This window comes from Magnolia sinica, chromosome 3, assembly GCF_029962835.1.
Source record: "Magnolia sinica isolate HGM2019 chromosome 3, MsV1, whole genome shotgun sequence".
Classification (NCBI taxonomy): domain Eukaryota; kingdom Viridiplantae; phylum Streptophyta; class Magnoliopsida; order Magnoliales; family Magnoliaceae; genus Magnolia; species Magnolia sinica.
In genome coordinates this window covers 119,730,502-119,802,590 of record NC_080575.1, presented here as the reverse complement: position 1 = coordinate 119,802,590, position 72,089 = coordinate 119,730,502, and the positions used below count along the sequence as shown (strand labels likewise).

Here is a 72,089-nt window from a genome sequence, read left to right as displayed (position 1 = left end):
GTAAAAAGATCATTGTTAGCGATGAGATCATGGTTCCCTGCACATGCAAAAACGACAGGATAGATAACAAAAAGGGGCTATCAGTCCACATTGATCTTACGGGCCATTGAGGGACTGTGTTTTTTTTTTTTTTTTTAATTAATTATTTATTTTAATGGAAGCATATTGGGTGGTGTGCCACATGCCACCAACCTCACTGGTGTGTCGACAAAACTGAGTTATGTGGGCCCACTATTATGTATTATATCGAAAACATTCGCTTATTTAGTGAGATCATTTTGAGACTTGGGCCAAAAAACGAGATAAATCCAATGCTCGGCTGAACCATACCACATGAAGCAGTGGGGATTGAACTCTACCATGGAAACCTTACTAAGGGTTACAAAAGTTATGGACCAACCTTATACCTTTTCCCTTCACCTGTCCATGTGACCTTATAAACATGTTAGATAACAAATAAACATCATAGTGAGCATGAGGAAGCTTTCAATAGTGAGAATTATTATCCTCACTATTGTGTAGTTCACTTAAGCTTTTAGATTTATCTCAAGTTTTAGGGCACTAAAATGATCACTCCAAATTGACAGAGAGTGTGGATATAACACATACAACATGGTGGGGCTCATAGAACCAGTGTTTGAAATATTGGTATTGCGCAGTGTTTCGTAACCTTAGGATACAGATATGTATCGGTTATCGCACGGGATATATCGTTTGTATCGCGTAATTTATCACACCTTTCGGGAAACATGGGGAAACATTGGCAAAATGGTTGATTTTTTTTTATTTTTTTTTATGAAACTTCAGGAATTATTTAAAAAGATTTTAATACACACTTCTAAATCATAAAATCTCAAAAAAGAAATGCACATAATAAATTTTCTTTGTATAAGGTCCTAAGTTATGCGTTATCTGATTTAACTACGGTAAATATATTCAAATATGATGCATAACATTTATAAATGTATAAAAATATGTATGAAAATATAACCAATATATTCAAAAGCAAAAGATATATTAGAAATTAGAAAACATACCTATCAATGATGTGTGTATTCAATATCCACCTCATCCATCCGTTTTTCCATGTCATTTTAGGACATTATTCAAGTAACCAATGACTTGGATGGGACCCTAACCATGGGGCTATCTCGATGTAAGATGGTACATTAACATTCTAAATTCATTTTAACATATTATTTTAGGGCATGGCCCAAAAAATAAGGTAGATCCAAATTTGAGGTGGACCACACCACACAAAATAGTGGTCATTGAATGATCACTATTAAACTTTTTTGGGGCTATAAATTTTTTAGATCAAGTTAATATTTATATTTTCCCATCCAGGTTTGTCAAACCTTATGAACAAATTGGATGGCAAATAAACATTACGGTGGGCCGTAAGAAGCTTCAATGGTGGACATCATCGCCACCACCTTTTCTTATGGTGTGGTACACTTGAGCTTTTATCTGTCTACTTCTTGGGCTCATGCCTTAAAATGACTTACGAAAGTAGATGAATGGTGTGGATTGGATGGTGTACCACACACCAGCAACTTGGCTGGTGTGGGTACATGTAGTGCGGAGTTGGGATGCAGATAACTACTAAATCCTTTCATAGGAAGTTCCTACACTAGAACTGAGGTGGGGCACACCATGATGTTTGTGAGAAATCTACCTCATCCATCCGTTTTATGAGCTTATTTTAAGACTTGAGGCAAAAATTGAGTAGGATCCAAGACTCACATGGGCCACACTAAAGGAAAAGGTGGGTAGGGAAATTCCTACCATTGAAACGTCCCTCGGTCGATAGACAGTGATGTTTACATTCCATTCATACCGTTCATAGTGTCATTACTACTAGGATGAACTGAAAACACAAATATTAGACCGAGTCAAAACTTTTGTGTCCTCACAAATATTTCAACTGTGGACGTTCAATCCTCACGTTTTCGGCCCACTTGAGTCTTAGTTCCAGCTCATTTTTGGCCCCATGTCCTAAAATGATCTTAAAAAATGGTTAGACGGGGTGGATTTCTTACAAACATCATGGTGGACCCCACCTAAGTTTCCAGCCCTAGAATTTCCTGCCAAAGCCTTTCGCAAGAAATCCATGTCTACGAAGATAAGCGCTAACAATCCTCAAGCTCGAGTTGTACAAACAATTCAAATGAGATCAAAGTTACATGGGCCCCACAACAATGTATTTATTATATCCACACCATTCATCCATTTGGATAGATCATTTTAGATCATGAGCCCAAAAATGAGTTGTATCCAAAGCTCAATTGGACCACACCACAAATAGCAGTGAGGACAATGATTCTCATCATTATAACATTTGTAGGGTCCACCATATCGTTTATTTTCCATCCAACCTGTTCATGAGATCACAAAGACCTTGATGAAGAGGAAAAACAAATATCACATCGATCCAAAACTTTTGTGACCCCCAAAAGGATTTCAATGGTAGACGTTCAATATCTCGTTGTTTTTTTTTTTAGTGTGGTCCACTTGATCTTTTGATCTGTCTTATTTTTTGGCTAAAGTCTTATGACGAGCTCGCCAAATGGACGAACGGTTTGGATATAACATATACCTCAAGATGGGACCCACAGAACTTGGTGACGTCAACACACCATCCATGCCAGTCGTGTGTGGTACACCAACCCTTCCTTTTCCCGTAAATAAGGGCTCAGAGTCCCTTTTTTTTTCCGAAGCAGAGGGTTCCAAAATGCGGAAACCTTAAAATCTCTCCCAAATGCCGAGGATTTCTTCAGATTTCGCACCTAAATCTCTCCAAATCAGAGATTTCGATTCGAATGACTCATCAAATGTAGTTTCTGATTAGAGTGATCTTCTTTATAAGTACCGAAATTTATCGTTGAATTTTTTATTTTTATTTTTTTCATTTTTTTTGGATAATGATACTCTCCTAACATCCCAGAGTTGGCTGCGGTAGCCCTGATTGGTTTTGTATAGCAAATTTCTTGAAAAAAAAATAAAATCCTGATAAAAGTAATAGTATCATTGATATCGTACGATATTTTAAATAATATTTAGCTATATCAAAAGATTTTAAGCGATATTATGCAATATTTTATTGATATATTGATTGATAAAAAGTATTCTGTAAAATTTTTCAATTTTTTAGTATCTTTCATAGGGTTTTGTATCGTTGGACTGCGATACCGATGAATCGGCCGATAGTATCGATATTTCGAACACTGCATAGAACTAGGTGACATCACCACACTATGCAATCCACTTATGTAATTGATATGCATTGGCAATTACTATAGAATTTATGTGAATTTGATTCATCAACTCTACTTGATTACTTGGAATTCATTGAATATGGGAATTCAATAGTTAAAACCGTCAAATTATGTTTGATAACTTATGTTAGAAGAGAAAGAAAATGGTAATTGAAATCCATGTAAAATAAAACCGCATTATCTTACTGCAATTTCAAAGAGTGCCTTTTGATGATGTGATTTGGATTCCTATTTTACTGTAATTTCAAGGAGTGCCTTTTGGCGATGTGATTTGGATTCCAATTCACATCAAATAAACTTCTAGAAACACCAATTATCACTAATTCACATTCATGGAATGTAGGTTTTTTTTTTTTTTAAATATTTATTATTATTATTATTTTTTAAGGGCATTTTTGTTTTTACACAACACCAATGCCACGGTAGTTTTCACAGGGGTACTTGAACCCATGATCTCATGTTAAAACTCTCTTGTGTCTAAACTCTTCCGGGTCTACCTCCAATTGAGGGCATCTACATAGGAAGGTCCCACCAACTATGATGAATGCCCTGCATTTCATGCATGTGCCACCACAACAGCTGGGTTGCACTACACATTTTTCCAAAAACAATTAATGCACCTATTGATCAATGAGATAGCGACCCAGATCATGGACTCCAACCATACTCGACACATCTTACCAAAATTTAAATATTATTGCCCAACTAGAAATACCATAGAGTGCACTTGCTTGTAAAAGATTCCCATTAGGTACAGCCCCTCTTAACACTTCCTTGATTGATGGAGCAAAGGGTTTAACAAAAATTTATTAATTTTGACAAAGACCTACTACCCATTCAAATCTCGCTACCTAATGTTAACACCAATATTAATACTGACATAAAAGCATTTAATCCACTCAAATCTCGCTACCTAATGTTAACACCAATATTAATGCTGACATAAAAGCATTTAATCTACAGCCCTCCAAATAGCCTCTGCCTCACACATAGAACTAAGAGCGTGTGTTAAGCTAAATATTCACTTTCCATGTGACATGCAAGATGTTGGCACATGCATGACATAGCCAAATTTGACAGCATGTCAGACATAGACCCACACCATGTTTGACTGTTGCTCCGGCCTCATTTTTTAGGATGGCCTGCTGTCCTCTTCAGTGATGTTTAAAAGTCATGCCATCCTGATTATCAAGTGAGCCACACGTGTATAAAGAATTTAGATTACTAGCGGATGATTTCTCTCAACCGCTCATTTAGTTATCAAACACATGATCCACCTGATGCTCACATAAGCCTAACTTTTGCAATATCTCATATACCCATCGGGATCGCCTGATGAACGGATCAGATCTGGCATCACTTGAGAGATGATGAGCTCATCACATCAAAAAAAACTAACAAAAAAGATATTGGTTTGTAGCTGTACTCAAATGGTAAAATAACGAGAGAAAAATGCAACAAATCCTCGTAAAAAGGGCAAACACAATACCATCAACAATCTCATGCCTCGTACTCTCATTATAACATTAATTCCACATATAATTAATACTACAAGATTAAATTAAATAAAAAGTTGCACTCAAATAGACCACCAATTCCAGTGACCTGCAGCAAAAACAGGATCATGGGGAAAAAATAAAATAGAAAAGAAAAGAAACTTGCAAGCAAGACTACATTTCTGCCCATACATCCCAACCATCATCAGTAGCTTGCTTCCCAAAAATAGAATCCAAGGGCAAAAGAGAAATTTAAAAAAAAAAAAAAAACCCAAAACAGCTCTGTTCATGACTTCTGGTGTTGTTTCATTCAATTCTCCTCAATTTCAGCCCAAACCATGAAAAACCCACCTCCAATTTCCACTCATTTCTCAAAAAAACCACTTCAATTTCTTCATCATCGACACCACTTTGACAAAAGAACAAGGAAAATGATAAGAAACACAATGGAAGAAAGTGTAATTGCCACTCCAAGAACAATCTTACTCGGGCCTTGCCGGTGGTGCTCCTTCGGCTTATTATCATCTGCATTGTCGCTGTTGTCGCCACTGTCATCACTCCCGCCTGTCGATGAATCACCTGATGAAGATCGGTCCGGTGGAGGCGACACCGGCAACCCATCTCGATCACATGGAGCTATCCCAAGCTTGAGCTTTGGACTGAGAGTAGAGTGGTTGTAACAGAGATTGGTATTCCCACCCACCTTGAAAACCACCAGCCTCTTTATAAAACTCCCATTGAAAGGCATCACGCCCTGGAAGTTGTTGTTCGCCAGATTCAGATACTTCAAATGCTTCATCTCCGACAGGAACCTCGGGACTGTCCCGTTGAACTGATTCGAGCTCAGATCGAGGTGCTCCAGAGCTGGCATTGCAGATATCGAGTCAGGTATTGGGCCCGCCATCGAATTCGATGCGAGTGACACATTCCGGAGGGAAATCAGGTCACCGAACATGGACGGGATCGAACCCGAGAGCTGGTTTGAGCTGAGGTTCAAGAATTCCAGATTTTCAAGGTAGGTCAGCGAAATGGGCACGTGCCCCTTGAGCTGATTGCCGGACAGATCGATGTAGCTGATGTTGAGATGCCATTTCTTGGGGAGGAAGCCGGTGAGGTTGGTGCGGGAGATGGTGACGGACCTGAGCTTCTTCAAGTTGGAGAGGATGATGGTAGGCCCGCTGGCGTTAACGGTGACGTCAGAGACGGAGAGATCGGAGACGTTGCGGAGGTGGCTGAGCCAGACGCCGGTGAGATGGCGGAGGCTGGCAATGCAGGTGAAGGAGCGGAGATTGTCAGCGAGATCAGAAGGGAGATGAATTGGGTTGATGGGGCAGTTGAAGAAGGAGAGATCTTGCAGGGTGTTGAGGGATTTGAGGGCGGTGGAAGACATTTCGACATCATCGGAGCAGTTGGAAAGGTGGAGGGAGACGAGGTGGCGGAAAGGGGCCGAGGAATCGCAGCGGGTGGCGTTGTTGGGGGAGGGCTGGAGGCAGGGATCTCTGGCGGTGGGGATGTTGAGGGATTGAAGGGCTGTCAACTGCTTTGGATCGAGGGTTGATGGAGAGGAATGAGAGATGGGTTTTGGAGGAGAGCCGGAGATGGGTTTTGGAGGGGAAGGAGATGGGGTGGGAGAGAGAGGTGTGGAGATGGGTTTTGGAGGGGAAGGAGATGGAGTGGGAGAGAGGGGTGTGGAGAGAGAGGAGATGGGGTGGAAGGTGTAGGATAAGAGGAGGAGGAGCAAGATAAAGAGGAAGGTGGGTTTGGGAGGTTCTTCTTCCATGAGAGAGAGAGAGAGAGAGGGCTTTTCTATTTTCTATTTTGCGGAGAGCGAGAGAGTGAGTGTAAGAAGGAGAGGAGTGTGTTCAAAAGAGAGAGAGGAGACAGGATATGGGTTTCTCCATCTTGCCATCGACTTTGCTTTTAATTACGGGATTTTTGTACCGTTGATGCTTTGGAATCTCCTACTCTAGGTTTATGAGGACTCGGAAGGCACACTTGTAGGTAGCCCGGCCCGGCGAAGCGCCCTAAGCCCTGGTCCTTTATGATCCTGATCAGGCCGTCCTGTCTAAGGGTGGGAATGGGCATGGTTGGGCCCGGCTAGCCCAAACTTGATCTAACACCTAAGACCCAAGGCCCGAGCCTATCCTCCCAAAAATTAGTTGGGCCCGGCCCAAACCAATTCGGCCCATAAATTAATACAATCTTCATTAACCACTTCATTGTCCTGATCTATCCGTAGATCAAGTTAGCCACACATACATAGAGAAATAAACAAATTAAGGAATGAAACCTACGGTCTAATGGATGGGTTGCCCAACTGACAAGGGCCTGGGCGGGCTGTGTCTTACTCAAATGACTTGAGCCCCAGCCACCCCCTAGAATTGGATATATGCACGTGAGTCCCCAGCCTGGCTCAAAGACTAAGTTAGTCCAAGCCCAGCCGAAAGCCGGGTTGGGCTCCTCAGGTCAGGCGGACTACCTGGCTCATTGCCACCCTTTGTTCTGGCATAGCTTTATAAAATAAAAAAGCTGGTTTGAAATAACTTAATTTAAGAATTTTCTTAGTGGTCCATCTACAACATGGCCCATCATATAAATGGTTTGGATGGTTGAAATATAACCCCACAAGTGTCTTAAAATTGCACACAAACCATGCATTCTTTCCTTATAATGGTGCAAGTGGGCTGGGCTTTTCATCACTGGCATGGGCCTAACTCGGGGAAACATTAAGCCTAGATTTCAAGCCCAAGACACCCTGCGGACCAAGTTTAGGGCTGGAGCTGTACACGAACCGAGTTAGCTTGATTAGCTCGCTTGACTAAACTTGAAAAAGCTTGATTCGACTTGGTTTGAAACTGAGGTCAAGCCAAGTTGAGCTAATTTTTTGAGCTTGAAAAAATTTCAAGCAGAGTTTGAGCTCGCCCGAGCTTGACTCGACTCAAATCGAACCCCAACTCGAATTGAACTCGGATCGAACTAGTTGAGTGACTCGGTTATTTTCATATTAATGTTGCTCACCAAGTGTTTGATGAAATGACTCAATGAAGTATGAGCTGATGGTGAGGAAGGTATAGGTATGAAACAAATACCCTTGTATCTTTATTTTGATGTTACCTTGTTTTACATACCATAAAAAATTGAAGGTGCATTCCGCACGTTTGAGAAAATGCCGCACACGCTCAATCGGCTCAAACAGGCCCGAGCTATAAACCGAATCCAGCCGAGCTGACCAGTCAGGCTCGAGAACCGAACTGAGCCGAGTTCGAGCTGGGCCAGCTCGTGGCTGAGACGAGACTGTATGACTCGTGTACAACTGTATTTAAGGCGCAAGATGTGGGCCTTGGGCCTGACTGACCAGGTCCAGGAACCCGTCACATTGCCCTCCCCGGACGGAAGCGTCTGAATTCTGCTCGCAACATACGTAGTTACGTGGAACGTGTGTGCAAGATTCCGACCGTGGATAGTTAACCATTTGGGCTTGTTAGTGAGTGTCTTGTCCATTCATCAGGTGGACCACTTTTTCAAAAATGGACTTTGAATATGATGAACGATGCAGATTAACTGAATCTCGCACAAAGATGCCACATTGGCTAATGTGGCGAGACTAGGATTCGAAGCTCACGCTTGCGAGTGGTCTTAGACTTGGTAAGGAGAGTGGCTTGGCCTAACCTAGCCCAAAGAGAAACCTCAGATCCCAAGCGTGTAAATGTAGATATGTGTGCGAGATCTGGGCCATTCATTTACTCGAACGCCGTGTGCATGGCTATAGCATCGGACTAGTAGAGTCCTCAATTGCACCTTCTGAGAACTAGAGGTTCACATCCATCATGCAATTGCATCTACCAGTGGACCACATCCATCATACGCCTATGGCGCAGCTGATGACCTGACCCGTCTGATTTGTGGGGCACAAACTGACGTGGGTCTGGATCTCTTCACCCACCCTGATGGAGATTTGCTGGAATACATTCCACGTGTTGCAATGTTATACGTGGGAACATGGGACTAGTAGAGTCCTCAATTGCACCTTCTGAGAACCAGAGGTTCACATCCATTATACAATTGCATCTACCAGAGGACCACATCCATCATACGGCCTTGAATCTGGATCATCTTCGAATGATCCTAGCCGTTTATAGGACACGTCTCAAGTTATACAAGTTATGAAAATTAGATAGACAACAAATAAAATATCTTAAAGTGCATTATCTCTGTTGTCAGAAAAGTCTTCACCGACTTCGATCGGTCGTAGGGATTGCTCGAGGTCGTGGCCCGCTCGACTCAAAGTCCAACGAGCTCACCTTTTGGTATTCGGGCCGCTCGACTGGTTGTGGGGATTGCTCGACCGGTTGTGGAGTTCCCTCGATTAGTCGTGGATTTGGCTCGACTAGTCGTGGTTACGCAGATTCGTTTTCGGATTTGATGCGGATTACAGAAATTTGAGTCGGTGCGAAAGAGGAAGTTGCCTAAACTATAAATAGGTGTCCCTAGGGCTTTTCTCAGACATGGAAAATTATTCTACAACATTCTAAAGGGTTATCAAAGGGTGTAGCAAGGGTGAGATTTGAGGTTGTTCGAATCGGGTAAGTCCTCTCTCTTGTAATTTCTATTTCATAGTGGATTTCTATCGCTTTGTGCCGTGGTTTTTTCCCGTAAGGGTTTTCCATGTTAAATCTTTGCGTTCTTCTGTGATTGCTTGTTACTATTGAATTGTTATCCTAGATCTAGATCTGTATGATTCCGCAGCACAAATCCCCAACAAGTGGTATCAGAGCAATCGTTGGGGCACAGATCTGAATCTGCAGGATTAGTAATAATGGGAAACGACAAGTTTGATATTGAGAAATACTTGGGCAAAAATAATTTTGAGTTATGGAAGGTTAAGATGCTTAGCCTGTTAACCAAGCAAGGTGAGATTAAGGCTCTTGAGGAGCGAAAATCTACCATGAAAGATGATGAATGGAAAAACCTTGATAGTAATGCTTTAGCCTCTATCCGTTTATGTCTCACGGATGAGGTTCTCTATAATGTTTTGAGGTAGAAAACTGCGACTAGTTTGTGGGCAAAGTTAGAGAACATCTATGCAAAGAAATCCTTTAAAAATCGCCTACACTTGAAGTTAAAATGTTATACCTTCAAGATGACAGAGGGTGGAGATCTAGAAGCCCATATCAGTAACTTTAATAAATTGATGTGTAAATTGCTGGATATGGAGGAAGTGGTCAAAGATGAGGAATAGGCATGTATATTGTTAAATTCTCTTCCTGCATCATATGAGTCTTTCGGAGACACAGTGTGCATCGCAAATAAAACCCTAAGTATTGACACTGTTATCTCAGCCCTTTAAGGGAAGGCTATGAGAAAGTTAAACGGCGACATGGAGGCATCTTCCGATGCACTGATTACGAGGGGCAGAGATTCTGAGCGAGGTACAGGATCCTCAAGGCCTAGATCCAAATCCAAGGGCAAGGGCAAATGAAAATTAAAGTGTTAGAATTATGGGTTGTCTGGACACATGAAGAAGGATTGTAAAAATCCTAAAACGAAGAAAGAAAATTCAGCGACTTCTTCTAAGGAGACTAATGTGGTCACATCTGATGAAGAATCAAGTGGTGGTGATGTTCAGTCTATTTTCATGATTGGTCACTTATACGACAATCATAAAGACGAGTGGATACTTGACACAGGAGCATCTTATCACATGACTCATCATCGGAGTTGGTTTACCAGTTACAAGGAATGCGATGGTGAACAAGTTTTTATGGGCAATGACAATGCATGTAATGTTGTGGCTATTGGTACGGTTAGCATCAAGATGTTTGATTAGATGGATCGTACCTTGACTGACGTCAGGCATGTTCCTGACATGAAGAAAAGTCTGATTTTTCTCGGTGTACTCGAGGCTATATGGTGCAAGTTCACCGGTATTGATGGCGTCCTTAAAGTTTTAAAAGGGGCACTCGTGGTTATGAGAGTGCAGAGCACGGAAACCTTTACAGGTTGATTGGGAGCACTTCGGCAGGTGGAGCGGCAGCAGCTATTGTAGACTCCACGTCTCTACGTATGTGGCATGCTCGTCTGGACCACATGAGCGAGCGATGCCTGAAGGTACTTTCTGATCGATGCTTGATTCCAGCTTTTAAAAAATCTAATTTAAATATATGTGAGCATTGTATATATGGTAAACAATCTAGACCATCTTTTAAATCTGGAAAACATGTTTGTAAGGGAATGCTTGATTATGTGCACTTTAACGTATGGGGGGCCATCGCCAGAAGTTTCCATTGGGGCGTCATTATGGTTAGTTTCATTCATTGACGACTACTTCAGGAAAGTTTGGGTTTACTACATGAAACGTAAATTCGAAGTTTTCATCATATTCAAGCAATGGAAGACAATAGTGGAAAAACAGTTAGGGCGAAAAATAAAAGTTTTAAGGACTAACAATGGTGGAGAATTTACTTTCACTGAGTTTAATAATTATTGTAAGGATGAAGGGATCATCAGGCACAACACAGTGCGCCACACGCCCGAGCAAAACCGTGTGGCTGAGCGAATGAATCAGACTATCTTAGAGAAAGCTAGATGCATGTTAAGTAATGCTATATTGGGCAAGGACCTATGGACTGAGGCTGTTAATACGGCTTGTTATTTAGTGAACCGATCTCCTTCAACGGCAATTGAATGTAAAATTCCAGAGGAAGTATGAAGTGGTCAGAAAATCAACTACTCAAATTACGCATATTCGGTTGTGACGCTTACTCTTATGTACCGTCAGTGGAGAGAGATAAGCTAAACCATAAAGTCAAAAAGTACATCTTTGTTGGCTATGGCATTGGTGTGAAAGGTTACAAGTTATTCGACAAGGTCACACGCAAGGTCATTACTAACCGTGACATCAGATTCAATGAAAGCTCCCTATTTCGCAAGAATGATCAAAATGAGTAAGAGGAACCAGAAAGGGTGATCGTAAACGTCCAGATTGATACAGATAATACTCAGGCAGAGACAGATGTGAAGACAGAGATACATAGTCAGGTGGAGGAGCCACCTGTGAGAAGGAACCCACCGCGTGATCGTAGGTTACCGACAAGATATAAAGACGACTCTAATATTGCATATGCCCTCATTACAGATGAGGGAGACCCGTCTACTATTTAGGAAGCTCTTGATGAGCCTGATGCAGAAAAGTGGAAGGCAGCTATGGATAATGAGATGAACTCGTTGCACAAAAATCACACATGGGAGCTGGTGGAGCTTCCTGTGGGCCAAAAGGTAATCGGATGCAAGTGGTTATTCAAAAGGAAACAGGATAGATATAAAGCAAGGTTGATAGTGAAGGGTTATGCTCAGAGAGAAGGAATTGACTTCACAGAGATATTCGCACCAGTGGTTAAGCAGGTATCTATCAGATTTGTGTTGGCGTTGGTTGCCCAATATGATCTCGAGCTAGAACAGATGGATGTGAAGACTGCATTCTTGCATAGGGAATTGGAAGAGCAGATTTACATGAAGCAAACAGAGGGCTACGAAGTTAAAGAGGCAGAGAAAAATATTTGCAGGTTAATGAAGTTGTTGTATGGCCTAAAACAGTTGCTTAGGCAGTGATATAAAAAATTTGATTCTTTCATGATGAGTCAGAAATTTACGCGAAGTGAATACGATCATTGTGTCTATTACAAGACACTGAGTGATGAAAAGTTCGTCATCCTAGTATTGTATATTGATGATATGTTGATCGCCTATCATGATATGTCTGAAATCAACGTACTGAAGACTCAGTTATCAGGGATATTCGAGATGAAAGATCTGGGGGCTGCAAAGAGGGTTCTCGGCATAGATATTCATAAAGACAGGAAGAGGAGCAGACTTTGGTTATCACAGGCAGAATACCTTAAAAAAGTATTGATCAAGTATGGGATGGATCAGGTAAAGTCGGTGAACGTTCCCTACGCGGCTCACTGTTGAGCCTCAAATATTGCATAATTTTTCCCATTTATATCTTAGTTTTATGAACATAAATCATCTTAATATTCTATTTTACTCATATATGTATTGCAAGGTGAATTTAAGAGCTTGGATTGAAAAAGGTGTTAAAAAGTAAGAATTTGATGCTCAAAAATCACCAAGGCAAGAGATGGATCTTAGGAGATCAAGATTGATGAATTCACATGCCAAAGATCCAAGAAAACCAAGCGAGGAATGAAGAGAATCGAAGATTTGAAGTGAAGAATCCTGAAATTGTCCTAAAAAAGTGTATTCTGAAGCTGTGAAGTTTATTTTGGAAAACTGCGCAGCAGGAAGTCTATTTTAAACGAACTATGCAGCGAGAAGTCTATTTTGAGAAAATACGTATATTTGAGGCATTTTCTAGAGTTTTCAACTTTGTACGAAAATTGGAGTTCCCTACTTATAAATAGGGTCTCCTAAGGCATTCTAAAATATCATTAGAAGCATTCAAGAGCAATATTTAGGGTTTTTTAAAGAGTTTTTAGTTTTATTAAAGTTTTATAAGTTGTTTCTTTCCTTTTAAATCTTTTCTATTTGCAATTTTTCTTCTTTCTTTCTTGTTGCTTTTTATTTCTGCAATTTAATTATGTTTTTCTAAGTTCCCTCTAGCCCAAGCTAGAAGGGAAGTACATGGGTTTAATATTTCTTTAAGTTATGATGATTAATTGTTTTAATGATGAGAAGAATGGTGTATGCATGTTATCTGTTATTTAGGTTTTATTTTTTATCATTTTGTAAGATTCATATGTTTCCATCATATGAGATCCACATTGATGGCTAGGCTTACCCTAAATTAATTAGATTTCCTAGATAGGAGATGTTCTCAACCTGTAATATTTCTTTGATATTCATTATCCTATAGATATTGAATACTTAAAATCACTGGCGCTTGAGAATATATGTCAATGGTGCAAATCCATTATTTTCTAATCTTTTATATCATTTATTAAAATATTTAAAGTGTTTTATTTTCCGATTAGGCTGACCATAGTGCTCAGATCCTAGTTGTGTTATCTAAGTCATCATGATTTTGGAACATTAACCTATGTATGGAACTTTGAAGCTTGGGTGTTTTTTATTCAATTGAATTACATCCATTCAAAAATCCAAAAATCAAATCATCAGTTTAGTTTTTATTACTTAGTTTGTTTTGCATTTAATTTTTTCTCTTCTCGTAATTCATCTCCCTGTGGGATCGACCCTGTATTCATAGGATATTATTTATGAACCTCTGCACTTGGAGGCAAGCAATCAAGTTTTTGGCGCCGTTGCCGGGGAGAGACTGAGATAGATCAGATCTGTGCAAGATAGCTAAGGTAAGTTTTCTTCTAAACCCTCTAGATTTTCTATAGATTTTTTTTAATTATTTTAATTATTTTAATTTTAATTTCTCTTTCTTCTTTTCTTTTTCTTTGAAAATAAATTCAGTTGGGTCTTTCAAGCACTAACTATAACATAAGGTTGCCCTGCTTGGGATTTTATCACCCAAGTGCTATGGTTGTCCTATAGTTGCTGTTTGATCACAAAGATTATCCGCTGAATCTATTTTCCAGATTAGCATAGTTTAATTTCTCCATTAGTTTTACTTTTATTTATTTATTTATTTTATTTTTTATTTTTAACTTTTTGTGGACTGAACCCTCATGGTCGGCTCTGCCACCTGGGTTGTTGATTTATTTTGCTTTGTGGACTGAACCCTCATGGTCGGCTCTGCCACCTGGGTTGTTGATTTATTTTACTTTGTGGACTGAACCCTCATGGTTGGCCCTGTCACCTGGGTTGTTGATTTAAGTTTTTATTTTTATTTTAAGTATCATACTTGCTATTTGAATTAGTGGTATTTGTTGTGTGGTGTGGATGGTTTATGTCCTGTTGGAGTAGAGATCAAAACAATCGACTCTCCTCTGAAGGGGGACTAGTTCCAGGCCTTGATCATTCACTTAGAAGAGGCACTCAACATCACTTGGATTCCATGGCAGACCCAGTTGATAATCCAAATCCAAATCTGTCAGATCCAACTATAAATCAAAATAATCCTCCTCTTGAGGATGAAAATGAAGTTCATAGGAATGTGTTAAACCAACCACGGACTTTACGTGAACATTTACACCCTGAGAGATCAACTTTACCATCTTGCATAGTGTTCCTTGCTCACACAGGGAACATTGATTTTAAACCAAGTGTGATTCAATTAATTCCTAAATTTCATGGCTTAGATTCTGAAAGCCCCCACTTGCACCTCAAGGACTTTGAGGAAGTAATTGCAACGTTACAAGTAAACAATGGCAATAGGGATGTACTTAAGCTTAGGTTATTCTCATTTTCTCTAAAAGATCGGGCCAAAGTATGGCTCAACTCTCTAAGAACTAATACCATCACTTCATGGCAAGCCTTAAGTAGAGAGTTTTTGAAAAAGTTCTTTTCCGAGCACAAAATAAATGCACTAAAACAAGAAATCATGTCATTCTCCCAAAAGGGGAATGAACTATTTTTTCAAACTTGGGAGCGCTTCAAAGACATTCTAATTACTTGTCCACATCATGGTTATGAACCATGGCACGTGATTGATGCTTTCCGAAAGGAGCTCACCATGGATTCCCGTCAGTTCATAGAGATGATGTGTGGTGGAACCTTTCTTGACAAAGATCATAATGAGGCTTGGGATTTTCGAGATATGTTAGCAGAGAATACTCAAACATGGGATGTCTCTGCTAAATCAGACCAAACTAGACCCATTCCTAGAGAGAAAGCGGGAATATATGTCCTAAGAGAGGAAGACGACCTTAATGCAAAATTCGCTGCATTGGCTAGAAAGGTCGAAGCTTTGGAAATTAGGAAGGTTGATATGGTTAAAGCAAACACTTCCTCAGGTAATTTTTGTAGCATTTGTGGTGGTACAGACCATGACACAAAGGATTGTCCAATAATTTCAGTTGTACAAAATATCACGCATGAGCATGATCAAGCAAATGCTATAAATAATTACCAAAGGTCAGTTATGCAACCATTGGGAAACACATACAATCCAAATTGGCGTAACCATCTTAATCTTAGTTGGAGGAATGGACCACAAATTAATGTGCCCAATGCACCTCAAATGCCTCCACAAAATAACTTCTTTGGGGTACCTAACAATGCACCATATGTGCCCCCGCCAAAGCGATTATCTGTGGAGGATGCATTGACCATATTCATGAACTCTCAAGCTCAAATGAATCAATTTCTAATCCAATCAAATCAGGAATTAAAGACAGTTGTGACTAGGATTGAAACTCAACTAAATGCTAGGAAAAAAGGCACCCTTCCTTCTCAACCTGTGCCAAACCCTCGAAACACACATTTCATTGGAGACTCAAGAGTTACATCATGAACAAGCTAAGGCCATCATTACCTTGAGAAGTGAAAAAGAGGTCGATAACAAGATAATGCAATCGGTAGAAATACTAGAGGATGAGCCACTGTCTCAAGAAAATGATGAACCGGCTATGGTTCAAGAGCCGCAACAGCAAAAGGATAAAGAGACTAAGTCATATGAGCTTCCAGTTCCGTTCTCATCTAGACTTCGGAATCCAACTGTCTCCATGAAATATCAAGAGGTGTTGGATGTGCTCAAAAGGTTACTGTCAATATTCCTCTGCTTGATATCATTAGACAAATTCCATCATATACTATATATCTCAAGGACTTGTGCACTATAAAGAGAAAATTAAATGTGCACAAAAAGGCCTTCCTTACTGAGAAAGTGAGCGCTATCATTCAACAAAGGGTTGTACCCAAATACAAAGACCCAGGAAGTCCCACTATTCCTTGTATTATTGGGAATTTTCAAATTGAACATGCTTTGTTAGATTTGGGTGCAAGTGTCAACTTAGTACCTTATTCGGTTTACAAACAAATGGGGTTAGGCGAGCTTAAACCAACCACGATTACACTCCAACTCGCTGACCGCTCTATTAAGGTACCAAGGGGAATTTTAGAGGACGTGCTAGTCCAAGTGGAGAAATTCTACTTCCCCGTGGATTTTATTGTACTAGACACTGAACTATGTGTAAATGCTAGCGCTCAAGTTCCCATCATTTTAGGCCGCCCATTCTTAGCAACTTCAAATGCAATCATAAATTGCAGGAATGGAATGATGAACTTGTCTTTTGGTAACACGACTTTAGAGCTAAATATTTTCAATATATGTAAGCAGCCCATTGATAATAATGAGATCCATGAGTTGAATTTCATGGACTGCTTGATAGAAGAAGAGGAATTAGAACCTAGTCTGACTGAGGAATTGATTCAAGTCATTGGAGACTTGAAAAATTCTGATTTAGAAAAAGTGCTTGCTGAAATTTCTGATGATAATGAAAGCACTACCACCCAAGACATTGGTATGTACCAATGGAGACCACGCACTCAAATCCTATCTATCGAGGACTTGCGACCTCTGCCATCACCAACCAATGATCCAAAGCTTGATTTAAAACCACTACCAAATGAGCTTGAGTATGTATACTTAGGTGAAAATAAAACTTATCCTGTGGTGATCTCTTCATTTTTAGAGAAGGATCAAGAGATTAAATTGTTGAAAGTTTTAAGGGACCATAAAGGAGCCTTGGGCTGGACCATTTCTAACATCAAGGGTATAAGCCCTTCCATTTGCACCCATTGGATCCACCTCGATGATGACGCCAAACCAATTAGACAACCTCAAAGGCGTCTCAATCCAAACATGATGGAAGTTGTAAAAAATGAGGTGATCAAATTATTGGATGTGGGAATCATCTACCCAATATCCGATAGTGTTTGGGTGAGTCCAACTCAAGTAGTGCCAAAGAAATCTGAAATAACTATTGTGCAGAATTCTAATAATGAACTCATACCAACACGTGTCACCACTGGTTGGCGTGTTTGCATTGACTATAGAAAATTGAACCAAGTCACAAAGAAGGACCATTTCCCTCTACCATTCATTGATCAAGTTTTAGAGAGGGTAGCAGGTCACTCCTTTTATAGTTTTCTTGATGGATATTATGGATATAACCAAATAGAGATAGCCCTGGAAGACCAAGAGAAAACCACGTTCACTTGTCCATTTGGCACGTTTGCTTTCAAACGGATGTCATTTGGATTGTGTAACGCCCAAGCAACTTTCCAACGGTGTATGTTAAATATTTTTTCAAATATGGTTGGGAAGTTTCTTGAGGTTTTCATGGACGACTTCTCTGTATTTGGGAGTAGTCTTGAGGAATGCCTCAATAATTTATCTCTTGTTTTGTCTAGGTGTGAAGAGAAACACCTTGTCTTAAATTGGGAGAAATGTCATTTCATGGTTCAAAAGGGGATTGTTTTGGGCCATGTTATCTCTAAAAATGGAATCGAGGTAGATCGCTCAAAACTCGACATTATAGCTAATCTACCTATCCCCCGAACTGTTAGAGATATTAGATCACTTATAGGGCATGCTGATTTTTATAGAAGATTCATCAAGGACTTTAGTGCCATTACTATACCCTTGACTAATCTTCTTCAAAAGGATGTTCCATTTAAGTGGACAGATGAGTGTGCGAGTGCCTTTAATAAAATTAAATCATCCCTTACCACTGCACCTATCATGCGTCCACCAGATTGGACACTTCCGTTTGAACTAATGTGCGATGCAAGTGATTATGCCATAGGGGCTGTTTTGGGCCAAAGGAAAGATAAACGGCCCTACGTTATTCACTATGCGAGTAAAACTCTAAACTCGGCCCAAGTGAACTACTCAACAACTGAAAAAGAGTTACTTGCAGTAGTTTTTGCTTTGGATAAGTTTAGGTCCTACTTGTTGGGATCCAAAATGGTCATTTTCACGGACCACTCGGCTTTGAAATATTTATTATCTAAGAAGGATGTAAAGCCGAGACTTTTGAGATGGATCCTTCTACTTCAAGAATTTGACTTAGAGATAAAAGATAAGAAAGGAGTAGAAAACGTAGTGGCCGATCACCTTTCTAAATTGGTATTAGATGATTCCACTGAGGAGATACATATCCAGGACACTTTTCCTGATGAAAAATTATTTGCGATCTCCAAATTGCCTTGGTATGCGGATATAGTGAACTATCTTGTAACGGAAAAAATATCATATCATTGGAAGTTGTAAGATAGGAAGCGTTTTGAAACCGAGGTTAGGAACTTTTTCTGGGATGACCCGTATTTATATAAATATGGGACTGATCAAATTTTTAGACGTTGTGTCCCAGAGGATGAAATTCGACGTGTTATTTCTTTTTGTCACATGGAAGCATGTGGTGGCTATTTTTCTGCTAAGAAAACCACTGCAAAAATCCTGCAGTGTGGTTTTTATTGACCCACCATGTTTAAAGACACCCATGCTTTCTGTGTTGCTTGTGATAGATGTCAAAGGTTGGGAAGAGTGTCTTGGCGCAACATGATGCCTTTATCCCCAATTTTATAATTGGAGATTTTTTATTGTTGGGGTATTGATTTTATGGGTCCATTTCCATCTTCTTTTGGATTTCTTTATATATTGGTTGGTGTGGACTATGTTTCAAAGTGGATTGAGGCAGTTCCAAGTAGGACCAATGACAACAAAGTGGTCATACGATTCCTCAAGGAAAATATTTTTGTTAGATTTGGAACTCCAAAGGCCATCATTAGTGATGGCGGGTCTCACTTTTGCAATAGAACATTTAAGGCTTTGATGAAGAAATATGGCATCAAGCATAAAGTGAGCATCCCATACCACCCACAAACGAGTGGGCAAGCTGAGATTTCTAATCGGGAAATCAAACACATTTTAGAGAAAACTATAAGGCAAGATAAGAAGGATTGGTCCCTCAGACTATCCGACGCTTTATGGGCTTATAGGACTGCTTATAAGACCCCGATTGAAATGTCTCCATACAGATTGGTGTATGGGAAGGCTTACCACTTGCCTATGGAATTGGAACATAGAGCCTACTGGGCAATAAAGAAATTAAACTTTGATATGGATCAAGCAAGTAGACAAAGGAAATTAGAGTTAAATGAATTAGAGGAGTTGAGGAGAGACTCCTATGAAAATTCTAAAATCTGCAAAGAGAGGACCAAAGCTTTTCATGACAAAAATATCCTGAGGAAGAATTTTGAACCTCAGCAAAAGGTCCTATTGTACAATTCCCGTCTCCAGTTCTTTCCGGGAAAGTTAAGATCAAGATGGACAAGCTCCTTCATGGTGAAGAATGTTTATACTCATGGGGCTGTTGAAATTGAGAATCCACGTAATGGCAATGTGTATAAGGTTAATGGTCAGAGATTGAAGCCTTATGTGGAAAACTTTCATTTGGGAGAGGAGTCCGTCCCTCTTCATGAGCCAGAATATTCAGAATGATGCTCCTGGTCTGACAGAGCATTTGTGTAGGATTTGTATCATATTCAATTTTTTTAGTGTCACATAGCAGGTGAGTTTTTCATGGCAGGTACTATCCACCCTTTCTTTTATTTTTATTGTTCTCTGCATTACATTATCATTACATTGGGGATAATGTAGATTTTAGGTTGGGGGGTGTGGATAGTCATCCATGTGAAAGTTTTTTTTTTTTTTTTTGGGGTTTCAGTTTATTTTATTATTATTTTTATTATTTTTAGGTTTCAGTTAGGTTTAAGTTTATTTATTTTTTTATTTATTTTTATTTTTTTAGGTTTATGAAAAAAATAAATAAATAAATAAATAAATAAAAATTCAACATTTTCAAAATAATATTTTTATACAAGAATGTGAACATGATATTATGCGAATTCCAAAGGCAAAGTTAATATTTAGTCTAGGTTGATAGTAGTCCGAATTCTGACAACTGAAAATTATAAACTTGAGTTCAATTATCTAATCACTAGTTTACAGTGAGTTGTAATTTGATGTACTGAATTCACAATACACCCTAGCTAACTAAGTGAGGAATATGATATGTGAACTAGAATAATAACTTTTGATTCAAACAAGGTTGAATGAACTAGTGCCATTGATATATGTTTAAAAGAGAGAATATTAAAGGAAAAAAAAAGAGTGATAGAAAAAAGAAATTTTTATTATAGAGCATGAATGCAATGACCATAACAATCGAGTCAGTAATCCGGAGTAAGAATACCTAAGTATCCATTACTGTTACCATTACAAGTACAATACCTTAAGTTATGAAGCAAACCCGATGGGAATCTTCATCTAAGGGTGGTCTATAATAATGAGGATATGATGATAAAAGAAGAAATGTCATAAAAAAATGAGATAACTAGAGATTTCATATTCTTGGGATGATTGAAAGGAGTTAGGATAGGGAACATGCATATTTCTCAAAGTTAGACTAGTGTCACGAAGCACCTAAGGATATTGGGTTATAACTATTCTAAATTTTGATTAGGTCTCTGAACTCAAGGATATAATGGATTAAAAAATTAAGATTCTAACTAACTTCATATCTAGGGTAAGTATTGTTTTGTTTTGGAATTCATATGATGAATGGAGGCATAATTGTATAAATTTTATAGTGTTGAAATATTTTTCTTATTTTCAATGTTTGTGGGTAACATTTCTGGAAACCCTCACGAGACTATAACTCGTCCACTACAGGAAACCTAGGGGTTTAAAGGCTTGTTGCATATGCTAAATGCAATCGAGATTACTTGCGAAAGTGGTGTAGTTAGAATTTGGTTTTCATTTTAATTTTGTTTCTAGAATTATTTTTTATTCTTATTTTTATTTTTCTTCGCTTATTTTGCTCGGGAGTATCAAAATGCTAGTTGGGGGGTGTATTGAGCCTCAAATATTGCATAATTTTTCCTATTTATATCTTGGTTTTATGAACATAAATCATCTTAATATTCTATTTTACTCATATATGTATTGCAAGGTGAATTTAAGAGCTTGGATTAAAAAATGTGTTAAAAAGTAAGAATTTGATGCTCAAAAATCACCAAGGCAAGAGATGGATCTTAGGAGATCAAGATTGAAGAATTCACATGCCAAAGATCCAAGAAAACCAAGCGAGGAATGAAGAGAATCGAAGATTTGAAGTGAAGAATCCTGAAATTGTCCTAAAAAAGTGTATTCTGAAGCTGTGAAGTTTATTTTGGAAAACTGCGCAGCAGGAAGTCTATTTTAAACGAACTATGCAGCGAGAAGTCTATTTTGGAAAAATACGTATATTTGAGGCGTTTTCTAGGGTTTTCAACTTTGTACGAAAATTGGAGTTCCTTACTTATAAATAGGGCCTCCTAAGGCATTCTAAAATATCATTAGAAGCATTCAAGAGCAATATTTAGGATTTTTTAAAGAGTTTTTAGTTTTATTAAAGTTTTATAAGTTGTTTCTTTCCTTTTAAATCTTTTCTATTTGTAATTTTTCTTCTTTCTTTCTTGTTGCTTTTTATTTCTGCAATTTAATTATGTTTTTCTAAGTTCCCTCTAGCCCAAGCTAGAAGGGAAACACATGGGTTTAATATTTCTTTAAGTTATGATGATTAATTGTTTTAATGATGAGAAGAATGGTGTATGCATGTTATCTGTTATTTAGGTTTTGTTTTTTTATCTTTTTGTAAGATCCATATGTTTCCATCATATGAGATCCATATTGATGGATAGGCTTACCCTAAATTAATCAGATTTCCTAGATAGGAGATGTTCTCAACCTGTTATATTTCTTTGATATTCATTATCCTATAGATATTGAATACTTAAAATCACTGGCGCTTGAGAATATATGTCAATGGTGTAAATCTATTATTTTCTAATCTTTTATATCATTTATTAAAATATTTAAAGTGTTTTATTTTCCGATTAGGCTGACCATAGTGCTCAGATCCTAGTTGTGTTATCTAAGTCATCATGATTTTGGAACATTAACCTATGTGTGGAACTTTGAAGCTTGGTTGTTTTTTATTCAATTGAATTACATCCATTCAAAAATTCAAAAATCAAATTATCAGTTTAGTTTTTATTACTTAGTTTGTTTTGCATTTGATTTTTTCCCTTCTCGCAATTCATCTCCTTGTGGGATCGACCCTGTATTCACAGGATATTACTTATGAACCTCTACACTTGGAGGCAAGCAATCACTCACTTCAAGCTTTCCTTAGAACAATGTCCTAAATCTAATGATGAAAAGTATGTTATGTCTCATATGCCCTATTCGAATGCGGTTGGCAGTTTAATGTATGCCATAGTCTGTACGAGACCGGATATTTCACAGGCTGTCGGTGTTGTAAGCAGATATATGTTAAACCCTGGTAAGCAATATTGGGAAGCGGTGAAATAACTACTTCAATACATTCGAGGTACGAAAGACTACATCTTGACTTTTGAAAAGATATGAACAAAGTTAGTAGGGTATGTGGATTCTGATTACGCAAGCAGTATATATTTCAGGATACTCGTTTGTACTAGCGGGTGGAGCAATCAGTTGGATGTCGAAGCTTCAGTCCGTGGTGGCTCTTTCCACGACCAAAGCAGAATATATGGCAGTGATGAAAGCTTTTAAAGAAGGTATTTGGCTCAGAGACATGATAAATCAGTTGGGACTTCAGCAAGAGGCCGTGCCGGTTAACTGTGATAGTGAGAGCGCTATCAATTTGGCTAAAAATTCTGTTTATCACTTACGTACTAAACACATTGATATTTGTCATCACTTTATCCGACAGGTACTTGAGGAAGGAGGTGTCACACTAGAAAAGATTCACACCAGTGTGAATCCAGCAGACATGCTCACCAAAGTCATTCCTACAAAGAAGTTCAAGTTCTGTGCAACTTCTCTAGGCTTGATGATGGCGTAAAAGAAGGACGGAGTGTGTACGAGAAGCATTAATTGAAGCTATGATGTGATGAAGAGATAAGAGAAGATATGAAGGAGCTACACGGTTGAAGGTTGAAGACTTGGTGAAGATTATTGTCAGAAAAGTCTTCATCGCCTTCGACTGGTCGTAGGGATTGCTCGACCGGTCGTAGGGGTCATCTCGACCAGTCGTGGCCCGCTCGACTCAAAGTCCAGCGAGCTCACCTTTTGGTGTCTGGGCCGCTCGACCGGTCGTGGGGGTCCCTCAACTGGTCATGGACTCGGCTCGACTAGTCGTGGTTACGCAGATTCGTTTCCGGATTTGATGCGGACTGCGGAAATTTGAGTCGGTGCGAAAGGGGAAGTTGCCTAAACTATAAATAGGTGTCCCTAGGGCTTTTCGAGGACATGAAAAATTATTCTAAAGCATTCTAAAGGGGTCTATGGTTATCAAAGGGTGTAGTAAGGGTGAGATTGGAGGTTGTTCGAATCAGTTAAGTTCTCTCTCTTGTAATTTTGTCTCTTTGTGCTGTGGTTTTCTCCCGCAAGGATTTTCCACGTTAAATCTTTGCGTTCTTCTGTGATTGTTTGTTACTATTGAATTGCTATCCTAGATCTAGATCTGTGTGATTCCGCAACACAAATTCCCAACAATCTCAGCCGTTTGAAATTTTGGCTCTTTTGCTTTGAAAATAGACAGTCCTTTTAACCATGGTGTCAGCAAGGGTTAAAGTATTTTATTTAAAAAGGTTTTTTCTGGCATCTACATTCCAAGGGAAGATCTTTCACATAAACGGTTTTGATCGTTGAAAAGAATACAATTCCAATGAAAAGAGTGCTGACTCATCATATTATAATACATTCTGATGTATTGAAGCAAATCTCAAATGACCCGATCGGCGTGATCTGAGGGTGTATGATTCTGATATCACTTACCCGAGCAAACGTGGCAGGGGACCATAGGATGCCAACTTCATGCAACCGGAAGTCAGGTGGGACCCACCGTGATGCTAGTGAGAAATCCACCGTCTATTCATTTTTCAAGATCATGTCAAGATGTGCCAAAAGATAGACACATCCAAGACTTAAGCGGGTGTACCACGAGAAAAAAGTAGATCGGGAAATGCCTGGGGTTCAAATCTCCCTAGGTCGACCATGATATTCATATACCATTTGTTGATGCGGAAATCTAGTTCACACTTTTGTTGGACCACTGGACTCAAACACCTGTACACGAAAAAACATAAAGGAGATCTTGACTATGGCAACGACCCTCCAATGCCAAAGTTAAACTAAGAATCTGGGTCAAGTTGGGTGGACCGGCTTTCTAGGGTGAGATTGTGCATACCTCTTAGTGTAGATGAATCCCCTATTTATATTGTAGGGGGGACATTATAGGGGTTAAAAATGGTTCTCGATCATAAGTGCAATCTTTGCACATATCTTTCGACTGTTACATGAAATTTATGGGGATGATAAGTGCTGAAATGGTCTGCTCTAAAATCATGCCACATGCGGTCGAGGCCGAGCTGAGCCAAGCCCCCTGGTTAGTCGGGCGGACTTCCGTGGTGGGCTCAACGTGGATACCTGAGCTGACCATCGTTAGTCGGCTGGGCGGTCCCTTGGTCTATTCATGTAAGGGTGCGGGTGATAGGCTCATCCCCTAAATGGGATTCGTTGTTCTGGATTACCATTCCCATGACTTCGTTAGAGCGATTGGTCTTCCGATCATCTATTGGGCCCGAGTCGAGCTGGTTGCGTAGGTTGGAGCATCCCTTAGGGACCAAACAAGCTTGACAGGAGCTTAGAGACATGACACTGCGGCATCAATCCGGGAGTCCAGTACTCGTTGTGTATTGAATCAATCCAGGGTAGGATCGTTCAGAAACCCTCTAGTCATGATCAATCCTAATTTCGCATTTTAACCTTGAGCCAGGAAGCGTGTGTTCGCAGCTGACCTCATAAGTGGTCGGACCATTTCTTCTTGTAACACCATCCATACCATTAATAAGGTCATCTTTACTGAGATGAATAGAAAACATAAAAATATTAGCCTGATCCCAAACTTTAGTGGCCTCACTAACGTCTCAACGGTGGACGCCCAATTCTCATTGTTTCTTATGGTATAACTCACTTTAATTTACGATCCGCCTCATTTTTAGTTCCATGTCTTAACTTGATAGGAAAAACGGATGAACAACTGTGTGCGTGTCACGCCCCGAAATTCGGAACCCGAGTTGGCCAGGCCCGAACTCGAATTTCAGGACTGTGAGTCGACTTTAAATAAAATATATGACACAACCCACATTATTTACATGCATTTTCAAGACAATCAGAGCAACTAAAAGAATATTAATCATTAATATTGTCCACTATTCAATCCTTGAATCTTTAGTTACATTGATATTCAAAAATAAATAATAATAACATACATTGAATTTTAAGAATTTTTTAAATAAATAAAAAGAAAAGTCTTCAATTTTTCCCAATTGACTTTTCATAGACAGACCCTACAAAACGATCTATAAGGGTGTGAGCGCGACGGCTCGTAGGGTCACATCATTCCTAAAATTGAAAATTCTACTTTAATACCAATACAACTCAATAAAATAAATAGGATTAATTACGAGTATTGACTTGACATTTTACATGACAATAATAAGTCATCTAAAATCCTTTTTGGTTCAATCCAGGGCAGAGCACCCGTGTGTGTTGATCCTTTTAGGGAATGACCCTCTGCAGAGCACCGGTGTTGATCCTTTTAGGGAATGACCCTCGGCAGAGCACCTGGTAAATAAACTTTTAGGGTAAATACCTAGGGCAGAGCACCCGTGTATGTTGATCGTTTTAGGGAATTGCCCAGGGCAGAGCACCCGTGCCGATTCTTTCGAGTATGACCCTGATCAGAGCACCCGTACTGTGTTGATCCTTTCGGGAATGACCCTGGGCAGAGCACCCGTATCAAAATAACATAATAGTCCTTTCAGGACAGAACACGCATAATATAATTAAAAGCATTTAACAATAATCAAATGAATTTATTTCACATATTAGAAATCAAATAAATGCATTCTATATCATGTAAAATCAAAATTAAATGTCTTAAATCAGCAATACAAAATAAATAAATAATGAGATGAAAGTTTATAATAATGTAGTATTTTCAATCGGAAAAATCACCTACCTGATTTAGTGTGACATATCCCATGTATGGCTGGATTAGGCGAGAAGATCTAAGATCAATACAAATGCGGTCTATTCGGCCCAGATGAGTTCTGATTTGAATCTGAAATAGTGCTTCATGTAGATCATGTGGTGGCTACTTGACAAAGGAGATGCCGCGGTCTTCAATGACGGATTCTTGTATAAGATAGATCTCAATGTGCCCTTTGTTCTAGATGGCTCAGATGAGTCCCACGGGGCTGAAGGAAGGTAGATTTTGAAGCTTCAATGAACTTGGTTAGTGGATATTATGGTTGGAAGCTTGCAGATGTCGCACATCTCTCGTCAAGTGTGAAGAAGAGTTGGCATTATTTTCGGTTGAAGTCTGATGCTGGAGCTAATGGTGGGTTGATGGCCAAAGATGGGTTTAGGTTTACAGTTGTATTACGGAGAAGAAGGAGAGGAGAGAGAAAATTGGGAAGTGGGATTGGTTTTAGGTGACGTGCGTGTCACTTTTGTTTTGTTTATATATATATATATATATATATATATATATATATATATATATATATTTGAAAAAAATACGATAGGCCCCACTCATAATGTTTATGAAAAATCCACTCCGTCCCTTTATTTTTCCAAATCAAGTTAGGGCATTAGCCCAAAAATGAGGCCGATCCAAAGTTCAAGTGAGCTATACCAAAGGATATAGTGGAACCCACCGTTAAAAAGAATGGGGTGTTACAGTGCGCCTACCATCCCTTGAAGTTCCTGACAAAATGCTTTCCTACAAAATCCGCGTCCCCATCTAACCCAATTCCCCAAAACAGACGAGCCTGTCACTCAACTCAATCCTCGTGGAGGCGTTGTCGCACTCGGCCAAACGTTATGTTACGGAGATCCAAGCGCTTAATCTGCTGGCCCTTGAAAATCAGGTCAGTCCGCTCATCAGGTGGGCCGCACGTATATGAAATAGTGGTCGTTTAAACAAATTATCAATGGCTCATATCAGTTATACTTGTGTGGCTCAGTTCACTAGTACCACCTATTTTTCAATCTAAAACACGTGCAAAGTACAACCCACCTGATAAACAGTCCTATCTCTTCGTACGAGTCAAATTGTCGTGTGTGTGAAAGAAATATTAGAATCAGGAAACGTAATCCCGCGAGTAAGGTCCTAAGTCGTGAAAACTGTCAATTTTAGAGAAATTCTGCCGTTGAAACTGAAAGGAAGGCCAATTATCCCATATAGGCGGTAAAATTGGAATGTGGGAAGCCGGCTCTCTAACATACACATGGCAGCACGATGAATCAATTGGAACCATCCATCTAACGGGTACCAATAAAAGATGCACCTACCAGAAGCCGAAGCGATCATTTATCGAGATTGTTTGCCTATTAACCATCACTTTAGAGGAGACTGAGTGGACGGCTTGGATGATCCAATCGATGTTTTATCCAGTATCATCTTTCCAACCATATCAAGGCCTGGGGCGGCTCAACATTTCTGGGGGCTTAAAGCAAGTCATAAAAATGAGGCTTTTTAGTTTTAAAAATAAAAAATTTAATAAATTCAAAATTAAATCATAAATTTGCTTCTTGCTTTTTTAGATGCAAAATTACTAATTAAATTTTTGTATTCAAGTTTACCCAATAAATCAGTTTTGATAGATAAAATTGCTAAACCGTTTAATATATCTTGAGACATAATTGTTTGTAAATATTTTTTTATAATATTTAGTTTTGAATTTTTTTTTTTCTGCATATGTTGATTTGCCGATTATTTGAGAAGTTGTTTTGCAGATATTGTTTAGTAAAAAAGTAATAAATACTTTGAAATTGAGAAGCTGCTTTGCTTAGTAAAAAAATCGGTAGCGTTATGCGATTGTTTTGCTGTTTAGCAAAAAGAACAATCCACTATTAATAATCTAATTAGACATTGGTGTGTCACTGTACCGTTAGAAAAATGAAGTTAGAATTTAATTTAGAAAAATGACGTTAAAATTTAAATTTTTGAGAACTTAATTAGCAATAAAGTAAGTAGTTGTGGTCTTAGGGTTTGGGAGAAGAGTTTATTGGGAATGATGCTATTATTTTGAAAAGAGATAATAGAGTTAGACTGTTATTATTGATAGTGCTAGTTTTTAGGATTTGTTTTTTATTTTCAATTTTAAATTTGTAAACTAATTTTTAGATATTCCTATTTTGTAGGACCTTTCAATAAATTTTCTTTAAAAAGTTTTAGACTTTTTTTTTTTCTTTTTAATTTAAATTTTGCTATAATATGGAACCTTCATAATTAAGAAATTTTAATTTTCCTATAATATAAGGCCTTAGGGAGCCTTAGGCGATTGCCTCACCTGCCTACCCCTTAGAGCCGCCCCTGATCAAGGGCCACCAGTTGGACAGTTTGGTTCGGGCCTTCCCTTGCCGCTCGTTGAATGTAGCCACAGCTCTGTCATATTTCACATGACATATAGATATAGGATAATCTCCGCGGAGAATGTCGTAGCAAAATTTTGTACTGGAAAGAAAGTGAAAGCTGACGCCTCTTTCAGCAACCTCGTTTAATATTAGTAAAGAAGCTTGATTTGCACCAGCTAGATGTGGACTCTACGGTAAAACATACATGAGTTTCCAGAAGTATATGGAGCGGCTTCACTCAAGATGGTTCGGCCCTTACTGTGGGGCCCACCTTGATGTATCAATTTTATATCCCCATTCTCCATTTGTTTTGCTGGATCATTTCAAGTCCTGAGATAAAAAATGAGGCGTATCCAATTCTCAACCAGACGAGACCATAAAAAACAGTGGTGGGCTACCATTAAAAACTTACTAATGGGTCAGACTCTGGTGGTAGACTCACAAGAGTTTCACCATGAGTGGGTTGAATAACCATTGTGGTGTAAGTGTGTGTAAAATAATAAAAATAAAAAATAAAAAATCAGCCTGAACGAAACTCGAGTGAGCCATAAGAACTAACGGGTTTGAAAAGCAAATTTACATTGTTCTCATCATGGGTTCCATACAAAATTTTTATACGGATTATATTCTTTGAGTAGGGTTCAAATGAGCGATCCAACCTGATGATCAAAGGAGTAGATTTTATGAATACAATATCGTAGGCCCGACGTAGCATGGGCGTAAAACAAGGTGTTACCCGGGTAACAACCTTAATGTGTGTTACCCTTACCGTGGGGCCCACCTTGAAGATGTGTTCGTATATCTCTGCCGTCTATCTGTTTCTCCAGCCCGTTTTAGTATGTGGTCTTAAAATTTTAGCAGATTCAAATCTGAAAAAGTGGCGATTGAGTGACTCACCATTACAAATTCTAAAGGGCCTATTATAATGTCGAGAAGACCTTGATGAAGGGAAAATACATATATCAGCTTGATCTAAAACTTTTATGGCCCATAAATTTTTTTTAATGATCATTCATCACTGTTTCTAGCTGTATGGTCTACGTTAGATTTGAATCTTCTTAAGGTTTGGAATCACGAACTAAAATTAGATGAAAAAATAGATGGACGGAATGGATATACTACAAATACATCATGGTAGGCCCGCACGGTTGGGGTAACACCCATGAGGTGCTACTCGGGTAATACCTAATCCGTCCCCATGTGTAGTAGACGATTCCGGTTCACGTCCATTTGTCCGGCTTCCAAACTATGCCTAAAGATGATCAGATGGTTGTGATTGTTCCACGTGTATTCCTATGGGAAGAACGATCTGGATCTATAGCATCTTTGACATGTGTACGAATATAGATGATGCTATAGATCCATGTTTGTGATTGTTCCACGTATATTCTTCCCATGGGAAGAACGATCTGGATCTACATCATCTTTGACATGTATACGGCTGTAGATGATGCTACAGATTCAGGGGTATTTTTGTTATTGCGATGAGAAACTGGGGATAAACGTGGTAAATGCGAGCGAGGTTTGTTCAAACATTCTTTTACTGCTCTCTCTCTCTCTCTCTCTCTCCCCGAGCCGGATGCTTATTAAATTCACTCATTGTCTGCTGACGTGGAAATGATTAAAGTGCAAAAATGATGAGTTTGGTCTGGAAAGTGCTTTGAAGTTCGGAAATGGATTGGCTACTGACCCTGCCACTAGCCAATGGGCAGCAGTCGGTGCTCTGTGGGCCAACCATGATGTATGTGTTTCATCCATTCTGTCCACCCATTCTTTCAAATAATTTTATGATATTAGCCAAAAAATGATGCTGATCCAAATCTCAAATGGACCTCACAGTGTTGATTGAACACCCACCATTAAAAACTCTTTGGGGCCATAAAAGTTTTGGATCAAGCGGATATATTTTTCTTCCCTTCATCCAAGTCAGTATCACCTAATCAACAGGTTATATGTCAAATAAATATTATAGTGGGCCCTAGGAGGTTTTTAATAGTGGACATTCAGTCACTGTTGTTTTCCCATGGTGTGGTCCACTAAGATTTATATCTATCTCAAATTTGGAATCAAGCCCTAAAATTATCTTTCAAAATGGATGGACGGCATGGATAAAACACATACATCGCGATGGGTCCTCATAGGACCGACCACTAGCCAGCTGGTGGCAGCGTCACCAGCCAAACCGTGTCCAATTCATACATAGCACGTGGCATATACTTACGCCAATCGAGATGGACGCACATTCACTGTATCGGATCGGTGGTTCGTGTCTGTGGGGCCCACCTTAATGTATGTGTTTTATATCCACGCAGTCCATTCATTTTTTTCAGCTCATTTTATGGCACGAGCCCAAAAACGAAGCAGATCCAAGTCTCATGAGGACCACACCACAGGAAAAAATGGTGATTGAACGTCCACTGTTTAAAACTTCTTCGGTGTACAAAACTTTCGGATCCAGCTGATATATTTTTCGGGATGGATCTAGCTGATATTTTTCTTTCGTTCATGTCCGTGTAACTTTATCAATACGTTAGATGACAAATAAACATTACAGTGGGCCCTAATAATTTTTTAATGGTGAGCCATTAATCATCACTCTTTCCTGCTGTGTGGTTCACCTGATATTTGGATCTGCTATATTTTTGGGTTTACGCCTTAAAATGAGCTGAAAAAAAAATCAATATACAGCGTGGATATTTTAACACAAACATCACGGGTGGCCTCACAGTCACGTATCCACCAATCCATGTCCAATCAAGATCCGTTATCCCGTGGGTCCCTTGTACAGGCAGACACAGCTAGATCTTCACATAGATGGAAAATGCCATATGCTGCTTACGGCCATTAAATGGTAGTTGGAAGTTACTGGAATCTACAGTCAAATCAGAATGATTATAGCCATTGATTGATGGCCAAAAAAATAAAAAAGATGATCCAGTTCATTTTTGCCAAAAAAGAAAGAAAGTTCAATTACAGGACAGCACCATCCAACATCTATTGTTTTGGACTTTATGATTCCTCTTGCCTTTGAAGAATTGCTTTGACATGAATCCTAATGATCCAACCAACGCCCAATAAAATGGACTCTGTAAACTTGATGACAAGAGTTCTATACATAGTCTTAGACCATCTGTTTTCTGACCCTATCCCATTATTATAAATCAAAAGTCGGCCCACATGAATTTGCATTGTTCATCTTATGGGCCCATAATTATGGATTAGCAGATAGAATGATTATAGCTATTTCTCAGATCTTTGGGATCCATCAGAGAAAGTTTTTATTTCTTCACAGAGAAGAAGGGAAAAGAATTTAATCTTGAAGTACTACCAAATGCAAGATTTGATGGGAGGATATAAAACCATTCGTATGCATGCCATCACCATGGATGTATTCTTTCACCTCTAGATAGGCAAAGGACAGACGAACCTGAATGTCATTTTCTTGCAAACAAATGAATGGTTAAAAATGAATAATCCAATAAGGTATTGACACGTGAGGATATTTAAATCATTATCACATCCCATTTAAGGTGGGGCCCATGATTTTGGAAGGCTGTATTTGAGGTTCATGTGAGTCAAATTTTAAGTGGGCAGTGTGAAATGTGAATACACTGGATGGTCATATTCCTTGGAGAAAATTATCACTGTAGACGCCACCTTTTATCCAGCTTCTTTTATCGATAGCCCAAAACTTATCTTCTCAACTTAGACCTTTCATGTACGGACAAAGTATTTGAGGACGAAAATACCCCTACTTTTGGCTGAAAAGCAGGGGTATTTTCGTCCTCAAATACTCTGTCCGTACGTGAAAGGTCTAAGTTGGGAAGGTAACTTTTGGATTTTTCAAAAGAGATGCCGGATAAAAGGTGGCATTTACAGTGATAATTTTCTCTATTCCGTGATTCTCGCCTCTATTTTTAAGTGTCCATAACCATTCGACAGCACTAGCAAGTCTCCTTTGATAGTTAACCACGCATTTCCCGATGGTTGCACTCATCTAGAACACCAAATAGCCGGGCAGATTGCTAATGTAGTATTCTTCTAAAATTGCAAAAATCAAGCCGTTTTAATTATTCGATTGATAGCTATTAGATGGATGGTTAAAAGTAAAACAGATAATGGACCAAATTCCAAGGGACTAATCAGATGGTAACCATCATCTTATTAGAACTGATTCCAGGATTTGGATGGACTGGTTTCCTGTAGAACCTCGCCACGTACAGTATTGAAGTATCATCATTATTTTTCGTGGTGGTGAACTAGCTTTTAGAATATGAGTCGGTCCATCGCAATGGCGCGATACACAGCTTTTGCTTCATTTCGACTTCACGTGGCTATAGGTCATCGATTTCTACTGAACGAAAACTACACTCATGGGGATGATCTTAGCTGTCCATTTAGGGATCCTTTTCCTTCGAAAATCCTCAAACGTTTCCTATCAATATATTCTTTTGCCGGTCACAAGATTGAGAGTATGCGAAGCAATTTTTCTGCGATGTGCGGTGTGAACAATGTCCTATGAATTATGGATGATGTGGATTAAAATATCGTAAATCCACGTGTCTGTCTATGAATCCGCAACTAGCCATGGTAGGATAATCGCGTTGAACCACGGGTTGCCATCTTTTTTTTTTAATTTTTAACCCAACCCTTTCAAACGACACGACTTCATCAGAGTAGACCACTGACTTGTGTTACATGCCCTACTCTGGTACGTCTGATCGATCCAAATGATGAATTCCCGGTTCTTCAATTTTCTTTGAGAAAAAACCTGGAATTTTTTATCTGCCTTTCCTGGCTCCTTCATGATTGTTGAAAAATGTTTCACAAATAATATTCAAAATTGAAAAAAAAATAAAAATAACGTCAGGGTTAATTACGTATGTAATACGCTATACTTAAAAGTTTGATTCACCACAAATGAAATTGTGACTATTGATGGATTAGAGACGAATTGCTTTTAGGATGTGACAAGCATTTTATCCTAAAGTCCTACGTACAACAATCATGAAGGAGCCTTCTTAGGGACTCGGTTAAAGTAGCTTGGAACTCTGAACGATCTGCAAAGTGGTCGAACTCAATGACGTGACGGAGATAAGGTTCGTGTTACTCAGCAGCGTTTCTTGAATAACCTTAAGAGGAAAAATTTTATAGAGATTGTAAGGGATTAAATTTGTTGGACTTGAATTATTTTGGACTTAGATGATCCAGTTTATATAGCATCTTAGGTGTGGATAGTTGTCAGGTGGTCATCAGTGATTCAGAACATATGTGAAACGATTATGATTATTGTTACTAAATTTTGACTGTTTTAAATAGTTATATCAATGATTTGATTGTTGGATCATTAATGATCGTCCGTTTTTAGATCGTAACAGTCGTTCCAAAAAATGGTCGGCAGTGTTGGATCAATTAATCTAATCATTTCTAGTAGCTTATAAAACCCAAATCACTTCACACTTTTCTCTCGCACAGTTTAGTGACGATTCGTGGGGGAGTGACCACTTTGCAACATGTATGTGTAAAGTGCGTCATTTAGCGTCACTACAGCCATACTGCCCATGCCCTCACTCGAGTGCATGTACATTTTAGTGCATACTGAAACATGCAAACCAAGCATTTCTACCTCCATTTACTCCAAGTAAAAATACTTTACACTTAAGACTTATAAACAAAAACTTTTCTCCCCCTTTATTCAACATGAGATTAAACAAAAAAATACTTCTTCTATTTATTTTAAATTCATTTTTAACGGAAAATAAAATTTCAAAGTTCTATTTTTTTATATTTTTATTTGAAAAACCAAAATCTCAACATTTTCTACAAGATATCATCAAGTAGGCCCTACCTTGTTGACTTATTTTTCTAACCATCCATTTTCTTTCCTCAAAAATCAAATAAAGGATTGGCATGCTTTTGACCTGTGGCCCACCCAAAACTAACGGACAAAGTAGGTGTCACGCAAGCATCATGGTGGGCCCCATTGAGTTTTTTCTTGGACGGACTACCCATAACGAGTAGGAAATTCACGTGCCTCGTAGCAAGCTGTATACACTTGAGGAGGACCACAGGAGTTGGTGGTATTAATAGAGATTCACTTTCATACTCGGATAGAGAATGATCGGTTATAGGTAGGCAATTAGAAGTTATGTAGAAATTGCATACCTGCTATATAAATATCTCAAATTAAACTGTCCACATTATAGTTCCTATTGTAAATATATCATTAAAAAATCAGCCTTATTTGGTCATCTAACTATTAAGTTGGTGGACATTTATTAGACATTTATTCAATAATTCTATTTCAACATACAAGGGGCCCACCATGAGAGAGTAAGATTGTTCTACTAAACTGATTTCAAGACTGCGACTTAGCAACACCTGGCTTATGATTTAGTCAGTTTAATTTGAGGTACTTAGGCCACATGTACAACTTCTAACTGCTTGCATCTCCAGGATGTGAAGTGATATCTTATAATTTCCATTTATCAATGCCATTAGGAGGTTAGTTAATTGACTTGGGACTTTTAGGGCCCGTTTAGTATTTGAGATTAGGTGGTATGGAATTGTATTTGGTCTCATGAAAATTCCATCTCACCTTTGGAAATTGTGGGAAGGATAAGATTAATTCATGTATCATATCATCTAGTCTTTAAAAATAGATACCGTTGGATTTTTAGTGAAATTTGCAATCTACTATATTTGTGGCCCTGCATTAATGCATGTGTGGCTGACATTTGTTGTGAGTTTGGTCCATTGGTTACAATTCCATGGTACAATTCTGCTTCATGTAACCTGTTTTTCAAGAGGAAGAATATGATCCCAGATGTATATTGGATGGTCAAAATATTATAGTATTTTCATATATGTAATTATTGTGTAATAATAGTGCCAATTCTAACTAATAAAATTTTATATTATTAAGTCAAATAAACTCTTATTATGTTTTAAACTTGTTTTTAATCATTTAGTCCTTATATGTTTCCACTTTTATATATTTTAAGTATAAATTTTAAAGGTTTGTTTGGATGCAACTAGACAAGTAACCTTTCCTGCTTATGGCCGGAGTTAAGTTACTTATTTAGGATAAATAAATTTAATTAGCAATTAATAATTAAATACTTATTTGCTAAAAAATATTTAAGTATTTTAATTTTAATTTTAGTTATTTTTGCTTTTTCTAACTTTTTTCTACTAGTTGAAAAGTTGAAAGCCATCGTGGACATGAGAAACGAAGCATAGGATCCAAATCTACTATACATGGTGATAGTTCACCATCATTCCAACATGGTGGTGATTCTTCAGCCGCACACAGGCACAGTTAGGCTAGGTGGGCCTTTAATCACCATTGCTCTCTGGAGTAGCATCCATTGGAGCTTGTGGATGAAGCTGATACTTATATTTTCCCATAATCAAGGTTTGTGTGACCTGATCAACTAGTTAAATGGGCAAATAGACGGTAGGGTGGGGCTACTTGTTGAGGTGTGGAGCCAGCACACCAATGTGCCCGTGGTAAAATGGAGGTCTTTCACCGCATTGTTCGACCGGTTGAGTGGGCCACGACGCTCGACTCAAAGTTTAGAGAGTAATGTTTTTTGACCTTGACTAGTTGAGGGTCAGGCTCGATCAGTTGAGGGGGTCTCTCGACTAGTCGAGGGTTACGCAGATTTTGCGCAGATTTAATGCAGACTGCGTAATTTTGAGGCGATTTCGCAGAGGTACGGAACGAAAGTTTCCTAAACTATAAATAGGAGTTCTAGGGTTATTCTAGGGTATGGAAAAAAGTTATAGGAGTCCTAGGGTTATTCTAGGGTATGGAAAAAAGTTTTCTAAAGTAAGATTAATGGTTTTTTATACGTCCAAGGTGAGTATATTGCTTGTAATATTGTTTTTCTTTATAGTGAAAGTTTGCACCCGTGGTTTTTTTTTTCCTTTATTGGGATTTTTCCATGTATATTTTGTAATGTGGTTTGTTGTTATGTTTGGATTCTACTTTTAGATTATTTTTCTTTTCGTTTATTATTTGTGGGTGAGACAGAAAATTGGATCTCGGTTCACGTACGTTGTTGGGGTACTGTGCAACACCAGAAAGATTTCAACGGTAGACATTTATTTACCGCAACACCATACATTAATGGAAGTGACATGTACAACTCTGGAGTGCTTGTGTATGGAGCATCATATACTACCAGAGTATCATATAATACCTCTGAAATAAAACCTTAGCGTGGAAAAGACGGGTTTGATGATTCCTAGGAAGCACCAAGCAGCGTCTCTTAGGGCCTGTTTGGCCGGACCGATCCCACGGTATTAGGTGGGATGGGATTCAAAAAACATCATTATTACCCATGGCAGGGACTGTTCCCTGTTACCATGGGATAAGCTTAATTTCCTTTTTTGTTTGTAATACAGTGGTACATTGAAAGGATATACCCACCATCATTTGAAACTATTGATAATAACACACATGTGTTATATCTAAACCGTTCATTTGTTTTGTAACCTCATTTTATGGCATGGGCCTAAAAAGAGGCAGATCCAAAACTTATGTAGCCCCAAAGAAGTTTTCAACGTTAAGTATTCAATCCCCATTGCTTTCTATGGTGGGTCCCACTTGAGCTTTATATCTACCTGCTTTTTTGGCCCATGCTCTAAAATGATCTCGAAAAATGGGTGGACGGTGTGGATATAGCCCACACATCATGGTGGGACCTACACAACTTGCTAACATTGAGTTATATTAGCACAGACCGATACGATTCCATCTAGCCTGCTTCCAACCTTTTCCGCTCTCCCCAAACATGGAGTGGAAACTGTGGAATTGGCACAGGACCACATGCAATTCCATCCCACCTAAGCTCATCTAATCCAGCCGGCCAAACAGGCCCATAGTTAGAGGCGGTGAATGGTTAGGCAGCATCTCTCCCGAGCCATCTTTAAAGATTGGAGGGGGCCAAAAAAAAAAAAAAACGCACACACTTCGATAACGAGGAAAAGTAACGGTCCAGAATGCACTCCGAAATTGTACACGTGGGATGTATATAATTGAAATTCAACCGTCCAAATTGTAGGGTTCAACTTAGATGGATCAGATACCAAAAATTACTCTTTACTGTTGACCAAACTCGCTGGTGGGTAGAGATCTAATGGACCGTTAGGATTGAAAAGAATCAATGGTTAGAATTCAACAAACAAATGCCTATTAATTAGAGGTTAAGGTCAACCAATCAATTTCACCTCTCTGTCCGTATATATAGGAAATAGTACTATAACGTTAATCTCATGGGAACTTTCATTGAGGTCGAGCTGTGTGGCCTCATCGTGATGTGTGTCGGATATGTACGGAACTTGAATGGTCAATATCATCTAGAATCATGTGCAGACATGCCTAAAGCATATAAAAGTACTTGGTGGGCATATCCGAATTTCGGATGTAGCTGAAACACCCCTCATCCAAGTGCGACACACACAATCGATAGCCTGGATTTGTGGACCACATCTCATTGCCCAATAAACAATTATAAAGGTTTTAATGAGAGGGTAACCCCTTTCAACTAATGTATGTGGTGTGGCCCACCAAAGTCATGAATTTGTCCTGATGTAGTTTTAAATTAGAGAATTCTTGGGTGCCACATGACATGGAACATTCAGATTTTAGACTTATGACACGTGTGCAAAGGTGCACACGTACGCAGGAAAGCATGCCTTTTCTCTCTCTCTCTCTCTCTCTGTAAATATATAGTGGGTCCCGTGATTTGGACGATTTAAATTAGGTCACATGCGTGCCTTCAACTCTTCCCATTTTTCATAACAAGGTAGAAACCCCCGACCCGACATTCATTACCCTACCAAAGAATCATGCCTGCTCCCATCTCAAGAATCTCGACTGCACATATAGCAACAGTGGAGGATGATCAGAACCGTTGATCTAGTGAGCCACCAGATGCACAATTCACAGCCGAAAATCCAAGGCAATTGGGCAAATGAGTTTAGACTTCCGCTCACGTTGAGACCAGGCACTTACATGCATTGGACCAGCAAATCAATGGCTCTGATCGATACGCTACAGTGGGGATGCAAAGCAACAATCCATAGCATTACTTCCCAGCATAAGGACTAATGATTTAAGGAAAAAAACAACGAGGGGAATAATCATGTGTTCAAATATATGGAACTATATATGGTGTTATGTGGGGCCCACCCGTGATGCGCATGTGGAATCCAAACCATGCATCTGGTGCGCCACCTCATCAGCACCCTAAATCCGAAGAATCATACCTATCAAAAACTCAGATGAGACACAGCACTGGGAGCAATGTATTGGGCCTAAAACTTATATATTTACTTGTTCTAGCCTGGTGGCCCACTTAAATTTTGGAATAGTTGAGTTTTGTTGCTTCCAATTTCATAGGTTGCACCTGATCACCGGGTCAGATGACAAATTCACAACACGGTGGACCCACATTCCATCTGGCTTATGGATCAGGCTAGATTTTGGGATCTATGCCAAACATTCAAGGCTGCATCTAATGGACGGTTTGGATTCACTCAGACATCCCAGAAACCCCACACAGCTCGAATGTATGGTAATTACCTGCAAGGCAAAACAGAGAGAAACCAATCTCTTCCCAAGTTTTCTTTTGCTTCCACGAATAGGTTGAATATGGAAATAAAAAAAAGGAAAAAAAGAAAAAAAGGTAAAGAAAATCTCACTCAAACCACAATTTAAAGAAAATCTCACTCATGAAGAAAGCCAGTTCTGCTCAAACACTGAACATGTTGCATTTCAAATTGCAAACATTGTCTGTAACACCCGCTGGAACTCACCAAGCATCTAATTATTGGTGGAAATCCAAGTCATCTGTGTGCATACTTCATGAGAATAATAACAAGAACCCCTGAATGCCATTACAATACTATTGGAGATTATGAGAAATTTGGGAATGTATCCAAATCCATTTCCGAGATGATTCAAGCTTCACGTTATAGTATCCACACGACTCAAAACCCATTGGAGAATTCAACAATCTATGGAAATGCAACTCTGAGCAACAGTAGAACTGTCCACATTGCTCAAGAACGGATCGATCTTCACCCAAATAAGCGAGAAGACGGACGCCAACAGCACCGACCAGAGGATGACAATGGTTGGAGTCCGGTTCTGTCTCCCCATGAGACCCTTGAGGAAAGGATACAGATGAAGAATCACCCAAAATGCAAAGAAGACCTTACCAAAGAGAGGCCCCCATGATTCGTAGCCACTGTTCAGTGCATCGGAAAACCCAGCAACAACACCCACCATATTGACGACCAAAAGGGTTGTTGGTGGGATCAGAAGTGTGGTCCATTTGAATATGTAGAGCTCACCAAACTCTCCATCATCAGAAGCTTTTGATGTGACGGTGAAGTTGGTGTCAAGGCCTGCAAGCATCTTTAGAAATCCTTGGAAAACGGCAAAAAGATGGGCGGAAACGCCTCCAATCACCCAAAACTGCTCATTACGCCACAAATCTTCAATGCCCACGCCACTCCATCGCAGCTCAAGGACGCTGGTCAAGATAATAGACATGAAAAGGCCAAGAAACCAGACGCTTGCAATGTTTGAAAGCTGGAAAATGGACAAGATAGGGGGAATGGGTGTTAGGATATCAGCAAGACTAGTTGACAAAAATATATTTTTCGAATCAGGAAGCTGCAATAACTGAAATAAACAATACCCTCCAGACTCATAAATCTAAACATGCAGGATATGAGAAAGACTAGCCATTGAACATAAGAACTCAAAAAAACCCAGTTGGTGACTTGGTAATGCCCCAACCCAGTTTATAGTAGACAGTACTTTAATATCGCTCTTTGCATTGAAATGGAGAATGGAGATATTACCGTAGGTATGATAAATTTTCCGGTGAGAAGACATATAGCAGGCAGCGAACAGTAGGCAACAAGAGGGAGTGAAGTGAATGGGTAGACTATGGTGTTAATGTATGCAAGCCTTTGTAGCCATTTGAGACGGCCACCCCCAAAACCATACCAGAGGGGACAGTGTCTGCTAAGGAATATCTCCACAGACCCAAGAGCCCACCGCAGAACCTGGTGTAACCGATCCGAAAGATTGATGGGTGCTGATCCTTTGAAGGCTGGCCTAACCGGCATACAGTAAAGTGATCTCCAGCCTCGGCAGTGCATCTTAAAACCAGTTAAGATGTCTTCTGTGATGGACCCGTATATCCAACCAATCTGGGAAAAGAGCAAAAGCATCAGAGCAACATGAGTTGGTAAAAGAAAAGTATGACACATTAACCAACTAGGAAGCTACTATCAGGCTTTTCAAGAGAAAAGAAAGTTTGGAAGGAAAACAAGACAGTGAAAATAGCCAAAAAATGAAACAAAACAAGAGGTTGATAGTCCTGGTTTTAAGCACAGGCATCCACAATCTTGCATGTGTGCCAAATTGGTACATTTGGCCACGATTAAATGGGCTGAAGATCGACATATATTTGGAATTAAAAACCTCCAAAGAGAACAGGAAAATTGCAGCGCCAGTGACTTGCTCTCGTGTTCCTTTGAGCTTCTAAACTTCCATGAAAAATATACACTTTTTTTTTTCAGTGGATACAAAAGGTTTACCTCTTTTCCCCATTCAGTTTTCTCCTCGTACCCACAGCTAATGACATGGATTGCTTCCTTTATCAGGGTTGATGGGTTTGCAGACTCGGGTACTCCCCCGTTCTCCATCAGAGTAGATTCGATGAATACAGAAGAGAAGCCAAATGTCTTCTCGAAGCTCGTTTGGGAGATCAGTAACGACCTCTCGTATTCATCATAGCCTGCATGAGATAGCCATATTCTATCATATACATTGCCAAGTTACTTGGGACATAGGGTCAAGCCAAGCACACTCACTATCAATTTCTCTGAGGTTAAAAATAGCAGCATCAAGTTCCTCCCGTTTTGCATCTCGGTAAACCTCTGACTGATCTTTAGAAGCTTTCTTAGAGTGGCGGCAGCAGGAGCAGCAGCAGCACCAAGAACAAGAAGAAGAAGCCTTGGGTAGGCTGGGCAAGGATGGAGGTCCATAGCCATAGTGGGCTTGCCTGTTGAAAACACAACCAGTCCCCACATAAACAGGTCCTTGAATGCCATCAAGGCCTTTCATGTTAACCTGAAATTAGTTGAAAATAATCAAATACTGACAGTTGTCTTTTCTGATCATGCTGGAAAGTTGGAATGTCAGTTTTAGTGCTTACATCAAAGAAGACTATGTTCCTGTTCGCGTAACGGTCACTGCGGTCAATGCCATCAAATCTTTGAGGGAATTGAACGTAGCAGACATCTCTGCCCACCTGTGGATCCATCATGAAACACATTGCTTCACGAATAGCTTTGCTATTATTAAGGTAGTGATCACAGTCAAGGTTGAGAATATATGGAGCATTTGTGAGAATGGCAGACACTCTGACCTGTAAGGAGCCAAAAATCACACACCAATTAGATTTATCAGCTCAAAAGTTACACATTGTTGAACATATATTGGAGTAATGTATATAGAGTAATGTATATATATATACCAGAGCATTCATTGCACCGGCTTTTTTATGGTGCTGGTAACCAGGTCTCTTCTCTCTTGAGACATACACCAATCGGGGAAGCTCATTTCCTTCTATATCATGGGCACCACTGTGTCCGAGAAAAACCTGCAAAAGTCATTGACATGGAGTGAAATCCCAGTTAAGCACTGAGCAGTATGTTATTGCAAAAATAACTATAATCCTTTTGAAGCAAAGTTTGTGGCAAGCTCCTGTGATATTTAAAGAGAAGTGGAACATAAGAAATGAAAATATTCTTAAAACTTTTGGGGAGTTGACAAAACACCAATTAATTTCCAAAATGGAAAGATATTTCCAATGAAAATACAAAACCCACCACAAAAGAAGAAATTTTTTGCACAAGGTGTCAAAGAAACTAAGAGCTAATGGCATTAAGATTTTAAAGCAAAGAAATGCATTAAATTAAAGACACATTATATAACCCAAGAAATTGAGTGGCAATTTTTAGAAGGGATGGTTAGTCATTTAATAAGCACCTAAGTTACCAAATTGAAGAAATGGAAGGATTAGAAAGAGCATAAAATTATGTTCAGCTGTAAATCTCAGAGAAGTAATGAATTTAGTCAAAACTCCAAACATGTGGAGCACTGCAGAGATTTTAGCTGAAAACAATGACAAGGAAAGAATCAAGAAAGTATAGAAAGGAAGAAAAGCTCAAAAATAAGAGATGGCATCATGGTCTTTAAGTTCGCTGTTCAATTTATGAGCATCAACTTGCTAAGTGATCCTGCTTGACACATTTAGTTTGTGGCAACAATACTCTGATTATGCTATTCAAATCTTCTCAAACTTAGAATTTCATCACAATTGGCAAGTTCTGAATCTTGGGTTTCAGACTAAAGGATTCCAGAAGTTCAACAAATTTTCGTAGAAAGAAATGGAAATCTAGAAAGGAACTAGAAACTTTTCTGGGTCAATGATTTGTGAATTGAATTAATGGCAAATAATGAATTGATTCACAAGAAGATGCAGATCAGCTCGATCTGCTTGGTTTGGAGCACATAAGGGGGTTTGGAACTTTTTGCAAGATGGATGCAATAAAAGCTCGACAATTGAGTTTAAAAAAAGAAAAAGAAAAAAGAACTATAGTTCATAGCCAGGGTTGCATTGCCTGCCAAGGGCATCTTTCTTGGATATGACCCCTGTCGGAACAAAATCTTGACCACTAAACACATTCTGTTATATTTTAAGATATACAGTCCTGCTTTCCAGGGAATCCAAGAACACCTTTGATGAAACAAGCTCAATCATCTTTGTACCACCGAAAAAAGAGATAAAAAAGAAAAAGAAAAAAAGAAAGTAAAACCCGATCAAACCTGAATCATTCCAGGATGGTCGCGAGGATTATTTCCTGGCCAAGGTGTACCATCTTGCATCGTCCAACCTTCATCTGGTGTTTTTTGAGCCTTTGCCACTAAAGCATTTATCCTCACTTTGTACTCTTCATAATCTCGCTGCAGAGAAATGGAAACCAATCAAAACTATAACTATATGGCCTCACTGTTTTTCTTTTCTTTTTAAATGTAGATTATCACATTCAACCTCTAAATTTCAAATATGTCACTTAATGGAAACTGATAGAAGGGAATAACAATTTATTAAAGTTGAAGAAACTAGTCCAAGAATTGCAACTGGAGTCCAGCATGCACTCATGCACTTACCTTCATTGCTCTGCGTTCCTTCACAAAAGATGGCTGTACTTTATCCTTCAGATAGTCAATCTTCTGAGAGAAATAAAATTCAGGTGCCCGTGGCTCAATGGAAAACTTCTTGCAAAATGGGACCCACTTTCTTGCAAATTCAGCCGTCTCCGCGAGAGCTTCAAATGTAAGTATAGCAGAGCCATCATCAGACACATAGCAAGAGACTTTCTCAACAGGGTAATCGACAGCAAGTATTGAAAGCACTGTATTGGCAGTGACCAACGGTGGCTCTTTTAACGGATCGACGGTACTAACAAAAAAGTCCACAGCAGCAAGTTCACAGACTTCACCCTCCTTTTCATACCTACAAAATGCACGAATAAGAATCAAATGTTCAGCACACCTGTTTTTCCTTTCCTTTTGTTTGCAGACATCCTTTTCCACTTTCCTAGTGACTAATGCACTTTTCTATTACTTCTGTTCAATTAACCTAGGCGGTCAATTACAGCTAAGCTGTTAATATTGAGGAAATTGAATAAGCAGTGAAAGATGAAGCATCCTGAGTAGGGGTGCCTGAAATTTATCATCAGGCAAAGATACCTGGAGACTCAAACTTAATATGGAGTATCCAAGTTAGTCACAGAAAACTTTTCCCCTTCCATTGCTTATACTACTCTTATATCTTCTTTAGGTTCTGTCAACGACCAAATGTTGCTCCAGCTATAAATTTAGAAGGGGTCTAAGAGATCTAGAGGAAGCTTATTCCAAGTAGGAATGAAATTTACCTTGAGGAAAGGAAGCTTAAGATTGGAACACTGCACAGCATAGTAATAGTGGGCACACACAACTTTATGGGCATTTCCCATTAAGCTACATCCCAGAGCTTTCCAAAATAACGCCAAGAGTTATCCAACCTTTTATTTATTTATTTAAATTTTAAATTTTATGAGAATCTATGGTACCTTACAGTTTTTGCTGATTGGTTCTAGTATCATTGCATATCTAATGCTCGTTAGGTGATTTGGAAACAACTTAATGCAGAGGAATGCGTTTATTCGGCAAGTCATTTTATTATAGATGGAATCGATCATTATCAGGAAATTAGAAAGCTTATTAATAATTTATCAAAACATTGCAGAGTTATATTCTGTGGTAACATAAGCTTTTAAACCATAATGAAAAAAAGTGTACTTTATAGATCTGCGAAAATCATCAATACAGCTTGCTGAATTAGCGAATTGTCCCCAATCTGGAAACTCAGGAACATTCTTGCGATCTTTTAGAGCATTATTCTTATCCATAACCACTGAATTTGATATGTTCTCCTGTTACTGAATCATACCCAAATCAATATTTCATATTCTTTTCACAACTTCTGCAGTTTCAGATGCATACCTTAAGGACAATCTGTCGACATATGTCTCTCTATTGATAGGGGACCATTTAGGAAACTGATCCAAAACCCAAGAAATGGCAAACCATATTTCACAGATGATAGATGTGAGCCATAAACCATAAGCGCTATCAACAGGATTGGTTACTCTATAATGGAAGAAAAGTCCGAGAATTATCAATCTCATTATAATCACAATTCTGTATGGTGTGAGCTTATCACGAGGTATCGGAACAATAGCTGAAAGAGGTTCTCCAGCTTCTTGAGACCTGCGTACAACAAATATTATATTAGATCAGAAAATGTAAATTTCGTTACCTGGTAAATGCTTTCATGAGATGCATAAACAAGGCCTGTATCTAAAATCTCTGAAATATTGACAGATTTAAGAGCAAACAGTGTTTTATACTGCCAAAAGTGCCTTACGAAGCCACACTAGTGTTACCATAAGTCACCCAATGCGATGAATTGTTCAAATGATTTAATGATGAAGAAACCATAGAAAGTAAAGAATTCAATCAGGAAAACAGAATAAAATGAACTTTTTCACTACTGTTTGTGTATGGGCCTGTTTTCAACTCCAACCCCTCAACAAAGAACATGCAGAAATCTACCATAAGCTGCTTAATGAAATTTCATAAAGGGAAAAATAGCACACATTTAGGGGTGTCTTAAGTCAGGTGGCTCATAGTGTTCCCATTTTCCTTGGTGTATTCACGATCTATTAATATTAGGACTCTTGCTAAGCTCACATGCCCATGCCTGTCTACATACGTGTAGGGCATCCAGCAGTGCATCGGATGGGTCCCATTGTATGATGACCTGGCCCACAGTCAGACCAGTCAACTAACTAATCAGGCAGGCTGCACATTTATGTACATTAAATGTGGACCATTGGACTGTCCCTTGTTTAGATACCTGTGTGGCCCACCTGAGGAGCTCACTAGCCTGATTTTGGGGCCAGGCCAGACATGCACATCTTGGAGGTCCCACATGTGCACCATGTTGGCATGTGCAAACTTAGAAAAGCTCTGACATTAGATGGCAGACAAGGCATTAATTCTGTAAAGGAGGCCAGGTAGTTTGAATTATATATCAAACAAGAAATATTGATGACGTCAATGATGTTGAAATAGTGAATTAGTGGCACTCTCACCCATCAACAACAATCTGCACCTGTGCCACAAGGAGATAAGTTCCTCTGAGAAAGTTGGAAAGACCAGCAAGTGCAAAAGTTTTGTATTTCATGCATGCAGGGAAAAAAACATCACTGAAACAAGGCGAGCAGCATCATAACAATACATGAAAAGGCGAGCAACTTTTAAGGGCTGGAGCATTCAGTTTCATTGCATTCAGACTAGAATCTTACTGTTTCTCTTCCATCTGCTGTTCAGCTGGAATTTGAGCTACTTTATCATCCTTACTAGCTGCCTTCTTCTTCTTCTTATTCTTCTTCTCCCTCCAACTCTCCACTCGGTTCTTCCATATTGGGTTCCCAGATTCGGCATTCGACTCTTGAAAACAACATGAACTACTTAAGTTTAAGAGTGCACGTGTCAAAAAGAAAAAAAAATGGCTTTTTTCTTCTATATTATTAAGATGAACTGGCTTCAAACGTCCAGAAACCCAAATACAGAAAACCAATTACATGAACATAAACATTACGAGGGTCATTCCACTCACAGGACGTTCATGGAAAACAACTTACCGGTTTCTGCTGCCGAGAGAGTACTGATGTTTCTACTGTGGCCAGCAGGATCCTATAAAATTATGATAAATAATACAAAATCAGTCAGCTCCATAACGTGTATGAGTTTTGGGTATGTGAAAACCATGTCAACTACTCAAGAAAAAGTAACTTGCAAATAAGCACAGGAAGAACATATGCTGTTACTCCACATGAAAACAGCTACCATAGGCACATGTTTGCTAATGTACCAAAGCAACAGAGACATGCAGAATGAGAATTCATACCTGAGAGTCACTGAGATGGGCTGCCATGGTTAGCCCTCCGCTGGATGTCTCCTTTTGAACATTGGGGACTGAGTTTTTAAAGCATCACCAAATATCTCAGTCAGTTTGAATTAAAATACTACCTGGCCTGTCTGGCCATAGCAATCAAACAAAGTACATAACTCCTAATCAATTAATTAGTATACAAATTTTAACTGAATGAAATTGTTAAAAGAGCATTTAGAAATCCTCTTCATCTGACAGAGGAAGATGGGCTTGCAAAAGGTCAAAGTACTTAATCATTCAAGAAAACAATTTCGATGATGCATTGAAAATGAAACCATTAAAGCGTTTTAGCAATTGCTCCCAAAAGAATGTCCAAGAAAACACAATTTCTAACTATGCACCTTTAAAGGTTTGGCCTATGATGTGCCTTATGTTACAGTTATAATCTCAAATACAACAGATGTGTAGAGGCATTTGGGAAATTTCCAAAACTAGCAAAAACAAGATAACAGCTCAGATATTAACCAATACCAAACAAATAGACAATCTCAGCTTGAATGACCAACATTGGCTCAGGAGAGCATTCCATATGCCCCACTTTCAGTGTTAGAGATTGTTTATTCAGGTGGCCCTGCCTTGGATGTGAGATGCTGCATGAAATCCCCCAGTCCACGAATCCTAGCCATCTGATTGGTGGACTTATTCCTATTGTATATTGGCCTTAGGGCCTGTTTGGATGCCTGTAACTTTTCTAAAATGTAACAAAGTTACAGGTGACTTTGTTACAGTTGGTGTTTGGGGGAGGAAAGTCACAGGTAACTTTCTCTCAACCTGTGACTTTCTCACAGGATAAAGAGGCAAAAATCTTACAGGCGTTGAGTCGTTTTTCAAGTTACCTGTACCAAAGATACAGGTAACAGTTGAAAATTTTGAAATGAAAATCGTTGGGAAAAATCGCACATGCATTGAAGAAGCGTCCCTCTCTCAAGTCTCCTTCTCCCTCTCTGTCTACTTCTCCCTCTCCCATCGAGCTTCCGCAAGGTAGGAAACCCCTTTTCGCTCCTTTTCCTTTCTTTTCTTTCTTTCCTTTTCTTTCCTTTCCTTTTTCTTTATTTTTATTTTTTTTTGCATTGACGGACACAGCTTGTTGAGGTGGTGTGGATAATGGCGGATGATCTGTGGGGCCCACCATATTGTATTTGTTTTATCCATGCCGTCCATCCATTCTTTTGGATCGTTTTAGGGCTTGATTCCAAAAAGAGGGATATCTAAATCTCAGGTGGACCACAACACCGAAAACAATAATGATTGAAAGTCCACCATTAAAAAACTACTAGGGCCCACTGTAATGTTTGTTTCACATCCAAGCTGTTGATTAGGTCATAAAGACCTAGATGAAGGGAACAAAACAAATATCAGTTTGATCGAAAACATTGGTGGCCCACCAAAAGTTTTTAATGGTGGGTTTTCAATCAACATTGTTTCCAGTGATGTGGTCCACCCGAAATTTTGATGTACCTTATTTTTGGGCTGATGACTTAAAATAATATGGAATAATGGATAGATGGTGTGGATGAAACAAATACATCATAGTGGGCCCACATATCACGTCACATAGCCTTCATGGCTTATAGTGATAGCATCATTTAAAAAATTTGCAAATCAAGTCACTGCTGGTTTATGGTTATACTTGTTGTATTTGGCTAGTCTCCTTTGTTAATGAAATCGTTACCCTGAGCTTTGCTAATCCCACACATGCAGCCATACATGCCAACCTGTCATGTATGGGAGAACCAGGCCGTGCATCAAGTGGGCGCCCTTGTGTAGATGTATTGGCCCAAATATAGGCCAATTTGCTCGGCAAATGGATTGTTTCAGTGGTCCACGTTCAGTGTACAAGTTGGCCTTTTGATAACTGGACCATTCTAATTTTATGGGCTAGTCATTGGACACAGTGGACCCATCTGATGTTCAGCTAGGATGTCAAACACACATGTAGCTCAAGTTTTTTGCCCACATTACTAGCATTTTGAAAACATGGGCCCACTTTTATGGCCCACCTGTTGATTAGTTTAGCCTAAGAATCGGCCAAACTATTCATTTACATGGGCTTAATAAAACAGAATAATTTTATCCCATCTTTTTTATGTGTCAATCTGATTTTTCAACGATTCCCTATTTCAACTCTATCTAATGTAAATATCAAACTTATTACTTGTAACAAAGTTACAGGTTATCCAAACACAAAAACAAAGTTAACTGTAAGTAAGTTACAACTTACATCCAAACAGGATTACCAGTAACTTACTTCTGTAAGTAAGTTACATGTAACTTTCTTACAACTTAAAAAAGTTACAGGCATCCAAACAGGCCCTTAGGCTATAGTCTATTTCCACCCGTCCATTCAAAGGCCAACAGTTGGATCACTGAAATTATTCAATGGTGGAAATATTTGGTCCATCACCCATCCACAGTGGGGCCCATCAGATGAACGGTCTGGATCACCATCAGTGAAGCGCGACCTATGCTTAATGCTGGCCCAAATTCAAACGCCACTGGGTTTGGCCGAGCATTGCATAACACTTCACTGAAAAAATCACTAACCAAACCAACCAAAAATACATAATAAACAAAGAGCGAAGAAACTCGAGAACTGGAAATTCAGACAAACTGAAAGAAGACTAACCTGATCTATGAACGTAAGGAGCACCACATCTCAAGCAGCATTTCCCTCCTTCCTTGAGTTCGTAATCGAAACAGGACCGGCAAATGGGAAAATTACAGTCATGGCAAGCAACGAAAGCCTCACCGTTCTCCTCAAAGCCGACCGGCTCGCCGCAGGTACTGCAAGGAGGAGCGCCAGATTCCATCATCTCTGAAAACAGGAAAAATCCCCGAATTCCAGAGCCTCTTCTTCCGCTTCTTTTTTGAAAAAACCCTAACCTTAGCTAGGGTTTGTGCACAGAGAAGGGTTGGCATTTGGATCTTCAACGTCGTCTTTGTAAAGAGAGGAAAGTGGTTGTTGGGAATCGGAGGTTGGGTGGTTGGTGTCATTGGGTTTGGTTGCAGAAAATGGCGGGAATGGAAGGAGAGATGGGAAGCAATCCCTCTGTCTCTCTCGACGATTGAGAAATTTGAATTTTAGGTATTGCTGGTTTCTGAAGGTAGTCGGTTGGCGCTTGTAATGACGACGTCCCAACCGACGACCCTTCCGTTTTTTTGGAAGCAGATTGCGTACTGGGTAAACTCTGTGGGGCCCACCAACGATGTCTGTATCTTATCCACGCCGTCCATCCATGTTTTCAAATTATTTTATGATATGAATTAAAAATCGAACCATATCTAAATCTCAAGTGGACCACAACAAAGGAAATAGTGTGGATAATGACGTGCACCGTTGAAACCTTCCCAGGACCTAGAGTGATCTTTTTGTGTCATCCAAGCTGTTCATATGGTCATACAGTCGTGGATGAAGGGAAAACACAAATCTCGTTTAAAATTTCTATGGTACCCAAGGAGTTTTCAACGGTAAAACTTCAATTCACACCTTTTCCTATGGTGTGGTCCACTTGAGCATTATATATGCTTCGATTTTGGAATTGTAATCTAAAATGATCTATTAAAATATATGGACGGCGTGGATAAGACACATACATCACTGTGGGCCCCACAGAGTTTACTAAGTACGCTAAAGGGCAGGGTTACTCAGTAGTCAATCCGGTTCCTCTTTTTTCTCTGTTTTTTCATTTCTTGGAAGGGTGTCTCTGGCAGGACGTGGGTATCCCCTCTCCTGGCACACCAGACGGTGATCTTTGCCGTCCATCATAATGTCCAACAGTGTACGGACCACATGAAAAATCTCACTGGCAAAATATCTCACTATCCATGCAAAGGTAAGTTGGAGTTATAAACGATGCCTCTTAAGGCTCGAGCATAAGTTGCCCCGTTATTAGAGATTGATAGCTTTAGGGCTAAAATCAGTTTAAATAAAAAGTTTTCTTTTTTTAAAAAGTGATAAAAATAAATAAATTAAGGACTTTTATTTTCTTAAAAAAAAAAATAAAATAAAAATCTACCTACTTCTCTCCATGGCAACTCTCTCTCATTCAAGTTTCTTCTACCTCATCTGGTTTGTCTTTTATGGTAGGTGTACAACAATAAATCTCTATGGGCCCACCATGTGATATGTATGGCATCCACTCCCTTTAAGTGTGTGCCACCGTTGTGTTAAACCTTTCATCAAATCAGTGTTACTCACCAAGATTTTTTTTTTTTTTTTTTTTAAATTTTAAAAACAAAAATCTACAGTCCAAAATCCACATGGGCCACACTGCAAGAACATAGAAGTTTTAGGCTCAATTTTCAATGGGATTTTGTTCAATTTCTCGTTGAGTAAAATTCTTATCGGTACGACTCAAGGGAATGGCTCCCTAGAACATATTGGGCCCCTAGAAATCGTCTCTATTACCCTTTTTAGCGTCTGTAAGTTGCTCCACCGTCCAATCTTAGACCTTATCCTTGGACAGACAGTGGAAACTATCAAGCTGAAGTACAGTAGGGGCCGAGGGAATTTTTGGTAAAATGCATAGAGATTTGAAAAAATTAACAACAACAGTGAAAACACACTGCTGATCGACACCAACAATGAGAGATGAAAGTTCGTCGGGCAAATGAGATTAGATACCCTAATAATGCTGGGCAGACATTGACATTGAGAGACCAAAGTTAGGAAAGCAAATGGGATTAGATACACTAATAATCCTAGCCGTAAATAATTGATATTAGGCACTGTGTGTGTCAACCCATGCAGTATTGTAGCTAACCCTCGTTATAAGTGTAACTTAAAGCACCCAAGTTCTATGGTACCCATTGGTTTTAAATGCAAAAACTATTTCAATGGTAAGGTTATATTGTTGACTCTAGACCCTATGGATACAAATCAGCTACATCGACAATTCAGGTGGGCCACACCAAGGGAAACAATGAGGATAAGATGTCGACCATAGTTTTGTGTGTGTGGTCACTATGGTGTGTATCTTTCATTGAACCTGTTAATCAGGTTTAGCTTACTAGGGTGAAGTGAATAGACAAACATCAATTTGATGGAAAATTGAGGTGGACAACACTCCATGAACTTAGAGGTTTTAAGAGCAAATTTTAAATAATGTGGCCCATCCAGTTTTTGATTGGGTCATCTTTTGTATGTAGGTTTTCCACTTAATGGATAGAGTGGATTCACACACACAACATGATCAGCCTGCAGGTGTTTTATGTTGCTATGATAAAATGTGTTGTAGAAATTTTCATTCCGGTGTTTAGGCTCGATCAGGTGTTTTAGGTGCTGCATGGAAGATGTGACAGGAAACAGTGGGGATTGAACGGCCACCGTTGAAACCTTGGTGGAGGCCACATAAAATTTCTATCAAACTAATATTTTGTCTTTTCAATTCATTCTAGTGATGATAACCTCATGAATGGTTTTTGGTTGGCATATAAACATCACGGTGGGTGCTGGGAAAGGTTAGAATGGTAAGCATTTCCATCTCTGGTGTTTTCTATGGTGGGGCCCACTTGAGTTTAGGATTACTCATTTTGGGGTCGTGTCCTAACATGATATGGTGAAACTAATGGATGGGAGAGGATTTCTAATGGAGGTTGTGGTGGGGCTCCACAGAGCTTCTGCAGTAAAGTTATGGAAGGAAATTGGTCCCACCTAAACAAGTTATGGAAGTAAAAAAAAAAGAAGAGAAGTTACGGAAGGAAAGGTTGATGGGGGATTCGTATTTAAAAGAAAACAAATATTATTGAGAGATGCTCTGCACTCAAGTGAGGAGTTGTCCTAACTGGGACACTTGGGCAACCCAGTCGATTGATCTAGATTGTCCACAGCCTGTGTTGCATGTGCTACCATGCAAATATCACACCAATACGATGATCCTCTCTGATCAATGGCCTCAAATATGGATGGTCAAGATCATGTGTTAAAAAAAAAAGGTCTAACCAATTTTGATCGTCAGATCAGTCTCAATTTTGCATAGTAGCCCTTGAAATGTGTTCTAAACCTAATGAATGGTTTAGATCAATTTAGTGGACTGTCAAATTTACCGATGCAACTAGGAGCACCGTAACTTTAATCACCAAACACTCGTTTGAACAATCTTAACATCTGATTCACTGACACTTGTTTGTTGACCCTGGACTGTTGGCTATTTTTCATCTCAACCGTCCAATAAATGTCCACCAATCAAATTAATCAACTTTTGGTTCATGATCCATCTTACGTGGGGCTAACCATTTGGATGGTTTAATTTGAATTTACTTGTGTGCCACGTAAACAATGTTTTAGTCCCTGTGTATCAACCATCACCCTGTGCCAGAATATCAAAATCTGTGTTCCAAAAAAAAGTAATCAGAGAAGCATTTATCATGCTCTACAAAAGCCACAACCCAAATTATACAGAAACCATTCCAAATGATTATAACATATTGAAGTTATCTAAAGTCATTGGATGCTCCCATGAGCTGCCTCATTCTTCGGATTTGATGGATCAAAGATGTTTTCTCCAGCCCATAAATGATTATGTGCCAGTAATGTGCAACCTTCCTTGGGGCTAGTATTTGGCTGAAGCGCTGATCGTCGAAATGACTGGTTGGTTTTCTGATATGGCAAATAAAGGCCAACATGAAGGAGCCAAACCCATGAAAAAGAAGAAAAAAAACAAAAATCAAATCAAGAATAGGAATGACTTGACCCTTGCCTGCTTAGGAACGTCAATTTGCAGGCCCTCATTGCGGATCTCCACTGATTTCACCAACGCAAGATCGGCAGTAACATCAACAGCTTGCGAGGTGCACCATCTCAATCTATGAAATGTTGTACACCTTCATGACTTTAGACGTGTCACAAACGACAAGGTTCTCTGAATCTGCTGTGGTGGTACATAGCCAATTAACCTGCCGAAAGCAAGAAACATGTTACGAAAGGATGACATGGGCTGATCCATGTGAATGATGATCACACAATAGACGGAGACAAACCTTCTGAAGAAAAGGTGATCTAACATGAGAAGTTGAATAATGTTAAAAATAAATGAATTTCAGATGCAATGGATGCATTTATGTCTAAAGGAAAATGCTGACAGACTAATGATTTATAGTCTATTAAAGATTTTCAGATGTGAATCCACTGTAAAAATAGGATGATCAACACAATTTTTTTTTAACAGACTTGATACTTCGGTGACCTTGCAGTTGATAAAAAAGTCACCACCAAAGGTGCCATGTAATTGGAGTTTTGGAAAATCATTCAAGAATCCTCATCAGAGTAGGGGTTTCAAATCCTACTCTCCCAATCTGGCATGTGCACAAGACTTAGAATGTTCACCAGATGGGCCCCACCATGTATGTGAAGCGACCTGAAAATCAGGCTGGTCTGGTCACCAGGCAGGTGACATGTGCAAAGAAATGAATCTTTACAAAGAACCAACTGACCTGATTTTCAGTCCATGGGGCATATATAGTCGGGCCCACCCTATGAACAGCCTGGATCTCATACATCTGCCACGTTGGAACATGTGCTGAGAGTAGGATTCCTAGTCCTATTCTCATGAGTAACCTCAGCGGGGCTCAAACGAAAAGCCTTTATTAATCAAGGCTTGCATTCTCCGAGCACATCCTATGTCTGAGATTACATCTGCATCAAGATCTGCACCCAGTTTTTGGGTTTCATCACTATGAGCACCCCATGTGTTGGAGTCTAGCAACCCAAGCTACCAAACCCATTCCTGTCATACAGGATCCATGTAATCAACAAAGATCTTTGGTTACTGTTGATTCAAGAAGTCGGGGATAATAGCAAATTCATTTGTTAGAATTTACAGATTCTTCTTGTCAATAGTACAGAATTAGTCATAATAGCTCCAGAGAAATACCAGCATAGGAATTATCAGGTCCTGAAGCATCCTATGTGCCCAGTCCATACAAGCGGGGCCCATGGTTCCAGTTAGAGCTGCAAATGGGCTGAGCTGGTGACAGGCTCTCAGGCTTGGCCTGATATACTAGGCCCGAGGTTGGACCCGGGCCAAAATTTCAGCCCATTTATTAATCAGGGCCAGACTTGGGCCACATCTAAGTGCATGTCATTCCGGCCCAGGCTGTTTAAGGTTTCAAATGCATTTTTGTCAATATCAAGCATGATTGGGCACGCTACGGGTGGCTGGGCTTGGGCCAAACCCAGACCTGGACCATGCATAATCATCACGGGCTGGGCTCTGGCTCATCGTATGCCCAGGCCAGATTCAGGCCTAGATTTTACTTTGCAGGCCGGGCTTGGACAGACCTCTGCCCAGTCCAAACCTGACCCGATGACAGCCCTAGTACCAGTGATCCAGACTGTTGATCTGATGGCCCCAGTATGGATAGGGATGCCTCAAAAATCTCCTGGATTGAAAGATCCTAATTGTTAGATTAGTGGCCAATGAGAAGGCCAAAGATTGGATGTATAGGATATTCTAATCTAGAAGATTTTTTGCATATCATCTAATGTGGGGCACATCAAATCAGTGACCTGGGGTCTGGTTCACTGAACCAAGGGCAGTCTTGTACTTAATGGATGCGTCAGGAGATTCAGGACTGTGCTTCTTGATGCATAAGGGCACGGTGATTACTGAATCACTGATAAAACAAATACAACTCACTTTTTTCCTCACGTCAATGCTCAGAGGCAGAAGATCACTGCTGCAGCCGCTTCCTCTATTGTCAGAATATTTAGACCAATCCCACACCTTCACAAACGCATCATTCCCACCTGAAATGATAAACTTCCCTCTCTCCCCAAACAATGAAAAAGCCCTGAATGGACAAGCCTAGCATTAGACAAGCAAGTTAGATTCCTAGCACCATATGCAAAGTCACTTTACTTACACGCAAGATACAGCAGCAGTATGCCCTCCCACAGCATAATCCAAATGCAAACGCTTCCCTTGGTTAGGATCAAGTGTTGCAGCATTAGCCCCTTGCACAGTACTGTCCCTAGATCTTGGCTGAGATCCCTTCTTGAGCTGCGATGAACTTCTTGATTTAGCAACAGCCAGCTCATATTCAATATCAATCACATCAACAACGCCATCGCCCCTTCCCACACCACAAATCTTGGCTACCCCGTCCAACATGTCCGCTTCCAGGACTGCTAATGCATGCACAAAAGCAGGGTTGAAACATTGATTTGCATTACTAGAAGACTCACAATTGTCCATGTCAGGCATCCCTGCAAAGTATTGAAAGAAGAGCAAGGTAATTGCATTTTATTGTAAGTTGCAACCAAGGTGTATGCTAATCTTAAGGAATGGAAGTAATCAAAACTTGCATTTGTACATCCATTTTATGAACTTTGACTCTTAAATGTCGTATTATATTTTGTTTGGGAGCTTGGAAAGTATTTGGGTGGAAAACATCAAAATACTTTCCAAGAAAAGGATATTTATCCCTGATTGGGTTGCTCGCTCTTGGTGGAAAACATTTTCCAAGATTTTTTTTTTTCATTGAAAAAGTCCTGAAAAAATTCTGCAGCCCTCCCCTGTTTTTTTTATCTCTCCAAATGCTTTCTTAAAAAATAACTAATAAAGAAAACGTCACTCTCCTTTTATTTTCCAAGCTCCCAGACAGGTCCTAATGAAAAAATTTGGAAAAAACACTCATTCAATGTGGAAAGGGTAAATAAGCATGCACTTGGTTTGCCATTATTTCAAGCTAAAATTCTCTAGGAGATTCCTCCAAACAGCATACCATCATCTCAATTCAGCATATTCCTGCCAGATTTTCAAAACCACATGCATAAAAAAATGGAAAATGAAAAGAGTTGCATGTAAATACCAAAATCTACAACTTTGTATGGCCGCCCTCGGGAGAAGTCCCACATCACAAGCTTTGAGTCTAGACCACCAGTAATGACTGCCAGGAGCATGCCAAGTTAAGAATAATCAATGAGAAAGGAAAGCAAGTTTACCAACATGTCGTAGGATATTCTAAAGAGGAAATTTTACAGCAATGGAAACAAGGTAGGTACTTTGCATCTCATTAAAACGTCATTGTTAGATGAATGGATGAGAAGAAAGCTCGGGTGGGACTATCTGTATCAATTTACTCCAACTGCTTGATACATCTAATTTGAACTTCACAAGAGGGAGTATCCACATCTGTTTTACACAGATTTTTTGTACTAGCATCACCTTTTGCCAAAAATTGGATGAAGTTAATATCAAAGACAGATCAAGGAATTTCAGTGAGAATGACTAAATGCTAAACGGTACCTTCCCAAGGTTTCCAAGGAAGGAATTGTACACTGCTACAAATCTAGGAACAAACAGTCAGGGGTAAACAGAGTTTAAATTGAGGACTAAAATTTCTTCACATAATACACCACTCAGAGCATATAAAAATCCATCTGGAAGGGAATAGAAGCTTATAAAACATGAAGACACTTAACATCCTTGCAGAACTTCTTATCCATGGACTATCATTGGAAAATTTGAAAAAAAATCCATAAAGAAACTTCATCATGGAAAGCTAGCTAGCATGCAAAACTGCCAGTCAGAGTTTAGCTGCCAAAAAATGAACAAGACCAATGTTAAAATATATTGCAGAGGGTTCATCTGATTGCTAATCTCTAAAGTTGCATGAGACGATATCCATTAAATAAATGCAAATACATGAGACATGCACTAAGTTGCATACAGGCCCAAAAGAAAAAAAAGGCACATATAAAGATTCACATTTGGCCTACAGGCGTTTCATCAATAGATGTTCAGTAGAAGTGGTCAGATCCAATATACTGAAAAAGGATACACTTGTATGAGCAGCTCTTAGTGTTTTGTACAAACACTGCTGGCGAGTGTCAATGATCTGACAAACAGAGCACACCAACCATTTCAATCAATTAAACAGTAGCATTAAAAAACCACTAACGATGACTTATCAGTAGAAAACTGATCATCCAATGGTACTCTATTGAAACAATTACTTGATACCTTCACGTCACCACTGTCATCTGCAGCAGCAAGAAAAGACGACTTCGCGCTGAAAGCAATCTGCAAAGATGAAAAAGAATGTCTGGATGTCATACAACTTTAGTGTATAAGATGCTTTCACACACACACACGCACTCACAAAAAGAAAAAGAAAAAAGGAATGAGGGAGAAACCACCCCTACAGACATGCACATGAGCACACAGACACAGAGGCACCCATGCAAACATGCACACAAATGCATGCACTCACACAGGAAAAATGGCTAGCTATATGCTTCCCTCTGAATAACCAAGAACAAAACAATATGATCATTTCACCACTCTCTGATCACACCTTCAATGATTAAAGGACCGACATTCCATGCTGAAAATGGCTATGATGGTAGCTAACATTATCTATATTTCCCATCCCAGAGAAGATGGCTAACAGAAAAAAATGGCTACCTGGTTTCGAGTGAACTCTTCGACTGGCAGAAACGTCAAGGGGTATGAAACCGAACCTGGAGCTAGAGCTGTACACGAGCCAAACCAAGTCGAGCTTGGCCCAGCTCGATCAGCAGGCTACCCCAGCTCGAACTCGGCTTGGTCAGCAGCTCGAGCCAAGCTTGAGCTCGATCTTTCGAGCCAAGTTCGAGTTCGAGCTTACAAGATGACTTCGAGATTAGGTTTCAGAGTTTTTAATATATATAATATATATTGTAATATATATGATATATGATATATAACTTATTTAAATATATAAATATTTTGTATATCAAGTGAACCCGATCCGAGTTGAATCAATTCAAACTGAGTCAAGTTCCGAGTCGAGCTCGGACTTGGCTCGAAATTTTTTCGAGCTAAAAAAATCAGCTCGAACCCAGTTTCGAGCCAAGCCGAGTCGAGCTTTTCCAAGTCGATATGAGCGAGTTAACTGGGCTAACTCGGTTTGTGTACAGCTCTACCTGGAGCTCATGAACTCCTAAACATGTAAGTTGATGATACGCTAGCATGCATGAGTACACATGGGCACATGAGGCATGATTTATCCTCAAAATGATCCAAACAGAGGTCAGTTTTTCTTATAGGGATGTGAAAAAAGAAAGAAGGTAACACATGCATGGAAGCAATACAATATAGATGTTATAACTCTCTATACTACAACTCATGTTTGTGAGTGCTCAGGTCTGTTAACGGCAAAGAGGAAAATAATAAGTAATTATATTGGGACAGAGAGAGAAAACCTTTAAATGATCTAACAATTTTGAAGAGGTACTATAAATTGACACATTCCATAACAATAAAATTTAAATTCAAAGAATTGTTCAGTTGCAATCAGTACCTGGTTTATCTCCTCTTTGTTATAGTTATAGCTTTCCAATGGCTTCCACGAAGATGCCTCCAAGATAAAAATTGTCGTAGTACATTAGTGACCAAAATTGAATGAAATGGTAACTTCTCTAGCAACCTTATAAGCATCGAAGCAAATAATGTGGATGTTCATTATGACCAACATGATAAAATTTAAATACCAGAGGAAAATTCATGGAGGTGCTGCCCTTTCTAAACAAGATTTTGCACCAGTTGCAAACAATTTCTACAGGAAGTGAAACTAGAAAACCAAGAAATGCAGTAAATTATAAATATGTAGAGTGAAGAAAAAGGATAAAATGTAGGTAACTTTGCTAAGCACATGTGTGTGCAATAAAGCTCATGTACATGCCACACATGTGCCAGCATGGCACATATGTACGAGATCTAATCTATCCATTAGGGTGGTCTGACCTTGTACATGTATTACCAAAAACAAAAAAATAAAAAATAAAACTGGTCTAGTAAGCATGAGGGCCCCAATATTGGAAATAGGTGAATGGGCTAGAAAACTTCATCCAAGTTTTTCAGAGGCATACATTTCTTTTGCCAACTGTAGCCCACCCGACGAGTGGATCAACCTGATTCTTGGGCTAGGGCATCAATAGAGTGGTGCTGTCCTAACATGGATTGGATCTTGGACCTATCATGCTATATTGGCACATGTGTAGCATGCAGATGAGCTTTATTGCACACCTGTGTGCACTTAGGAAAGCTCTGGTGTAGATATAACAAAAACTGGGACGGATATCAAATAATTGGACTTGAATGGGTCCATTGACTCCATTCAGATAGCATGTCCGGAAGTTAAAGGCCATGTCCACCAGCCCTTTTCATCTCAAGTATCACGGTAGATGCAATAGGTAATAATGAAATGGCAGGAATATCACCCTCATTACCATTTCAGGAGCATTTTGACTTATATAGCGGAATATTACCGCCAAGTCCACAGTTTGAATAGCACAACTTTCATACCTTTAAGACTTCAAAGTGCTGATTGTTGAGGTATGAAAAATACCACCTTTTGATTTTGAAAAATTGTCTAAGTATAGAGCTAGTGCGGCTCTATTCTGGCTCAGCAGTCTGTAGGTGCGGGTGCGACCCAAATTTACACGAAAGCATCGATAGTGTGGCCCCAGTCCATGGGAGGTCTGCGCCAGTTATTTTCTGACGACTTTTGTTAAGTTTCAGGTAGTGCGAAATGCTAGCATGACCCAATAGTAAGGCCGCGCTATACTTCTGCCAGGTGGATCAAGTCGATCTAATATTCTACAACGTCATCACAACAGCCACCTAATGCAATGCATATGCCACGTGGCACAGTTTTGACCAATGGGACCACGATACGTCATCGCCAAGTCTCCCCGAACACTTACAAATACTCAATGAACACCTTCATTTGCATCTTTCGTCCTTTGTGTCTAAGTCTAGGATAGTGCGGCCATCCCCAGTTGAAACTTGGGAAAATTGGTGGGGAAATGGCCATCTTAGGGGTTGGCATGGCTGCGCTAGCTACCTAGCCGAGGGGATAGCCATGCATAGGCCATTGATGAGCCGTACCACCCATTCAACTAGCCCATAGATGCTGAGAGACTGCCCAATTTGCTGGCTGCACCAGCCACCTAGCTGAGGGGATAGCCATGCATAGGCCATTGATGGACCATACCACCCCTTCAACTAACCCAAAGCCCAGAGGCTGCCCAATTCACCGGTGCAGCCACGCTACTCCCCTTTGAGATGCGCCTACCTTACTTCAAAGCCCATTATTCATTATTTTCACTCTTTTTTATTCTCTTTTAATAGTTAAGCTAATATCCAATAGCTACAGTACTTGCCTTATTGACATCATACTCATTTAAATGCTACATATGCTAGCTCACTGATATGCAATCCATATGCATTATCATACACTTCATACACATCATGATATCATATACATGATTGTGATATCCTCTATCTTGACATCTCATCATTTGAGGAGACCACAGAGCCCAAAAACATACTTTGTGCTCTTGATGTACTTTATCTTAATAAAAGCTCATTGCTTTCTCCATGGAGTAGACGTATCACAAATAGGCAATATGATCGAACCATAGAAATCTCTGTGTATTGTGAATTTGGGATTGCAGTTTGGCTTTCTTCTTTGTCAATCTCGCAGCCCGTATCAAGAGAGTCCTCTCAATTGCATCTGAAGGACTTCACCTGATAGTCTCATTGACTCGTGTACATTTTGGATTATTTCAGCTTCCTTGCAAATGGTATATTTATTTCAATTACTCATTTGTTTATTCCTTATTTATATTTTACCTTAGAATCAAGGATGACTCCCTGGAACGTAATTAATGGCTTGTGGTATGTCACAACCTAGAATGTAATTAGACCCAGATTATAATAAAAACCTTCCAAGTGTGTACGCTCTTGTCTCTATCATGTTAATGCGGCAATGTGATGAGAATGTCTTATGAATGTCATGTGAATGAATGGCAATAAATTCAATTCCGAAGTAATATTTATACTTATTCTAAAATTACATTCAAAACTAACAACTAAAAAAAATGCAACAATTGTTCAACAACCTATCAATGTGACAAATACTTTTGTGCATTGAATTTTAACCAAAGACGGGAACACCTTAACATGGCATGAAAATACAAAGTACTGAAGTATTGATATCCTCCTAGACTTGTAAGTAGGAGACTTTGAGCTCTTTTAAGGCCTTTTCAATCGCACACGAACACCTTCATGGGACATGAAGTGGATTTCTACCCTACTTTGTCCTCTTCTTTGTTACGGAAGTTTTAATTCCCAAGCTTGCCTCTCCCCAAATAAGTGCGGATAAAAGTTCAATTCATGCTAGAAGTATGTCTTGATCATAATATGCAAAAATAGATGCAAGACCTATTCCTGATTCTAAGCTAACAACATCTTTAATCACAAAGATAGCAAAATACATTTACTATTTTTTGCAACATTTTTAGTCTCCAAGTGTGGCAGTGCATCAATAGCAATAGATAAAAATGTGGGGTAATAAGAAGAAAGATAAAATGATTGTGATGAAATAAAAACAGTTACCATATGAACATCAAAACCCTTGATTTCAGTTCCTAAGGAGGCATAGATAACATCTTCATTCCCTGTCATAAGAAAGCATTTTTATACTTTGGTTAACTTACTCATTTCCTCAAAAATTTAAATGTACAAGTTAGATTTTAGATATATAAAGTAAAAAATCAACATGCAAAAGCAACACGATGGTAACAAACTGAGATCCCCACAATCTATTCACCCTTAGTTCCATGTACCTTGGACATAGACCGCGTGTTCTAATTTTTTTCTGTGTGCAGTCCACTTGATAAGTGGACTTGTCCAAGTTTTGCATGTTCATGATGGGTCCAACCTGATGACTGGACCAGTCTGATTTTTGGTTCAGGAATATGTTCATGGCTGGGGAAGTAAACAACCATGCAAGTTAAACTGCTCCAAGACACAAGCTCACCACTTCTTTCCTTTGATAAATAGTAGGCCGGCCCCAGCCGCATCATTTTCTTCCAATAACGCCCTTCCAATAACGCCCCCTTCATCAGTAAATTAGCAGAACATCTTCTAGAAAGCTGCAAGTTACCAGCATTTTCCACTTCCTAGACTGTGGTTTGAGTCGTTTGACCATTAAAGTAATATCCATCCTGGGTTCTCTTTGATCTCTTCATGTCTTAACCATACAAAATCCTACTTCTTGGTCTTTTCTGCTGTTCTAAGTTACTGAACTTAATACATGCAAAGAAATCCAAATTGGCATTTGGATGCACTATTGTAGTAATTATTTTAAGTGGAAACAACCAAATTGCAATTACCTTTGACTGTATTTGAGTGCCATAGAGAATGAATTTTAATGCATTTTTCTCCCAACAGGCACTGACAACAGTGTCAATGCCGGTTGCAAGCATAGCAGTGGCTGCATTTGAGCTCAAGATTGTGGCCACTCACTTCCAGATAGGCCTGAAAATTCAGCAGAATGGGTTTTCCGTGATGCCAAGTTCGATGAACGGTTCAAACTTTTGAACATACGGCACATTAATTCCCTGCCTCTGTAGCCTCATTTTCTGAAGAAGAAAAAGAAAAGCCAATGGTAGCTTTTCCGACAAATGCCGACCTCCTGCAGATTCATTGAGAAACGAAAAACAGGCAGCATCCAAACAGGCCCTTTGTATCCGTATCAAGAGACTGCGATTCGAATTCTGAATCGCAAGTACATTCATTTCAAGTCGGACTAGTGAGTAAAGAGCCGTTTGGCCATCATAAATACGAGGAGACAGCATACACAATTCGGTCATTTCTCGTGTCCAAGCTGGACGATCACAATTCAAATTGATCGCGCATCCAAACGCACCCTGAATCAAGAAAAAATCGATGAAGATGAATCGAGAAAAAACGCACCTGCTTTGAAGCATATGGATGAAACGGGTACTTTCCCCACTTCCATCGTGAATACCGCATCTTTGCATCGCAAATCGAAATAGCAAACGCAACCATCCTGATTTCAGATGGAACAAAAAAAACAAAAGAAGAAAGAAAGATTCTTTTAGAAACAGGAAACGCGTTTGGCTGCACAAAATAACAAATATTTTGGAATCGAGAGATCTTCGGGTAAAACCCTAAGCCCTGAGATGGAAAGAGCTACCTCGCCAGAAGAGAAGATAGTTCCAGGCGTGGCACGTGAGGCTACGCAGCACGTGACGGCGTCGTTGTGGCCTTTCAGTCGTCTTGGCTTCGTCATGGGAAGAGAACGATCCGAACGGGTTTTCATTCCACGCGTTTCTTCAACTTTCTCTGCTAGAAAGGGTTTGCGAAATGGGCCATGCCAGAGTTTCGTCCCCTGTGACCTGTCTACCAGGCTCGGGCCTGGTCCTAGTCGAGCTTAAATGGCCTCAGCCATGGCCTGGCCTTACAGGGCCGTTTCGGTCCTGTAAGTAAAAGAGTAACATGATCAAAGGTGCAGTATATTATCCGTTGATAACTGGTTCCCATCATTTTTTTATGATAGAAACATAACCTTGATCCAAAAAGTCCCTTTAAACTACACATGAGTGTTGAATAGGACCTTCTTAAGTGTCATTTGATTATCTTTTGTATAACAGTGACCCACTTGATTCTTGGACCGGGCCAACAGAAGGTTGGGCCATTTGTCTTTTGAAATCCAATAAATGGGACCCAGACCCTTAAAATCAGGTTGGGTCTATCGGGCAACCATGTATTCGGTACCCATTGACAGCCCTTTTTTAAGATTAGAGTAGGATGGGCCTATTGGGTGTAAGCGGCCGGCCGGCCCAATTCCTAATAAGACATTAGGTGGCAAGGGGCCCAAGTCCATCCTAAACAACATCATCGTGGAGGAAGACACCTGGGTGAGGGTCCCGTAAGTGTGATCCCCACGGGGGCAACGAATACGTCGGCTATCTCAACTATGCCATCGGAGGATACGGGGAAGTCGGAATAGGAGAGCACTCATCTTGGGGTGGGCTTACTACTTAGATACTTTCAGCAGTTATTCACTTCGCACTTGGCTACCTAGCGTTTACCGTGGGCATGGTAACTGGTACACCAGATGTGTGCGTTCTTTCCGGTCCTCTCGTACTAGGGAAAGGTTATCTCTAATACACACACTAGATATGGACCGAACTGTCTCACGACATTATGAACCCACCTCAAATGCCGCTTTAATGGGCGAACAGCCCAACCCTTGGAACATACTACAGCCCCAGGACCCAGATCCATAGCTCAACTAGCAGACTGAGTGGAGATACCTCGTTTCAACGCTTGAGGTCTTGGTATCGATCTCTATTGGGGGTGGCTAACATGGAGTGTGTACTGACATGGGTGTGTACTAACAAGCTAACCCAGAAAAAATAAAAAATACTACAGCCCCAGGTGGCGAAGAGCCGACATCCTGGTGCCAAACATTGTAATGGGCCTAGTGAATACCCTAGGTGACATTGCTTCATGGATATCTAAATGATGTTGAACCATGCCTAAGGTCTAGGGTGTAGTGTTTTGAGGATGGACCCCATGTAGGAAGGCCACGAATCTTCATGGATCCCAGGATTGGAACCATGATAAGTTCTCACGGATAATCACACAGGCATTCATGACTCAGACATTTGGGCCCAGAGCGTCATCCAATCCACGGAAATGTGAAGTTGGAAGACCCATCCAAACCGAGCGCGAATTAGGTACTACCCCCGCCTGTTTGGAGCTCGGGACAGGCGGAGGGTCTGAGGGACACTGAGGGGCCACCGTGATCTATAAACTTTATCCACACCGTCCATTCGTTTTTTCATATCATTTTAGAATACCACACTAAAAATAGAAAATATGTAGGTGTTGGGTCACACGGTGGTGATTAAATTCCTACCGTTGAAAAATTCTTATTAGCCACGGAAGTTTTACATCAAGATGATATTTGTCTTTTCACAGGGGTATATGATCATATCAAGGGGTTGGATGTAAAATAAACGACACATTGGGCCTAGGAATGTTTCAAACGGTGGGTGTTCTTATAACCGCTGTTTCCTATGGTGTGGTGATGTAGTAATAAACTCGGTGAGATCGAGGTCGAATCCCAAGGGACTGAAACTTGTACGTAATCTGAAACTAACTAGAACTAGAACTAGACTAAGATGTAATCTAAATCAAATAGAATTTAAGAAATAATTGTGGAATAATTATCTAAAACTTAAACAATTCAGGGAAGGGAACTAGGGATTCAGAGGATCCACTTGTAGAGATCAAGGAGATCTTATGCCTGTATCAAGAATCATGGAAATTAAACTGAATTCGACTAGTTTTCACGAGACGAAAGATATATGAATTAAAATGGATTCCATCACCAAACCATGCCTGGGAGACAAAGCAAACAACAGAATTAAACTTATTACCAACTAATCAACAATGCATGAAGATTATGAAGGATACCGTCATCCGACCATGCCTATGAGACGATGCTGAATAACAGGGTTTCCTGACGTCATAAACATCAAAAGGAGGAAGAAATACTCAAAGCCATCGCAGATCTATTGTAATTTCAGTCACAACAAACCATTAAAAAAATTGAAAGTATTCATTTTAATTGAACTAAAATCAACATCAGTCAGTCTAAATAAGAGGCACAAGCAAAGTCTCTCCCATCAGACTACAAGCTTCACCTCTTAGCCCTAGCTAAGAGGTTTAGCCAGACATGGATGGCTAAATCTCTTAAAAATAAAATAAACAAATTAAAATAAAAATAATAGCAAAAAGAAAAAAAACAAACTCTCTATCTCCTATCTCTCTTACATTCGCAGCCTCCCGTCTCCCTCGTTCTGGTCCCCTTTCATCTCTCACTCTTTCTCAGTTTTATAGCTGATAAGGTCGACTGGGAGGAGCCTGATGTTGCTGTTGTTGGTGGGCTTCCGCATAGTGATACGCAGCAATAGAATCGCAGCACCGACTTGCGTTTTGGAATCAATCATCACGGCCGCACATACGAGATCTGAGGTGTTCAGTCGTCTTGGGTATGGACGGTCCCACCTTCAGAAAATTTTGGATGGTCCAGATGGACGGACCGACCATTGCTATGATCGCAGAATGGCCCGGATTGGCCAGACGCGCGCGGACTGCGTAAACAGAGCCCGAAACGGCTGGCGTTGGACTCTCGGTGGGGCTCACTTCCCTTGTCGTTTGAGAAATCCATTCTGTCCATCGAATTCATGGCGAAAAATCAGTAGGAAATGACTAGTTTCTGTTTGTATTCGGTGTGGCCCACGTGATTGATCATACAACCGTCCAACCTTTGTTTGGATGATTGGAAATCGTTCCTCGCTTCCTTTCGAAAATCTGTCACTTAGGCCGTGGTAACATGGGCTATGGGAATCTAATGGATGGTCCAAATTTATCATCTGGATCACAATGATGGCCCACAATGCTCACCCACAGTGGTTCGTGCGAACGCTGGTGGAATGAAAAACGGAAATTCCATTTTAGGGAGAAAAGGTCGGTCAAACCGACTTTGACCAGTAGGCTGGTCCGGTGCACAGCTAGTGTACATGTGCACTTTGCACATGTCACTCAAGGTGGGACTCACTGTGATACTCGTGGGAGATCTGATCCATCCATCCCTTCTATCATATCATTTAAACCGTTGAGGACAATTTTGAAGAATATCCAGATTGTAGTTGGGCCTAAAATTGAAGATTAATGGGCTGATCTATTCGTTAGGCCACTATCCGAGTGATCCAATGGCTGAAATTTAATATGTACGGTTAATTTATGGTCCCCATCACATGTATGAAGTTTCGAGTCAATCGGATGGTGGGAACTCTGTGATCTTGCATTCTGGACCATTTTCGGGCCTCTTTAACATGAACGGCTGGATTTTCTCGGATCCCTGGCATGTAAATCTGCCGATCTTGGTCCCCTGGAGTCCGTCCCTTTCCTTTGGTGTTATCAGAGCATTAAATCCATGCTTTATCATCCTTTTTTTCAGTCTAAGCTTGTACGTACACTCTGCATCACAAACACGATTAAAACAGCCATTAAACGGTATTATGCTTGTAGATCCAGGTAATAATTGGAGTCTAATATGCAATATTTGACCCTCAACATGTGGTCGACTTGAGCCCGGCATGTGCCTTATTTATTTCCATTAGTGTAGAATGATAAAAAAAATAAAAAAGAAAAAAAAAAGAAAAAGAAAAAAAAGATGGACAGTGTGGATAAGATTCATACATCATAGTGGCCCTTGGAGCCTCCGCTTGTCCGAGCTCCCAGCACGTAGGGTAGCACCTAATCCGCGCCCATCCAATCCAAATTCCAATTTTACCAATCAATTATTTATTTCGTTCATCTTAACCCCTAAACTCTCTACCAATGAGCTTATTAATTGGAAATTTATGTTACATGATTATTACCTCTTATTTTATTATTTTTGAAAATTTAATTCCGTGAGTGTATGTAACTGGGTGGTCCTTAAATTACAATAAGATCTCTTTATTTAAAAAATAAGAGAGGAGAATATCTGCAACCCAAAATTTCTAATTCTTTTTTTATTTACACACACACTCTTGATTTCACCACCTATGGATACTCAAACCCTTGACCGGGTGTTGAAACTCCTGAGAGTATCATCGGAGCAGGAGTATATCTAATTCTAACATTAGTGTATCCAAATGAGTTGCTTTCAAACTACTATATGATTTCATGGGCAGCAATTCAAAAATCCTCCATAGTTTTTTTTTTCTTTTCTTATTATTATTTTGAAGTTAGGGTTTTGAAAATCAGTTCATCTATATCAATTGCTCCAACCTAATCCAACAATTCGGTGCGACGAACATCCATCCCATCAAGCACTCCTTCTTGGTGGGATACTGGCCTAAATATCAGGCCAATCCATAACTTGGGGCTGTTGGAGCGTGGATTTGGAACCCCCTTGATTTGCAATTCTCATAGTGTGTTTGGCACCTAGAGTGTAAATCAACTTTAATCCAAAAACACCTATGCGTGGTATCTTTACAGGGGTTTCAATTTAATTATTAAATCAACTTTAATATATCTAATTAGTGAGATATATAATTTTTGACACCATGGTTGTGATAAGCCCGCTGAAATACATGCTTTGCTTGAAAATGATGAAATTCCAAGTCTTGGATGGACTACAAGCACGAGATCATGTCTTAGTGACTAACCAACGATTTTTAATTGTTGATTAATAGGGACAATGTTTGGACGGTGCTGATCATCATTAGTGGGCCATGTGCCCAATAGAATGATAGTGTACAGTGACACTCACGTCACACCTGCTACTATTAAAATGATTTATTTTTGGGATATTCCGTAACATGAGGGGACCCATAATATTCACGGTGTAGATTTCCTATACACATCACAGTACGGCCCATAGTGCTCGACCGCATGGGAAGCTACCATCAGGTCGACCTCATAGTACCATTTCCCAAGTACAACTCCTCAAAACAAGCAAATAGAGATTTACCTGGAGCCCCGCGGCAAAGCCATCTCTCCCCACCACACGAGCGAGGATTATGTACATCATTCAGACCATCCCTCTAGTGGGCCTTATCAAGGATCACCAAGTTCTCTAAAAATCATACCTATTACAAGAACACCGATCAGATCTCTAGGACCGTCCGATCAAAGTATGCTTAGAACCATTTATAAATAATTCTGCCACGTGTACTATGGATGTCTCTGATAGGATAACTGTGAATAGCTCGAAACAGTCTTCCAAGATTACGAAGAGAAAATCTATCCAACCATATATTGATATATCCAAAAAAATAAAAATAAAATTCGTTACTTCATATAAAATACAGTATCTGTCAAATAGCACAATGGTTATATCAAAAGGCCTAAAATCAAATGCAGATGATCTTACATCCCTCCCATCTCATTACAGTGAAATAGCAAAAACCCATTAGCTGAGTTCCTACTTCAAGCCCATGACAGACGAAAGTGATGGGGCCCACCAATCATGGGCACCGATCTACCATCCAACTCACGGGCACATATATCATCCAAGTCAACCCACTTATCTTCAAACCTATAGGCCATCTGAGCATATCTGATTTCGAACTTGTTTCCATAAAAATCAAAGTGGTAGTATCGTAAATAAACGAGATCTCGTGGGTGAAGCCACAAAAGGTGGGCCAACGGGTTGAAATGGAAAGGGTCATGATTGCTGGTTGGTGGTGTCTTTCATTTCACGCAAAAGACACGAGGAGTAGATTCCGGAGAAATTTGGAATACGCTAGATTTTGACAATGCCAAGCACCCACGTGTCTCTACACGTAGGCGACCACACGTGCTAATCTGATGAAGTCTACAGTCAGTTCATCACGTGGGCCACACGCAGCCAAGGGGAGAAGGGAGAAAAAGGGTATGGACTAACTCGCGAGAAGAAAATAAGCAGGATTGTTACTTTTCGCACTTTTAAAGTCCTCTCAAATCGTCTTCGGGCAGTGGGTAAAATCAGAGTCATCTGTTGATGAGCATGCTGACCTTGAAAATTTCTTGAATACACCTGACTTAATGTTGGAAATTTCTTCTAACAATGTACGAGAATTTCGAAATTTATTGAGTCTCTTAAAATTGTTTCTTTGCTACTCCTCTTGTGTAGAAGAGATGGATAATGTTAGGATTTTTTAGTAGTACTGGAAATGGAATTTTTTAAAATTCAGAATTTAGATTTTTTTACAATTATATTGATTTCCATGTAGGTATTCTAAAGGTTTTAAGAATAAAAAACTATAAATGTTATAATTAGAATTAATTGATCAATATAGTAGAGAAATTGTCATGTTTGTTGATGTCAGTCCTTCAAATAGGTCTCTCTTTGGTCTATCTCAGATGTAAAGAGGATGAGAGCAATACGTCCGCCCCTGGAATAGGGCGAAGGAAAATGAAACCCTACATGTGTGGAACATGTGATGTATAGGACGGATGATAGCAAATAATCTCCTATAATGTATATAGATTTTGTAATTAATAATTCTTTCTATATATAGTTTGTATATCTCTATAAAAATTCTATTGAAATTAAGATGATAGATAGAAAAGCATGAGGAACTTTTCTCATACTTCCAGTGTTATTAAGGAAAATATTCTCTCCTCTCTCTCTCTCCTCATCTTACAACCAAGGCCTTAGGGGATAAATATGAGCTTTTATAAGCATTGTGAAATAAGAATTGGATGAAATTTCCTACTTTTTATATTCTTCTTTGGATCCTACTTTCATAGTAGGTTGTCCATTAGATTTTCTCTCACCTTAGAAAATCTAAAAAAAGAACACAAGGTGCCTAGAGGTGGATCCATAGGATTTGCATGTTCAATGATTGCAGCTATCTTCCACAGCTGTCATATTCCTCAAAATCTATCTGCTCTGTCTATCATTATATTCCACCGCA

The 72,089-nt window shown here is 39.5% G+C and overlaps 2 protein-coding genes and 1 non-coding gene across 4 annotated transcripts; all 3 read right to left on the bottom strand.

The window, feature by feature from the left end:
• Positions 1-4,764: 4,764 nt before the first annotated feature.
• LOC131240971 (receptor-like protein 51) lies at positions 4,765-6,645 on the bottom strand. 2 transcript variants are annotated; one of them, XM_058239548.1, is made up of 2 exons: positions 5,261-6,645; positions 4,765-5,183 (listed from the first exon to the last, which is right to left on the bottom strand). In XM_058239548.1, the coding sequence occupies exons 1-2, from the start codon at positions 6,552-6,554 to the stop codon at positions 5,146-5,148; spliced, it is 1,332 nt and encodes a 443-aa protein (XP_058095531.1). In that variant the 5' UTR covers positions 6,555-6,645; the 3' UTR covers positions 4,765-5,145. The 2 variants fall into 2 exon arrangements, with proteins under 2 accessions (XP_058095531.1, XP_058095530.1); XM_058239547.1 differs by having other exon boundaries at positions 4,765-6,643.
• An 8,579-nt stretch (positions 6,646-15,224) lies between these two features.
• On the bottom strand, positions 15,225-15,331 carry LOC131241846 (small nucleolar RNA R71). The gene has a single exon (XR_009169413.1). It is a non-coding gene; the product is annotated as a small nucleolar RNA R71 (small nucleolar RNA).
• A 24,575-nt stretch (positions 15,332-39,906) lies between these two features.
• On the bottom strand, positions 39,907-65,094 carry LOC131239130 (cellulose synthase A catalytic subunit 8 [UDP-forming]). The gene is made up of 24 exons (XM_058236688.1): positions 64,817-65,094; positions 64,573-64,669; positions 63,211-63,272; positions 60,110-60,166; positions 58,789-58,848; positions 58,607-58,663; positions 58,072-58,114; positions 57,635-57,712; positions 56,687-57,029; positions 56,461-56,614; positions 54,635-54,718; positions 50,451-50,712; positions 47,780-47,847; positions 47,514-47,565; positions 47,175-47,319; positions 45,808-46,074; positions 44,431-44,776; positions 44,086-44,223; positions 42,731-42,856; positions 42,410-42,622; positions 42,066-42,324; positions 41,790-41,989; positions 41,046-41,399; positions 39,907-40,770 (listed from the first exon to the last, which is right to left on the bottom strand). The coding sequence occupies exons 1-24, from the start codon at positions 64,940-64,942 to the stop codon at positions 40,183-40,185; spliced, it is 4,179 nt and encodes a 1,392-aa protein (XP_058092671.1). The 5' UTR covers positions 64,943-65,094; the 3' UTR covers positions 39,907-40,182.
• Positions 65,095-72,089: the final 6,995 nt, after the last annotated feature.

Bases quoted from the DNA above. Each gene is read 5' to 3' on its own strand.
- LOC131240971 (XM_058239547.1), bottom strand. From the start codon at position 6,554: ATGGAAGAAGAACCTCCCAAACCCACCTTCCTCTTTATCTTGCTCCTC.
- LOC131239130 (XM_058236688.1), bottom strand. From the start codon at position 64,942: ATGAAAACCCGTTCGGATCGTTCTCTTCCCATGACGAAGCCAAGACGA. The intron at 57,030-57,634 runs GTATTTACATGC...AATACTTTGCAG, and splicing joins ATACAAAGTTGTAGATTTTG to GGATGCCTGACATGGACAAT. The intron at 42,325-42,409 runs GTAAGCACTAAA...AACTAATTTCAG, and splicing joins GGAACATAGTCTTCTTTGAT to GTTAACATGAAAGGCCTTGA.